Here is a 72,089-nt window from a genome sequence, read left to right on the forward strand (position 1 = left end):
CAGTTTAAATAACATAAATTTGTTAGTGAAAACCATATAAAAATATTGTTTGTATACTCACCAAATTATCATTCGACTCTTCTGTGAAGCGTTGACAGAAGTACTCAACATTGCTTATCGTTTTCTCGGTAGACATGGAGGTAAACAAAGGAACATTAGATCCGAAGATCGGATGGTCTTGCATATTCTTAAAAGGTGTTAACAAGTACGAATACAAGTCAATTTGCTTAAACATCAGAAAACAACCCTCCGTAAACGATAGTTTGGCTACAATCAGTTCCCAACCATCCATGAACACAAACGCATCTTTATGTTTAGTCAAAATTACTTCAAATTCCTTACCGTTCACACATTTGATAATGGCTTGATTGTTTGGTTCAGCATTCAATAGGAATCTGTTGCTATATTGATTTGGTATTTCCTTGAAAAACATAAGATGGATTAACATAAAGAAATGAGGAAAAAATGATGTACTTATAAGATTAATTATCTTACTAGATATTTTGAACAGTCGGAGGAAAATATTTTATAAAAAGACGTCATAGTTATCTGCGTTTGAACAAACATGAACTAATTAGATTAGGTATTCCGTTGAATAAAAAACATAATCAATGTACTGCACATAATCTAAACAACATATTCACATAATAAAATGTTTTCCACAATTATCATAATGCAAAAAAGATGATGATACCTAATATAATCAATTTAACATATCTACAAAGTAAGACCTCATACCATAAACATTTAATATATAATAACGGTAATCTAACATATACTTACTAATATTACATCTTCCATTGTATAATACAAAATAAAAATTCAAAATCAGAATGTTTTAAACTTACCTTAAACATGTCTTTTATCATATATCACATTCAATACATCAAAATAACACATATCGTTCAACTAATCTCATTAACAATCACCCGAATGTGCTAAATCTATATATAAACATGAATAGAAACTAAAATCCATAATCGAATATTAGACCTTCAAACTTAACAATGCTTTCAAAGAGTTAACAAAAACAGTACAATGAAATTCAGAATTTAAGATATTGAAGCATACCTTTATGATCCGAATAAGTGAAGAAGATGAAGATGATGTAACCGATGAAAAAGATGGAGGTTATTGGGAAGTGGGAGGAAATCTTTGTATATGGAGAAGACATATAGGGAAAAAGATTTTGTACAAAGAAACCCAAATAATTACATTTTGTTAATTATTATAATATAATTTATTAACTTTACGGAAAAATGTTTATTTACACTTTCTTAATTATTATAATTTTAATATAAGTTTTTAATTTGTTAAAAAGATACTAAAACATTATTAAAATAGTTTTAAACTTTCTAAATTAAATGTATTAATTATCGAATCATCGATTCATTCCAAAAACATAATAGTCAAACTCTTTCTAAAAAAAAAAGATATATGGTAAATATAAAATTCATAAATCAAAAATAAATACAATCATCTTAGTATTTATTTTATATATAGATTTAGTTTAAATCGTAATATAACATTTTAAATTAAACAACTTCCTAAATTAAAATGTCTTTATAAATACATGTTCAAAGTTGTTAGAAATTTATACATTACAAGATAAAAAACTTTATTTCACCTCGAATTTGAAAAGGTATTAGTTTAATTTTGATTTTTTTTGTACTCTATTCTACCAGTAATATATAAATTTATTAATGCCACTTTTTTGTTCATTTTCTACATACAAAATTAACTTTTCGTTTATATTATTTTAGATGTCAACTGATGAATTTATCATGAATACTCCTTTGAGGAATATATATGATCTCTGGCAAATTATGAAGGTGTGTATATATATTTATAATGGCAAAAGTAGATGAACATTGTCTTTAAATTAAATATTTTTATAAATTTTATTTTATACAGCCTCAATCTGTTATCATACTTGGTACTATTACTGGTATCGATAAGCATTTTGGTTGGCACTATATGGAGTGTCCTAAATGTTTAATCGAGGCTGGTACAGATTTTATAGACAGCCCGAGTATGGAGGAACAATTTTTCTATGTTTGCAAGAACCCTAATTGTGATGAAAGTGTTATATATCCAGTTCCAAGGTAATATGATAATTTGTTATCTTCTTTAATATTTATATGTTTTGTAAAATAATCTGTTTGTATATATGTGTGATTCTATTTAACTTAATTAGATTCAAAATAAAAGTTCAAGTGGAAGACAACAGTGATGATGTTCCACTAATATTATTTCATCCTCTGGTTGATGAAATCATTGAAAAAGTTGTTCTAAAGTCGGCTGAACAATTGTTTCAAGAAAATATAACACATGTATGTATAAATCATTTTTCCCTTTGTCTATTTTTTTCATTTTATTTTCTAAAAATTTCTTATTAACTTTTTCATACAATATTTTGATTCATAGGTTGTTGAAAAAGTAATCTTTCCCGTGGATTTAAACAACTTGATTGGAAAGAAGTTTGCCTTTAAAATTGAGATAACAAATTATAATCTTACTAACTTTGATGAGATGTATTTTGTCACGAACTTGACTGATGATGAGTCAATTATTAATGAGCTCAAAGAAAAGAGATGAAGATTACGGAGGTAATTTTTTTTTCAATACACGTTTCATACTTATTAATAGTTATAAGATTTTTAATTATATTATTTTTTAATATATTTTCACATTTCTTTTAGGTAAATGATAAAGAATTTATAAAGAAGAAAAGTCACATCCCAAGTGTGAAGGACGATGATGTTAACACCAGTTGTGATACCAATAAAAATAAAAAACGTACATTGGATGACGTCTACGTGTCTTCAACTTCAAGTACTTTCAAGACTTTGGAGAAAGTTAGCAAGAAATTAAATTAGCTCATATTTATATTATTTAAAATCAGATTTTTTTATTTAAACATTCAAATTTTATCAATCATTACATGATATTAAACATTCATTGGTATTTCAATATCAATGTCTGCATTGAACAGAGGTTTTTTATATTTTGTGTTGGTTTTCTTTGTGCTGAATTTCAATCGAATCTCAATTGAATCCCAATCTAATTTCAACTGAGATATCAACATTTAACTTGATTATAATATACCAACATTTAACTTGATGATATTTGCCTTTTTTTATATTAACTATATTAATATATATCTAATATATCGTATACTTAATTGTAAGGTTTCCAAAGATATGTTTTTATTTGAACAGAAACATAAGTTGGTTGTTAATAGTTATTGAAAAAGTTGTTAAAACATGTAACAAGTAACGACTTTAGATATAATTATTTTTAAATCCCTTTTTTAGCAACATCTATATATAAAAAAAATTTTGACATTTTTTTTTAATAATAAAAGAATTAAGTGTATTACGTTTCATGTTTAATTATGTCAAAAAAATTGCTGTATTAAATTATAGATTTGGACGGCCCAATGATAGTTTGGACGGCCCAATGATAGTTTACAAATTAAACGTGTAGGCCAGTATTTGTTGCTATATGTGATTTTGTATTATTTTTTATAAAGTGGCCCAATCAATTTTTATAAAGCGGCCCATTAACCTGGTATAATTACATTTTCTATTACTACAATACCATATGTCAATAAAAAATATATTATTCAAATTTACTTATATACGTTTACACAACTTTCCTATTTAACTTAATATTTGTATTAGTAATTTCAAAGATTTTATACACAATTTATAACTGTGTATCCAAAAATACCCCAATCTTTTCAAAATGCCAGTCAAAGCTGTAAACATATTTCAATTAAATAATTATATTTTTATTCTGTTTTCATATAATTAATAAGGTTTAAAAAAAATACTATCATACTAAATGAGATTCACTATATCTATATACATTTAACAAAAGTTAACGGGGTTTATGTACATATGTTTTTAATCCTTTGCTATCTGGACCGAATATCCAGGCTATTACAGAGCATTATTAAACATCAATAAATATCACTTTTCAAATCTTCATACAATCATCACATACAAATTTCTTCACCATATCCAAACATTATTATAATTATATTTCACTCTTAACCTAAAAGTTAATTATATAAAAGCCTATTGAAAACAACCAAGAACTTTTTGTTATCAAGATCATGGGACAAAAACGATAATTAATCATCAAATTAGTTTGTACTTGGATTTAATTCTTGCTTATTGCTTAAAATCCCTGTGAAGTTATAGTCGGAACTCGTCATCTTCTTCGACGAACCATATTGACTATATGTCCGCATACGACAATCATTCATTCATTCTCCAAACGAATGAACCTAACTCTTAAAGATCTCCCGTAGTCACTTTAAATACGTTATATATATATTTAGATATATAAATTTCATATTGTATAAGTTTGTATTTTCAAATTTAAAATATTTATTGTACAGTCATACCAATATTAGTCACTTTCAATACATTATATGGTTTTAAAATTAATCCTACAAACTTATAACATAACTCCACGAGATATGCAAGAAATGCGAACCGCCCATCCATGGGTATCCGGACTATATATAGGAGATATTTTAGTAATATCTCTCACACAATATTTCACTTATTTATATTGCTTCATCTCGAGAACCAAGGAATCCTTTGATCTTCAACAAGTTCATCAAAAAACCTCAAAATCTACATCGGTAATATCCTGCATATTTCATACCTAAAATGTTTTTGGTGTATTGTTTTCATCTTATTTACTTTAAATGTAAAGCTTTCCATCTCCGATTATGTATCTATACATGCAATCGCATACTTGGATCTTTTGTTTGTCTTCATCTAATATTTCTGGTTAAATGTTTGATTCCATCTCCGATTGGTGTATTTTTTTCATCTTTTTTATTCGAAATTATTTGTTCTTTATGGTAATAATCTATGTCTTCAATTTTATACAAGTATTTTGTATAAGATTATCTTCAATCATATACTTGGATAGTATGTGTTTCTTGATGTTTTATCTATAGATTAAACCGGAAACCAAACCAATACTCGAGATTGTTTGGTATGGAGTGTAATAATCTATGTCTTCAATCTTGTACAATGGAATTTTGTTTATATTGTTATGGTACAGTGATCGAAAGTATTGGGTTTGACATAAACTTATTTGAAGATTTCGTGTTTTTATTAATGGATTTTGTTTTCATTAGGTTTACTGTTAATGGTTAGATTTGGTGATTTTATATAAATATTTTCTATTTTTTTAATGTCTTTTTTTTATATTTTTTGAACATCCTGTTTGAAGTATTAAAATTATTCTATTATTGTTATTGTATAAAATTTTACTATTATAAATTTTTTGATATTCAATTGATAGTTCTCAAGTGTTTATACAATAAGGGTATGTTTGGTACGCGGTAATGGAATAGACGTTGGAATGGAATGGATGAAGGAATGGAATGGACAAGGGAAAGAAATGGATCATTACCATTCCGTTGTCCTGTTTGGTTACTCTTTTGTGAATGGAATGAATCATTAATTTGTGATGTTTGGTAGACGGAAAAAGACGAAGCAATGGAATGCAATTCATCAAAAAGACAAAAATACCCCAACCTCGAAATAAAGAAAATTTACTATTTTTCACAACATTATCAAATAAAACAATACAAAAAAATTATATTATAAAAAATTAAATCCTTTTAACTTATAAAATTTAAGATCATCAAAAAGTTTCCTGGCAAAAAAAAAAAAAAAAAACCCTCAAATATCATTCAAAATTTGCCAACTAAAAAAAATAAAAATAATCCACAAGTCGTCATACATCACGTCAAGCGCTACCGGCAAGTATATTCTTTACCCATCCAAAATAAAGTCACACAAATTCGCCCATGTGATAACTTGACATCGTGATCTATTCTTGAACCACAAGAACCCAAGCGTTTTAATCTCATCCTTGATCCTAGCCACACATGTGTGCTTCTAGTTAAAAATCACATTGTTCCTACTTTTCCACAAGCACCAAATCGTCGTTTGCATTACCGTGTACACCGCTTTCCGCCACCTTGCGTCTCACCTGATATGGGCATGAAAATTGACCAGGTCCTATAAGTTCACGTATAAAAAATGAACTAATCCTGCACCATTGAGTTACAAAGTTCCATACATCTTGAGCAAATCTGCAAAAAGAAAAAAAAAAAAAAAAACAACTAAATGAACCGTCGACTCGGCTTCTTCATCACAGATTTTGCAGCACACAGTCTCTAGTACAAAGTTCCAAAGGCATTCCAAAACACATCCAATTAATAAAATTTCATGTAATATTTAAGATTTGAAAGAATGGGGTTCAAAATCCTACACAATATGTGCCAAGTTTTTTAAGAAAAACAGAATGTCTCACCTCAAAATCCTAATAAAAGAGAAAAAAAAATACCACAGAAAACCTCAAAAAATACCTCACAAATGTAAGCCATAAATCAACCTAAAAGAAAAAAAATATACCCAGTAATTTGTGAGACTAAAACTCTTATGTAAATCTTCATGTCGACATTCAGAATCTAGCACCCAAAAATCAGCGACCGATCTGCTTGTCAATGATGTCTGCTTGCCGTTTCGAGCTCATCGGAGATCGTGTAACAAACATCACGGGAATATACATCAGATACAGATAGCGATCGGCGGCTTGATGAGCGGCGGACTACCGGCGGCTGTTAAACTTGATATTCGAAAGTACACAATTGGATTTTCATTCGGGAAAGCTTTGTTTGTGGTAGTCGATGATTGAACTTTTGGAGAGCTGAAGGAGATGTGCTGAGGAAGGAAGGGCAAAATTGAGAATAGCTGATGTATTAAGGGACGGAATGAAAAAAAACTGGGGTGAGCAAAGGAATAGATGGAAGGCGTTTTGAGGTAAAGGGAATCCGGGTGGAATAGTCCATTGCTTTCCATTTGACCAACCAAACGTGCCTATTTTTATTACCCTTGAATGGGCTATTCAATTCCCTCCCTCATTACCTCATACCAAACACTACCTAAGTTTTTATACAATCGTTTTTTGTTTATTGTTTTTTTTTGTTATCAGAGTATTAAGGATCATGGAACGTATTGGTGATGACATGATGTTTGAAGAGATCTTAGCGAGACTACCTGCAAAGGTAGTTTGTCAATTCAAGTGTGTTTGCAAACAATGGTGTTATGAGTTATCTACACCAAAGTTTGTTTTAATACATACTCGACGACTTTCAAACTTACTACAAAAGAAGCTGCTCTCTTTGAATGAACATACCATTGTCGTTGACGACATAGTATCTGGCAACTTGGAAGTCGATACCAGAAAAATCGTCACTTTTCCATACGATGTCCAGCCATCAAGATTAATCATTATAGGTTCGTTTAATGGACTGATTTTACTTTGCATTAGGAGGACTGATGCGAATGAGCTCGTCCTTTGGAATCCAATGATTAGGCGTTTTAAGTTGATATCGGACGACTATTTTAGTCATTATTTTGGTCGACATGACGATACGGGTGGGATGTACGTTGACGAGCACAACGATCTGAAAGTGCTTCATATTAACTGTTTCGCTGGCGCAGTTACTGCTCGTGTATATTCACGACATAATGACTCATGGAGAAACTTGAGTTTCTTGAAAGGATGTTTGTTTGGTTCAAGTTTTTATTCATGGTCTCACGGAATTTATTCGGGCAAAACAATTTATTTCACTGTTTCCAATTACTGGATTCCACCTGGTGAATGTAACATTGTTGCTTTTGATGTTATATCTGAATCGTTCAGTATTCTTCGTTTTCCCGAGCGTATTCAAGTCAATCCTTGCCAAGTGCATTTTCTAACAATTTCGGACAGGCTCCATGGCATTGTTGTTCGATATTCTGATGAACTAACTGCAGAATTGGTCAAATATGAACATGATGATTGGATAACGGTATTTTCTTTCACCAATGCTCGCATAGTTCAACAATTGGATCCGCAGCAAAGGACGAATATAATTCAAGACAATAAGTGGTTGGTAACAAGTATTTGGGGAGATACTGTAGAAGTTCTACTGTGCAACGATTCTTTTAACTACATTCAACATGTTGACAGCTTTAACGGACCTAAAGGCGCATTATTTTTGGAGACAATCGTTTCGCCTTTCTGATAGAAAAATTTAATTAAATTGATACTATTTCATCTTTTGTTTATCGAACTATTTAATTTGTTTCAAGTGTCTTGTGTTTTATCTTTTCCTTAGTTTAATAATAAAAGAATTAAGTGTATTATGTTTCATGTTTAATTATGTTAAAAAATTTGCTGTATTAAATTACATATTTGGACGGCCCAATGATAGTTTGGACGGCCCAATGATAGTTTACAAATTAAATTTGTAGTCCAGTATTTGTTGGTATATGTGATTGTGGATTATTTTTTATAAAGCGGCCCAATCAATTTTTATAAAGTGGCCCATTAACCTGGTATAATTACATTTTCTATTACTATAATACCATATGTCAATAAAAAATATATTACTCAAATTTACTTATATACGTTTACACAACTTTCCTATTTAACTTAATATTTGTATTAGTAATTTAAAAGATTTTATACACTATTTATAACTGTGTATCCAAAAATACCTCAATCTTTTCAAAATGCCAGTCAAAGCTGTAAACATATTTCAATTTAATAATTATATTTTTTTTCTTTTTTCATTTAATTAATAAGGTTTAAAAAAATACTATCATACTAAATGAGTTTGACTATATCATAGCCGTTTTACAAAAGTTAACGGGGTTTATGTAAATATGTTTTTAATCCTTTGCTATCTGGACCGAATATCACCGCTATTACAGAGCATTATTAAACATCAACAAATATCACTTTTGAAAACTTCATACAATCATCACATAGAAATATCTTCACCATCTCCAAACATTATTATAATTATATTTCACTCTTAACCTAAAAGTTAATAATTCCACATGAAACCTTTAAACACTCATGGAGGCCAAATTGGAATATTACTAAAACCGAATAAAAGATTTTGTTAGGACGGGAAAGAACACACCAATTAGTTTACTAATTTTATCTATGTATTTGATTTTTCAAATATAATTTTCCCTATCCCGGGATGTTCCCGGGTGATAGCCTAGTAAGTTCGTATAAAAAAGTTATCAACGTTTAAAAAATGGGGGTGAAATATGCATGTGCCTTGCATGTGGAGAGAGAAAGTCCATAAATAGGATTTTCCCAAGATACCCTTGCACTCCTCCTTTCTCCTACACTTTCATCTTAGCCATTGATTTGAAAAATGAATGGTTAAGATTCCTTCTTATCCTACTTAGGCAAAATAAACTTTTTATTTGATCTTACCCCTATACTATAATATATATATATCCTATCTAATAAATAAGAATTTTGGGTTGCCACGTGGCACCCTTAACACACTAGGATTTTGGAGGGAAGTTTTTCTACAATTTACTAATTTATTAAAAAGATAATTATAACTACCTAATTTAGTAAACAAAATATTCCGAAATTTGTGTTCAGTTTTATATCCCTAAATTAACCTTTATATTTTACTCTTGTGGAAATATGCAATCAGCTTAATCCATGTTTACTATCCCTAAAACTCGAAACCATTTTTGAAATTTCCATTTGATGATTTTTGCATCATAGTGTCGGTTGTTTAGTAATTTTGATGGGGTTCACAGTTTTAGTTTTAGTATTCAAAATCACCATATTCATTTTATATCATCTAAAAAGTTATGTTGTAAATAATGTGCAAGATAAATTCGAGTATACACAGATATATAAAAAAGCAAGGTCTATTCAAATGTTAATCCTATGAAAAATGCGGACCAATTAAAAATGACGACAAAATACCACTAAATTTGAAACCTTTCACATTTAACGTCGTAAAATGAGAATAACCTTTTATTTGTTTTGCTTTTATCCATTCTTTCTCTATGTAGGTTTTTATTATATCGGCACTTCATTCATAAACGGATTTAGGTATTGGTGTTAGGATTTAGGATGAATTTATCTGTAATGGACATCACACCTGAAATGAAGGAGATGAGGAATGTAGAAAAATTGTTTTAAATATTTTCTTCCCATGCAGAAGAAATAATTTAGAATTATTGGTGTAAAAAGGTAACATTTACCACTAAAAAATAAGATTTGTTTGAATTATGTTTAGGTTTGCCTTTCTAACTGTACATTCAACTTCATTAAAGAATATTGTGTGATCATCATCTATCTTTATGCATGTTTGTTGATGTATTTAATTTTTGTATGTTTCCAAGGGGGGAAATAAATTGGTGTTCGGATGAAAGGATTTGATATATCCTCAAGAATGGTTAGGATACGGTTGGAAGAAAATGGATGTCTGACCCGATATTCTTGGTTTAATCTTATGTGCAATTGAAACTAGCTCAAAATCTGCTCAATCCAATGATAACGTGTCCTTTATACAACTCGTGTAATACATGATTTGAAAATTGTTATTGTAATTTTTGTTTTTGTTTTTTCGTTATTTAAAGTAATATGTAATTTCTTTTATATCTTGTTTATTTATATACTTTTGACTTATATATTTTTTATTTCTCAATCCGTGTACTACACGGGTTACTAACCTAGTCTGTATCTATATACTATCTATATATCTATATATACTATAATACATCTCCTCTGTACCCAGTACCCAAAGCTAATTTCCCCTTCAAATTTTAAGACGTACCCAATTCAGTGTATCGCCCACAAAGAAATCTTCAGCCAGTTATTGAATCTAATTAAATTTGGTCATTCAATCGTTCAAATCAATAAGCATAATCTGAACTTATTCGTCTTTTGTTTCTCCTTTATAATCATCTATTAATGGTCATTTGTTTGGCCGATCATGGAGCGGTGAGGGTTTAATCGGAGCACCAAAGTCCCTCGGGTAAAGGTCAGTGATAGGACGATGGCAGTGGTAGGTAGTGAAAAATCGAAGCCTCAACAGTGGCGACTTTAGGGTTCCTTCATAAGTCAGCCGGGGGCGGTTAGGATTCCGGCAGAGGAATCCTCAGATGGTGAAGTTGAGGTTTGGTAGTGACTATGGTGGTGATTACACATTTTTTTTTAATTTTATGAAGTAATAACGGGATTCATTTTGTATTATACAGAAGCGGACATTCAAGGTTTTGAGCGCAACGACCACATTGTGCCTACCGATCTTGCTTATGTTGTACTTCTTCTTGGACGGATCAATTCGGAGTGTAGTTGTGGGATGGATTTGTGCTGCACTTTCGGTTTGTGTTTTTGCAGCTCCTCTTACCATTGTGGTTAGTACATATATTTGATTAGATTCATTACCTTATTACTTCAAATACTACCATAAAAAACAATTGTGTAAAAATTTAACTTTTTTTTTAATTTTATCTTATCTTATTTGGTTGATTATTACAGTGGAAAGTTGTGAAAACTAAAAGTGTCGAATTCATGCCGTTCCCATTGTCATGTCTACTCACGCTATGCGCAATGATGTGGTTCGCATACGGGGTATACACCAAGGACCTATGTGTTATGGTATATGCCATGTTTTATTTTTTACTTATTTATTTCTTTTTACCTTTTTTTTAATAAACAGGGTATCATAAACTATGTTTATGTTTGAGTAATTAACTTTGAGATATATACATATTGTAGGTGCCAAATGTGTTGGGGTTTATATTGGGAGTAATTCAAATTGCATTATACAAATATTACAAACAAAAGAGCAAGGTGATTAGCATCCCAGAAATCAAGCTGCCAGAACATGTTATAAACATAAAGGCGTCCCACTCGGAAGTGTATCCAGTTGATTCTAGCCGAAGCAGCGGCAGTGAGATAGAAGAGGAAGAAATTGAAACTAAGACGACGGAGGGTGGTGGTGGAGAGGTTGTGGAGCGATACAAAAGTGCGGTGACCGCGATGGCGATGGTGGATGATGACCCTTGTGGGGTGGAAGTAGTGATTTGTTGGCGTAAGTCGCCGGAGCTCTGCCATTCTGATCTTTACCCATACAACCAGCCATTGGATAAAAGGTAACAAGAACATCTGCAAGCGCCTTCTTCATGACAAGAGGATCAAAGAAGTTGGAGCAAACGATCGGACGGTAGAAATAAACGGTTGAAATATGGGGGTTTATTGGTGTGTGAGAGAGGGGGAGGGCCTTCCTAAACATCGAGACTCCGACATTGGTGACGAAGCTGGACCGGCGACGTAGGGCATGAAATGGAGAGGGGGGTGGCGCCGTACCGGGACGTGGCGGGGATGAACCCCGTACCGCATAGCCTTATATAAACAACGTAAGGTTGGTGTTAGTTTGGATGAGGAAAAGAAGATTGGTGAGAAGAACAGCTCGGTTTCGGATAAAGCGAGTGATGGGAACAGCAGCCTCGGGAAGACGAGCGGGAGCGCGCGTGTTGATTTTGTGGAGAGTGGGAAGAGTAGTATGTGTAGAGGAAGCACAAGCAGCAATGTGAGTGATGAAAGCAGCTGTAGTAGTTTCAATAGCAGTATCAACAGGCCGCATAAGTCGAATGATATGCGATGGGAAGCTACTCAAGTGGTTCGAGCGCGAGACGGGGCGTTGGGTTTGACCCATTTCAGATTGTTGAAGTGATTAGGGTGTGGTGATATTGGTGGTGTTTACTTGGCTGAGTTGACCGGGACGAAAGCGTATTTTGCTATGAAAGTTATGGATAAAGCGCCTTTAGCTAGCCGTAAGAAGCTTTTTCGAGCTCAAACCAAGAGAGAGATTCTGCAATCGTTGGACCACCCGTTTCTTCCAACGTTATACACTCATTTTGAGACCGATAAGTTTTCGTGTTTGGTGATTTGCATACTCTCAGGCAAAGACAGCCCGGGAAACACTTCACCGAGCAGGCTGTCAAGTAAGCATCTTTTGATATGATCCAAGGGTGCACGACCCGCTTAACCCATTTATCTGCACGTGTGAAATGCGTTGACGGGTCGTAATCATGTTGTAAACATATTAATTGGGTTGGTGGGTTTTAAAAACTGGGTTAAACGAGTCAAAACATGTTAGTGAGTCGGCCTGTCTAATTAATTAGGTTGGTTGGTTTGTCTGTTTGACGAAAACGGGTTAAACATGTCAACCCGAAGATGACCTTTTTATTAAACAGGTTAATTATTTAAACCCAAAACCTGATTATTTTTGTGTCATGTTTGTGTTGGGTCATAAATTGCCACCCCTAGAGCTTACATAAAAAGTCATTCAACATGATGTTTGGCATGTTTTGATGGTTTTTGAGGCAAACCAACCCTCCTCCAAGAAGAATTGTGCTATGCCCCCCCCCCCCGATCCCTGTAGAGCGAAAGAGAAAGTCGGCCATAGTGATCCGGGAGTCCCGTGTATGCATATGACACGATCTTGTTTAGTTTCCGGTTTTACCCTTTCACTTATGATTTTGATGTTCTTACAAGAAGATCACGTCTAATGATTCGGTACTGCGTGAAGATAATGGTGAAAAAGATGCGTTTGACGATTTGGAAGAAGGAGCTTGATAATATGGAAGCTCAGTATCTTTGCTGGCACAGTGAACTACAAAATTTTAGAGAAGCAGCAATTGAAGATGCAAAGAGGCAATGGAATTTGAAGAACAAAGGTGTTGTTTATATTTATATTGTTTTTCAATGCATAATGATACTTAGTTTTCTGTTATTTATTTCTAATTTTTTGGTTTATGCAGATGCAAGGAGTTTGTTTGAACTTCAGAGTCTCGATGAGAAAAACGACATCCGATTCAAAGGTGAAAGGAATGAAGAGAACACCGTCACGTTACCCTTGAGAATAGCATATTGCTTGACAAGTTATAGCTAGAAGGTAGTCTTGCCTGATGCAGGTCATGTTCCCACTGCGTACCGTTGACTCCGCCACAAAAAAGTAATTTGACCAGGGGTACACATTTTTAAGAAGCATGTACAAGGGACTGCAAGCTGGTAGAAGAGGAAGTTCATTAGATTTTTTAAGACGCTCCAGGGGCAGGCTAGGGATTTCACCCATGAACCCTAATATCCGATTATATAGCTTGTAAATGAATCGTCTTGCAATTGAGACGTGAAGATAGAAAGGCAGATTGAATGCGAATGATGGTGGGAGTCTCCAGGTTGCAGATGAAGCATCGTGTGTTTCATGATCAACAACGGTGGCGGTTAGCACGAAGCCAATTGTTTTGGTTTTGCAGTTCCCGAGGTATGATCTGTTTGTGTTTTGAGTGTAGATGCTGTTTGATGGTCAGATAAATTAGTCTATAATTTTTGATTCAGATTGTGTGATTTAGTTTTCATTTTTTTACCTGATTTTCAATCACTTGAAAGTGGTTCCTGACATATGCTTATCAGATGGTTCTGAATTAGTTTATGTTTGGCACAATATGTTGTTGTTTATAGGGGTTTGAGTGACTGGATATATACCGATGTTGATTATTGTGTTTATCTTGCAGCAACCAAGAACGAGATTTCTAACAATGTGTACCAAGAACGAGATTTCTAACAATGTCAAAATTTCACATACGACATGCTTCATGCAAATGGGCTCCTTTCATACTTTATAAATGTTGGTGCACTTGTGTCTGTACTTTGTCTGTATTCGGTCTGTATGTAAACGATGTCCTTGTAAGTCATGTAAGTTGACCAAGTCAACCGTCCTCCTGGTTTGACTCAGTCAACAGTAAGTAAACTTGTTGAAAGTTGTCTGGCTCGAAGGATGAGTGATCGAAGGATAATGTAGATCCTTCGATCACCTCGAAAGATATGCTTCGACTGATAGTCCTCGAAGGATGATCCTTCGAGGTCCCTGCTTATCCTTCGAAAGCATTGCATCCGAAAGATGATCCTTCGGACCATCAATCGGATCCTTCGAGCAGACCTGCTGTGTATGGGTATATATACCCATGCAGTGTGTTGTGTGGGAGTTCTGCCATTTGCACACCCGAGAGATAGAGAGCTTTGAGAGCATTCTGTCCAGAACTCACACACACACTTAGAGAGTTTATAGAACATTTCTGTAAACATTGAGCTTGTAACCGAACCCTCATTGCATTAATACAAGTTGTGTTAATCGGTGAAACCTTTGTGTGTTTGTTTCTCTACTTGCTACTAACTCGGTTTGCTTGCTAGCTTGGATTCCGCACTCGCTAGTAGGTTTGTATAACAAGGTTTAGGTTCGTCATCATCCGTGAAAAAGGGACCTACAAGTGGTATCAGAGCTTGGCTCTTTACCTTGTTTAAAACCGGGTTTTTACAAGTTTTGGTGTGTTGAAACACTTGGTTTTGCACCTGTTTTTACTTGTTTTTCTTGCATTTTCTTTGAGTAAAAACGTGTCTAAACTAACCGGGAGTGTTTAAAGTTGGGTTGGGTAACTTGGAAATTGGTTTTTAAGAAACTTTGTGTTTTCCGGCCAATTTCCGGTGTGTTTCCGGTGACCGGACTTGGTGGATAAGATTTGCCATTTCTGGGCATTGTTTTTGAAAGTCAAAAAGTTGGTAAGATCCGTGTGCAGAACATACCTTTCTGCCGAAAGTACTTCACCAACCCATCACCTTTTTCACCAACCTATCACATCAGATCAGTGTGTGTCAGAACCTCTCGAAAGATATCTTTCGACATCGAAAGACTATCCTTCGACATCTGTCGATCAAGGAAGGCTCGAAAGATTGTTATCCTTCGACCCATCCTTCGAAGTCTGACTCATATCCTTCGAGAAAGGAATCTAATCGAAAGACAAGTGTCCGAAAGATAAGGATTTAGCTCGAAAGATAAGGATCTTTCAAAGGAGAATCCTTCGAGCTCTTGAATCTTTCGAAATCATTGTTCGAGAGTCAACAGTAATCTTTCGAGTACTGTTGATCCTTCGAACAAGGTTATATCTTTCGATTGTGGTCTGTTTATTGTTAACAAGTTTCTGTGATTTCAGATCTTTCGACCAGGATCTTTCGGTTGTATCTTTCGGATCATTCTTACTTAGCATTTATTTTGCTTATCTATCATGAATCCTAGTTGGTGGAATCCGGCTCCAGATAATGGTGAATATACAAGATCAAATGTTACTCCCTCATGGTGGGGTACACCGGCTCCAGACGATGGAAAATACACGAATACAAGGTCATCTCCTTTATGGGCCGAGTCGCCGGTATCAACTTCTTCTCAGGGAAATCAATGGGCTTTGGTATCGAATCAAACTCCGAGCATTCAAAGTATTCTACTAAGCGAAAGTGAAACAGGAAGTTTGAATCGACCTCCAAAGTTGATGCATTTGAATGAATATCCAGGATGGGTTGAGAGGTTTAAAACATATGTTCTTGGTCAAAATACGGAACTGTGGATACGTTTCACCACAGATTTCGATCAAGCCATAGAGGTTGCTGCTTCAGATTCTGCTACGTTTGCTGATCTTCCAGAAGATAAAAAGAAAACCTATGATCTGGAAAAGAAGGCATACGCCATTCTCACTCAGGCGTTGAGCAAGGATATCTACCATCAGTTTGTCAGCTTCAAGACAACAAAGAAGTTATGGGATGGATTGAAAAACAGAGGAGTGGGAAATGCAGCAACACGTCAAATGCGTCATGATCTTCTCAAGAAAGAATTCGAAGGCTTCACTTGTATGGATAAGGAGTCCTTGGGAGATATGACAAGCCGATTTTATCATCTGCTTACGGAATTGGATAATTACAGTGTAGTGACAACTCAAGCTGAAGTTGTGAAGAAGTTTGCTGATGCTTTGCCTCCTCAATGGAGTAGTTTCTTGGAAATCCTGAAGTACAACGGGGTGTTGAGAACCACTAATATCAACGAATTCGTTCAACTGTTGGAAAACAAGGATCAGGAGGAAACGTTGAAGGCGAAGAGAGTTCCATTGCCACAGAATCCAGAAATGTACTGTGGAACTTCCAATTCTTCGTCTGCAAGAACCGGTTCACATGCTCCACTTCAAACAGCGTTTGTCACAAGCACAGATTGTTTTGGCAATCCAATACAAGTTCCTGTTAAGCCACCTCCCACCACAGACATGTATGGAAATCCAATCCAACCACCTCCACCTCCTCCTGCTCAACAACAACAACGTGCATGTTATGGAGGAACATCATCTGCTGGTCAACAATCAAAGTCAAGTACAGTACAGCTCGACACGTCAAGCTTCTCTAAAATCAGTGTAGAAGTGGCTAAGGAACACATGGAGCTGCTTAACACTGTAGTGAGCGCGTACTGTGGGTTGATAGAAGGTCAGATTGGCAACATTAATCTGACACAAGAAGATTACAGGCAGATTGATAAAGAGGAGATGGACTTGATGGACATCAAGTGGGCCTTTGCGAGTGCTGTGAGAAGAGCAAAGGATTGGATGGAGAGTACTGGAAGAACCAGCTTGGAAAGTAAGCGAGACACCAAGTATGGGTTCGATAAGCAGGCCGTTAAGTGCTTCAACTGTGGTGAACGGGGTCACTTTAAACGGGAATGCACCAAGCCAGCCCAGCACGGGAATCAAAACCCCTTCAGAAACCAAGGCAATCGGCAGAACAGAAATTGTTGCCTTTGATGGAGAGAGAGAGGAAAGAAAAAGAAAATGTGGCTGGATGAAGTTGCAAAATTCGACCAAATGAAGAACGTGCCAAAATTTGGTCATTATGGTTTTTGATCGGGTCCTCAGGAACGAATGAAGTGAAATGTGTGCCGATGCCTTTGCATGGATTGAACACCCGCACACCATTTCTGAAAGAGAAAGTCACAGACCTTCGCTGGTACAATGTGGAAGACCAGCCGGACCCGGAGGTTTATGAGCTTGTTGCTGTCAAGAGATTTTTCAGTAGTTGCAAATTCGACCTTGAAGTCCACACCGGGTGGATATCCAGTTGGGAGAGTGCTTAGATTCCTTGCAATGCACGGAACAGTTGCAGGATACGCCTCTAAATTCTTAATCTCTCCTATACTTGTCAATATTTGAGCTACTTTGTGAATTATTGTTATCTCGAACAGCACTCTTTGACCTGACACGTTGATCTCGGATATCACCTCACACGTGATTGTTTCAATGTGAAACTCATCAATGTTGTCATGGTCCGCACCGCTGACCGACATGCCAACTCATTTTTCCAACATTTGTTAAATCTTTTCTGATAAAACTTAATTTTGGTAAACGGCATTAAGGTCAAGCACAAGAGTAAACCAACATCGGAAAATCATTTTTGTAAAAATCTTTGTGTGTTTTAAATTTATCTTAGTTTATTGATTTTAGGGGGAGTAAATCCAAAAATCAGAAAATCCAAAAACATCGAAAAATTTCAAAAACACAAAAACAATAGAAAAACAAAAATGAGTTTCCTGGCGAGCAAAAGAGAAAATGATAGTACATCAGTGGTCTATCCTAACCTCTTTAAACCTTAAATGCAAAACGATAAGCAGCTCTATATAAGATGTATCGGTAGGCTCACAATCATTTTAAAGTGTGCAGGGTGATATAAATCTTAATCGACTGAAGACCAGGTGGGAACCACTCATTGGCATATGGTCTTAGTACCGAAATTTCGTTTGATAGATTGCCGAGGTTCTGAGATATTCGGTCTTTATGCTGCTTATCATCTGGGTATCATGGTTGTATCTTTTACCGAAAAATAACGGGGACGCAAGTCTAGATCTTCCATGATACTATACATACGTGTACATATTGCATACTTCATTCGACCTCAATAAGTGATAAACAATCACATGTCCAAATCAAATAAGTGATAAAATATCACATTTATCCGGGTGTCAAGTTCGTCTCTCTGCTGTACGGAAGTACTGACCTGTTCACGGACTTGCACCTGTGCCCTCATGCATATGAAAATCAAGTTCCTCATCAATAAGTGATTATATCACATAGGACTTGTTTTCAAATCAAAATAAGTGAGTATCTCACAATTTATACGGTCAAACAGATGATAATCGGTATACTCACCGGTAAGATGAACTCTCGTGCATACCTTGATACGGGAATGTGTCGTGATGTGGATGAACACCGGTCGGTAAGTATAAATCATACCTTAACGTATCCCCTCGCCATGATTACATCTGATAAGTTGAGCTTAAGTGGACAACAATATCGATAATTGTTATAGGATGCTTATCTTAATGTTAACTAACTGAACAACAAGAGTGTTTTGGCATGACCGTACACTGATATGATTCTCTTACCCTCGAAACTCGCAAAAAGAATGTCTGTAAATATTTATGTACTGCTTAACTTTTATTATTTCTTTTAAACAGTTTCGTCGTTTGGTGCATATCAGCACGACATTAGCGGTGATGTCGTTTGATAACACTCAAAGGATTTTAAATTGTTGTCTTTTAAAAATACCAAAAAGATTTTAGGTGTGTTTTAATATAAACTTTATAAAAGCCAAAAAGATTTTATTTCTGCTTTATTTTCGATCGTACGATGTTGGAGCTCAAGTCTTCGTTACCTGAAACCTGAACGAAAACCGAATTGACTAAATCTTCATAAACGGTCAAAATTTGCATGTTTTGAAAGTTAAAATTTAAAATTGATAAATTTGAAAAACTTTCAAACTGTCGGACGGTGTTTGATTATGACATGGTCATTCGTGTGTCATTTGTTTATACTATACTCCAAGCAGTTGTTCTCATTACGCGTTTAGATTTCTTGCATGTGCAGATTCTAAAGGCTAGGAGAACATGGTCGATGACAAGCTTTGGAATGAAGACACGACGAGAAGGCGCTCAAAAGATGAAGATGATCGAGTTTCCGCTGGCCATCATCAACACCACAAGGATCTCACTTCATAAAGATAAAGTCTTTTCACGAGCATAACTCAAGGGGGAGCTTATGTTAAGGGGGAGTTTGTCAACACACTTCCTACATGATACGGGTAGTTTGTTGATACACTCTCTGCTTTCAAGACGTGAAGACTTTGAAGATCCTCCGACATTGAAGACGTGAAAGGACATCAGAGTCTTGAAGACTTGAAGACCAAAGACCGTCGAAGTTCAAGACGAGTCTACAACCATAGAAGATAAAGACAAAGCTACAGCCAAGGGGGAGTTTGTTGGTGCACTTGTGTCTGTACTTTGTCTGTATTCGGTCTGTATGTAAACGATGTCCTTGTAAGTCATGTAAGTTGACCAAGTCAACCGTCCTCCTGGTTTGACTCAGTCAACAGTAAGTAAACTTGTTGAAAGTTGTCTGGCTCGAAGGATGAGTGATCGAAGGATAATGTAGATCCTTCGATCACCTCGAAAGATATGCTTCGACTGATAGTCCTCGAAGGATGATCCTTCGAGGTCCCTGCTTATCCTTCGAAAGCATTGCATCCGAAAGATGATCCTTCGGACCATCAATCGGATCCTTCGAGCAGACCTGCTGTGTATGGGTATATATACCCATGCAGTGTGTTGTGTGGGAGTTCTGCCATTTGCACACCCGAGAGATAGAGAGCTTTGAGAGCATTCTGTCCAGAACTCACACACACACTTAGAGAGTTTATAGAACATTTCTGTAAACATTGAGCTTGTAACCGAACCCTCATTGCATTAATACAAGTTGTGTTAATCGGTGAAACCTTTGTGTGTTTGTTTCTCTACTTGCTACTAACTCGGTTTGCTTGCTAGCTTGGATTCCGCACTCGCTAGTAGGTTTGTATAACAAGGTTTAGGTTCGTCATCATCCGTGAAAAAGGGACCTACAATAAACCGTTCGCTTGTTATGATACAAGATTTCTAACAATGTGTACCAAGAACGAGTCATATTTGTAGATAAATTGAAGCTTGAGATAGAAACCGAAGTGCCAGGAAGATGATATTGAAGAGAGTGAAGTTGGTTATAGATGCAAGAATCACACATGTGTCAAATGGCGTTACGCTTCATACGCCTATCGCAGCTATGTATAGTTGATTAATGGGTCGCTCCAGCATTAATCTAGCAATCGGACATAGATAATATTTTCACCGGATCGTTAATGGGTCGCTCCAGCATTAATCTAGCAATCGTCTTGATCATAGGTAGGTTTTTCATATCATTTGTTTATGTTCCTACTGTTTTTACAACTGTTGATAACAAAAAAAAGATCATGTTTATTTATGTACTAACGTTAATGTGTTACAGGTTGCGTATTTGCAACTTCGATCGCGAAAGAAGAATCCGACAAGTCTGGGCTATAGGTTTTAAAGTCGTATCGAAGGGTATGTGATTAAAGTTTCGACCTTTCATTATGTTAATTTCCCGGTGATGTGTAGGTGATCAAAGTTTCGATCTTTAAAGCACAATTCCTGGGCAAAGACGATGGAGTCAAAGACGGTCAACCTATGGTGGAAGGTATGTATATATGTGTTTTTCTTCAATTTTTTATATCATTATCTATTTTAATATGCATGTGCAAAACAGGATGGTCGGACTGTGTTCCGTAATTTTGATAGGGGTTGTTGGGCCAGCGACATTTGCCACGCTGGCAATGGATGCTGACGTCAAGGAGAGTGTAATGAATGATTTGAATCGGTTTGTTGAGCGGAGAGAGTATTACCGGAGAGTTGGAAAGGCGTGGAAGAGAGGTTATCTGTTGTACGGTCTGCCTGGGACCGGGAAGTCGAGCTTGATTGCCGCCATGGCCAATTATTTGAATTTTGATATTTATGATTTGGAGTTGGCTGATATGACAAACTCTATGCTGAGGCAGTTGTTGCTGGACCCTGCATTGTTTCGTCCTGGTCGCATGGATGTTCACATCAACATGTCGTATTGCACCCCGTGTGGGTTTAGGTTGTTGGCGTCTAACTATCATGGTATCACTCAACATGAGCGGTTTGAAGATATTGATGATTTGATTGGCAAGGTGGAGATTACCCCGCGGAGGTAGCCGACCAGCTGCTTAGGGATGATGATGCCAAGCTTGTGAGGTATCTTGCGGACAAGATGAGTGAGGCGGACTTGAAACTGCAGATTATGAGGTTTCTTGTGGACAAGATGAGTGACGCGGACTTGAAACTGCAGAATATTGTTGGCAATACAGCCTTCTGTTTAGCAGCTATTTCAGGAAATGTTGATTTGGCTGAAATTATGGTTAAGGAAATGTTGGTCAGTCTAATGGAATGAAGGGTGACAGTTGGACAAAAAAGCACAGGAATGAGGTTTTGTTGAAATGCATCCAGGCTAACATGTTTGGTACGAAAGGGTTCTATCTCAGTCATAGTCATTGACCTGTGAGCTCTAATTTCTAAAATTCACTTTTATATTTACTCATTCGTATCAACGATCGCCTTTTTTGTGTTCGTTTCTACTTATTTTTCATCTCAATTTTGATCTCTTTTGGCTGCTATTTGTTGAAATTGATTAGTGTTTTATTGAAATTTTCTTATGTTGTTGAGGTTTTAGTTTGAAAGTCAACTGTTACTGTGTACAAACATTCTACAGCAGTAGGTATATACCTGAATTCTGATGTGTTTTTCCGGTATAACTTTGCCAATAGGCAGATAGACAAGTGCTTGTGCTTCCACAGTTTCTGTATTGTCGACTCCGCTGCAACGCGCGAGCTCCCCACTAGTTATTATTATTGTTCAAACTGAGCCAAAGTACACCAGAAAAAAGCAAACCAACAGCATAAACATAAATACATAAACTACTATGATCTAGATATATTCAAACATTGACCCGCCCATTTTGCCACGTGTAATTACAATTTAAGTATCAAGAGGGTGATTGGGATTGCTAATCAAGACTGTTCATCTGCCTTTTGCATTTGGGGGTGTTTGGGACTGTTTATTTTATTTAGTTAAATGTTAGTGAAATAAGAAGTGTAGTTAGTTAAAGTGTATTTGGTCTATAAAAAGGTTCCACTCTTTTAAAAAGAACTCTTTGAAGTAGATTTTTGAAGCCTTTTTTTTCAAATAAAAGTTCATCACTCATAAACAGAAGACCTGTGTCCAAACATGCCATAGCAGACTAACACTTCAAACAAGTTTAGAGTAGTTATGGCTGTTAAAGAAATCAACATGATGAACTAACTACATTTGAATAGAGGGGTTTTGTTATCAAGATAATAAAACAATCTATTTTTCAATACAGCTGTGCACGTCTTGTTCCTCGACTTTTCTTCATTAATGTTCCAATTATGTTGTTAGATCAAAAAGCCGGGCAATTCAGGCAGTTTTATTCCAGCCAAACAATATTACTGAAACACAAAATATGGTTTACTTTGCATTTGGTAAACCATAATTAACGAATTCTATATGTAATCACAAAAACATTACTATATAATAAAGAAATACAAGCATATATCTCAAGAGTGTTGGCCCAGACGGTTCAAACAATCGTATCAACAAACAAGAACACGATCAAACAAACACGAACACGAGATATTGAGGGGACAAACCCGCGACTCTTTCTATTCAATCAAACAAAGATACAAACTTACAAAGAAAGGGACAAATAAAACAATAACCTAGACCCCTTCAACTTTCAACTCATACAAGTTTTAGGATTAACTTTCAACATTTCCCCTTAATCCAAAAACTCGGCCCAAACTAAAATACAAATCTGCAATGTGTTAGATGTTTGCCCCAAACTTCAGCTTTGGCTCACAAGGTGGCAACAGTAGCACGTCTACTCAAATGAGTTTGAGACGTGGTGGATCAGCCGTTGGGTTCATGGTTGTTCTTTTTCCAATGTGTGGAGGGACATGGGTATTAACAATATATAACTTACATTTATTTATTTATTTTCTATTATATATATTTATTGCACATATTAAATTCAAATCATTGTATATTAGGAAGTCAAATATTATTGTAACAATTCCTAATTCTCCTCCTTGATTAGTGCTTGTAATCCCTTTAAATATTATAGTCAATAATGAGAATGAAATCACCTTTCAATCGTAATCCTTCTGTGGTTACTTCCATAAGGTATCAAGAGTATAAACAAACTCTTGTGAGTTCCATCAATCCTAGACCCTTTCTTTCTTTTTTTCTTTCCTGCTCTCACAGTAACCATCCATGGCTTCATCAATCACTCACATCACAGCCTCCACTCATTTTCCAATCAAACTTACCTCTAACAACTTCCCCTCTTGGAGGAAACAAGTCCTTTCAACTCTCATTGGTCTAGAACTCGACCACCACATTGTCGGCAAAACCACACCTCCACCGGAAACCATCACCACTGGAGACACAACCAAAGCTAACCCAGACTACCTTCCTTGGTTTCGACAAGACCAAATGATTATTAGTGCTCTCCTAGGCAGCTGCTCCGATCAAGTTCAGCCCATCGTCTCCTCCGCTGAAACGGCCCGTCAAGCATGGGACTTACTCAACTCGAGTTATGCCAGTGGTTCGCGCGTTATCTCGCTCAAGTCAAGGTTAGCCAAAAATCCAAGAGGTTCTCGCTCTATTACTGATTTTCTACATGACATGAAAGTGATTTCTGATGAACTTGCCATTACTCAAAATCCTATTCCCGAGGAGGATCTGGTAGTTCATATTATGAACCAACTTGGTGACGATTACACCAACATTGTGGCTGCTTTAAAAACTCGTGACACTACCATATCGTTCCCGGAACTATTTGACAAACTTCTTGACCATGAGCGTACTCTAAAAGAGATAACCACCAATCCGATCAGAAGCACGGTGAATCAGACGCAACGTCGAACGGGTCGCACCTACAACAGATCTGTAGGTGATCATCGCCCCAACAGGTCACCCGCAAACCGTCCTTCCTGGCAGTCAAGATCTGCGGGTCCGAATGCTCGCCAAAACCGTAACAACACATATTGTTACTATTGTAATTTTGCAGGTCTGATAACGTGTCCACCTCTCCTATTCACCCTCAACCTACCTCAACACATACATCTCCCACTGCTTCCGATCTCGCGCCCGACGACACACTTTCTAATCTCACTCCAGAAACCACACCCCTCGCTACACCTTCTCAAATAACACCCATCGCCACACCCGTTACCACATCGAACACCACATCCACACCTCCTCAACGTCGTCTACCTAAGCCTAACCCAAAATATTATAACTCTAACTTCATTAACTCCACCACACTTCATCCTCTTCCCCTCTCTCTCGAACCTACAACCCACACCCAAGCCATGAAAGATCCAACTTGGCGACAAGCTATGGACCTTGAATACAATGCTCTCCTTCAAAACCAAACATGGGAGCTTGTTCCTCACACTACTCAAAACCCCATCGGGTGCAAATGGGTATTCCGAATCAAACGTAAACCCGATGGCACTATCGACAAGTACAAATCACGCCTAGTTGCAAAGGGGTTTCATCAACAGTTTGGTAAGGATTACTTTGACACTTTCAGTCCGGTTACAAAACCGGTAACCATCCGCACAGTTCTGTCTATTGCTCTCTCCAAACGGTGGTCCTTACGTCAACTCGATGTAAATAATGCGTTCCTTCATGGTACCCTTCATGAAAACGTGTTCATGATCCAACCACCCGGATTCATCAACTCGGAATTTCCAACTCATATTTGCAAACTCAAAAAGTCTCTTTAAGGGCTCAAACAAGCCCCGCGGGCGTGGTACAACGAGTTAACTTCTTTTCTAATCACTTTCGGCTTTCAAAAATCCTTATCTGATGCTTCTCTTTTCATATTTAACAAGGATGGTATTACTTGCTACTTCCTTGTCTATGTCGACGACATTGTTCTAACGGGAAACAATGACCAGTTTCTAGATCGTTTTGTTCGTGCATTAGGCAACAAATTTTCCATTAAAGATCTAGGCAACCTCCACCATTTCCTAGGCATTGAAGTCATTCCCACACCTCAAGGTCTATTTCTCTCCCAACACCGCCACATCCAAGATATTCTTACCACTTTCAAAATGGATGGTGCAAAAGATGTCCTCACCCCTCTAAGTGTCTCGGACCCACTTTCACCCACGGATCCATCCCCATCCGCTGATCCAACACCATATAGCCAACTTGTTGGCACCTACAATACCTTGCTTTCACACGACCTGACATCTCGTTTGCTGTCAATAAACTTTCACAATTCATGCACAATCCCAAACAGTCACATTGGCAAAGTCTCAAACGGGTTCTTCGTTATCTAAAAGGCACGGTACACTACGGCTTATTCTTGAACCGTAACTCTCCCCTTGAAGTACAAGCATTTTCGGACTCAAACTGGGGGGGGGGGAATTAATGATGGGGGCAGGTCTACAACGGCCTACTTAATTTATCTCGGATCCAACATAATCTCTTGGAAGTCATCAAGACAAAGGACGGTGTCTCGTTCCTCTACAGAAGCAGAGTACAAAGCCATTGCAAACGCGGCGACAGAAATTTCATGGGTAAAAAATTTATTATATGAACTTGGAATTCAATGCAAGCGCCCTCCCACACTGCTTTGTGATAACACTGGTGCCACATATCTATGTTCAAACCCGGTATATCACTCTCGCATGAAACATGTAGCCTTGGACTATCACTTCGTCAGAGAACAGGTAAATGCGGGTCAACTTAAGGTCCTTCATGTCAGCTCCAAAGACCAGCTTGCAGACGCTCTCACCAAACCGCTTCCGAGAATGTCATTTCTATCTCTTCGTTCCAAGATCGGAGTATCCAACGGCTCCTCCATCTTGCGGGGGCGTATTAACAATATATAACTTACATTTATTTATTTATTTTCTATTATATATATTTATTGCACATATTAAATTCAAATCATTGTATATTAGGAAGTCAATATTATTGTAACAATTCCTAATTCTCCTCCTTGATTAGTGCTTGTAATCCCTTTAAATATTATAGTCAATAATGAGAATGAAATCACCTTTCAATCGTAATCCTTCTGTGGTTACTTCCATAATGGGTTCGTGTTGTATAGAAGACTGCTTCGATAAAGCTCAAGGTTAGCTTAAAGTTTTATGTATAATTTCTATTTTCACGCTTGAGTTGGATTAGTGATGTATCCGCGATAAATGTTATTCTATTTTCCTCAGTCCTGCCCCCACCCCCAGCCCACGTGTTATGCTATTATACATTTACCCAAAAGTTGTATCTAACCTGACCCAACACCCAAAAGCTTCCCACTTACTAAAACACACGCACGGATCTAGCCCCCGCCCTCCCTCCAGCTGTACTCATTTATACACCAAAACTGCCACAAGAATAATGACACACCAAATCCAAGCACACCACAGTGAGAAAATGGTCTAAGGTAAATTGAGAAATCTGGAATATATGAACAACAGTTTCGTTTTTTTTAATCTAAAAAAGAAAAGAACAAGTGAATAATCATCAAGGGGATTTAGCATAAATACGATGTGAGGTCTAGAAAAATGTGACGCATTTTTTCCATCGTGTAAACCACGATAGGACTCCGAACTCTGTGAACACCATCACTCCACACTAGAGACGCGCTATTTATAGTGGAGTGCTTCATTTTGCTCCCTTTAACAGTCACCACAAAATTCATCTTCAAGTTCCTTTTTGTGAATTGTAAAGTGTTGGGATCCACTTTGAAACGCAACTTTGAGGTGTCTCCCTCTATAGATACAACATAAGTTGAACTGGCACCAACATTTGTTAGCGTTCTTGGAAATGACTCTGAAACCGCAACTCCCACTTCTACTCGAACTGCCATGGACGGGTAATTAATCTCTTTGGGAGACAACTTCGCGGTACAATTAGCATTTGTGAGGTTGCACCATGTCTTGAGATATTCTTGAAAAGATGTCTCATACACTAGTCCTGGATTTAAGGCCTTTATAGGATCAATGTGTCCAGACCCATATGCAAATTCGGCTTATGGGTTGAGGGATGCTTTGAATTCCCATGCTATGGCACGATATAAAATGAATGAGATGACTGTTTGAAAATATAATAGTTACCATAATTTCACTTATTACCTGTAGTCATTAGAGCAGATTTAATTGCTGAAGGAGACCAATCAGGATGGAAAGACTTTATAAAAGCGGCAGCAGCTGTCACGTGGGGGCAAGCCATGGATGTCCCTGATAGAATATTAAACTTCACAGAGTTCTTGTCCGATGGCAATCCAGATGGTGATGCTATCGGTGAATATGCTGCTAGAATTTCCACACCAGGGGCCGTCACATCCGGCTATATGAAAATATCATATTTCGTTAATGTAACATGTATATTGATATGTCCTAATAGAAATTTAATTACGAAATAATTATATTTGAGGAGACGAGTATTATATAAAAAAAGTTGCTTAGATGTATTTTTTTTATAAATGAAGACTTACCAAATTTTTGTTGCATATAAGGTGTTTTATAATATGTCTTGAAAGAAAAGACCAATTTAACTTGGAATTGCTAGCAAATGAATCATCAATATATTGTTTAAATGTTTAAACGAGTTTAAGGTTTACTTAAACTGTTGACTTAAGTAGGTAAATGGGTCAACGGGTCAAGCTTGATTGCCAAAGGGGAGTTTTCGTTGTAAATGTAAGTAGATCTTATTCATAACTACTCTCTTGTATTGTATGACGAAATTTTAAATGTCGTTGATTTTGTAGGAATTTTACTTGACCGAAAGTTAGCTAAAGATGAGAACTAAGAAGGGGAATATAGCACAATTTATTACTTATGGTATAAATTACTAATTACATTTATCTAGATGATCTTTTGTTGGTCCAAAACCATGAAAAAGGTGATAAAAACTAGAAATGGGCTGTTTTGGCTTAGTGCTGAAAATTCAGCTTTTGTCCGCTTCTTAACTGGTTTTCATTAATTCATAGTAAATTAACCGAATGTTCATATAGGGCGTATTTTATATCATTTGAAAGCTCTATGTGTCTAGTTAATTAGAAAGGAATATATAGTTGTTAAATGAGTCAAATTGGCTGATTACAACAGCTGCACACAAAAGAGGGGTTTTAAATAAAAGTTAGTAAGGGTGAATCTTTTTAGAAATATTAGACCTAAACATGAATTGTTGGTTTGAAACGGTTATGTTCATCTTTTAAAGCGTGTCGAGAGTATTTAAAAAGATTTGCAATGTAATATGCAAGTACTTGCACTAACAGGTCGTTTTAACCCATTTGGATTGTTTTGGTCATTTTCACTTTATGAACTGGGAACAGGTTGTTTTGACCCGTATATACTGTTTTGGTCATTATAACTTTATAAAGTGGGAATGGGTTGTTTTGACCCAGTCAGAATGTTTTGATCATTGCAACTTTATAAAGTGGGTATGGGTCGTTTTATATTGTAATTTAATAATTATAACTTTTTAAAGCGAGTATAGACCATTTTAACCCATTTTGATTGTTTTTATCATTACAACTTTATAAAGTGGGTATGGATCGTTTTATATTGTAGTTTAATTATTATAACTTTATAAAGTGAGTACGGATCGTGTTGACCCATTTAGGTTGAATTTTTATTTTTATAACTTATTAAAGTGGGCATGGGTCATTTTGACCCATATAAATTGTAATATTGATTATTATAGGTTTAAAAGTGTGAGTACGGGTCGATTTGTCCCATTACATGTGTAAGTGATTCTAATGGCGTTTATATGAGATGCTATATGAGCATTTTGCATGTTGAGATGTAATATTTATGAGATTATCTAAACTCGGTTCGTTGTGTGACTTACATTGAATATACTATATCCATTATTATCCTAACTAGGCTATTCCTAAGTGGATGAACCAAAAATATATAACTTGATTATAATTGAACTAAAATACAAATATTTGATATAATATAGCTTAAAAAATTAAATACTCAATTGAAACTTAAAATAAAAAATAAAAACTTAAAGATATTCACAAATCTTTAATAATTATTTATTGGTAACACTATTCAAGAGTATGTATTCATATATATATATGAATAATATAATATAATGATTCGTACATGATATAATACTAATTCAGGGTGTTATTCACTTATTTGACTTAGGTAGAGCTTGTATCTTAGCTCGGGAATAGATTTAAACCGGAAGATCAAGTACTCTGGATGAAACGCAGACACATAACCTAAATTTTGGTTATATTTTACAAATGTGGTTAATGGGCAGGATGCTGTAGTTAGTCTTTAAATAAACATTCCGGATTTGTACTTATCATATGTTGATATTTAGTTGTTGAAACTTAAGCTTATGTCGTTTAAAATAAAACAAAAGTTTTGGGACGAAATTTCCGCACTAAAATATATTCTAAAGTTGTTAATAACTTAAGGGTGTTACAATTAATCCTGTCTATATACAACAAACTATGCCAAGGATTGTACTATTCTCATGTAAGATTGAAACTTGGGTAGTCAAAGTGCTATAAAATCGGCCAAGTGTAACCTAAAGGCCCATATTGGATTAAAGGAAGTCTACATACCATAAATTCATTGTTGACTTAAGTACTAATATAATTTAAAAGAAGAATACTTACCTTTATTATATCATACATATATGTACTAGGTCCTCTAGAAGAAAACGAAGCAACAAAAGGAGCATCCGGATTGTCTACAATCTCGCTTTTGAGAATTTGGATTCGAGGATCTCTGTCCACCAAATGAGAGTAACAATTAGGTGGTTAGTTAAACATATTGACATTGAATTTAAACGGATAAAGATGTCATTACATGGTAGAGTCTTTGAATATCTTGACCAAGTTGAGATCATTTCTACTTAGGGAAACAACGGGAAATGGCATAACAAAAGAAATATTAGTAAAATCCAAAGGAGGGTAGATAACACCAATGGCTCCAGATATATTAACTTCATTCTAGTCGGGTTCATCATCACAAAGAATAACTTTATGGTTGACCAAGCTCCTCTCCAAGCATGTGGGAAAACAGTTCCTATAAACCAACAAAAAAAAATATGACTAGACATTCATATTTGCATAACTTAGTAATTTTTAACGATGTGATATATATATACATATATATATATATATATATATATATATATAGAGAGAGAGAGAGAGACCGGTTAACGTACAAATTGCCTTAATCTATGAGGCGTACGCGATGCATTATCAACATGTGAATACGTGTTATAGCATGCGAATTTGGGTTCCAAATAACACCATGCGAAATTGTAGTTACATGTCAACAACCGAATTGGGTTCCAATACAAACATGCGAATTGGGTTATTTTTTTAACGTGCGAACTTTCGTTTTTATAACATGCGATATTTCTTTCACGGGTTTATAACATGCGAACTTGTCGTCGCGTACACGTCGTACGTTAAGGAATTTTGTACGATACACTTTCTATATTATATATATAGGGTAGGGCTAGATAGAAAACCCTATCTATATAAAAAACCTTAGAAAACCCAACCTCCCGACATTTTTTTTTTTGAAAAAAATAACAAATGTAATATACATGTTTTTAAGAGTTTTGGGCCAAAAAAATCAAAAAAGCGCCGAAGGGATAATTTAAAAAAAAAAAATTTTTTTTTTCAGCAACTTTCAGCATTTTTGTCTAACACATGTTAGGCATTGAATTTTGTTTATTTTTTAAAAAAAAATCTCTTCGACGCTTTTTTGTTTTTTTTTTTTTTGCCCAAAACACTCTAAAACATGTATATTACATGTGTAATTTTTTTCAAAAAAAAAATGTCGGGAGGTTGGGTAAAAATGGGAGAGATTTGGGTTTCCAGAGTTTTCTAAGAATTTTAGGGTTTTTTGTCTAGCATTACCCTATATATATATATATATATATATATATAATATTTAACCTACCTTGCCTTAATTTTTCCGTGCAGTTGTTAGTCACCTCTTTCCCATAAACAAGAGGTAATGCTTCATCACTTGATGGGAAAGCATTAATACCATGACCCTACATTAGGGGTGTTCAAGATCGGATTATCCGTTTTTCGGATATCCGAAAACCAGATATCCGAAAATTTCAGATAGTGAATAATGATACCCGAATCCGTATCCGAAATTTTGGATATCCGATTTTTGGATATCGGATATCCAAAATTTCGGATACACGGATTCGGATATCCAAACGGATATCCGAATTTATAATAAAAATAAAAAAATCCGTTTCGTGTATAGATTAAAACTAAACTTATATTCGATTTTCTAAATTTCCAACATTTAAAATTAAAAACAATAATAAATTCACACGAATACAATTATTTACTACTTTTTTACTAATTTTTACAATACTTCAAACTAAATATAATGCTCATATACTATATATATTTATAAAAAAATAATTAGTTTTCGGATAACGGATAATCGGATTATCCGAAATTTTTGAAATTCATATCCGAATCCGAATCCGAAAATTCGGATTATCCGGTTTTTGGATATCCGAATTTTCGGATATCCAAAATTTCGGATATTTCGGATACGGATTTTCGAATATTTCGTATTCGGTTATAGATCCGGATTTTTTTGAACACTCCTACCCTACATTGATTCGACCGATATAACTATATATCTTTTAATAGCCAAAACTAAAAACTAGTACAAGCTTCCTAGCTAGAAAGTACGTAGATACTAACCACTAGAGTTGCATCGTTCTTGAGAAGGAGCTTATCGACAAATTTTCTGTCAATATCACTTGCTGCAACAGTTAAGATCCATGGAGCATAATTTTGGATAGAAGAGAAATCAGGACCAGTATTCCCTGCAGCATTTACTGTCAAAATGCCCTTCTCGATTGCATGGAATGACCCAATTGCAAATGGGTCAGAAGTAAGCTCGAGTGAACCATCTGGATAGCCCATGGAAAGTGATATAATATCTACCCCGTCAGCAATGGCATGATCGAAGGCACTCAGAACATCTATATCGTAGCAGCCTTGCTCGCATACTTTATAAACAACAAGTCTTGCAGAGGGAAACTCCTCCTCTAGCAATTCCATGTGCTAGACCATAATAATTTGCATCCCCCACTTGATTACCAGCTAAAATTGATGCCACATTAGTCCCGTGCCCATCCTTGTCTCTTGCAGAAAGCTCCCTACTTTCAGAGCTAAATGAGCGAGCGCCGATTATCTTTCTATATACAAAATAAAAAACAATTAAAACTATAACAAGGCCTTTTTGTTATAAATAGACAAGTTTTACCAGGTACATATATGTATATGAATGTGTGTGTATTTATAGGTTTTAGGTTCATGAGAAAACCAATAAATACTTTAAGACCGAGAAAATTACTACCAACCAATCAATTTTTTTTACTCTTCCTTTCTTTTAGTTATAAGTTTAGTGTTGTAAAAAACAAAGAAATATATCATTTGTATACCTTCACAAGCTATATATATGTAGCTCGTCAATCTCGATATATATAGCTTGTGAAAGTACACATATGTAGTTCACAAGCTACATATGTGTAGCTCGTGGATCTACCAAAAAATCTTGTTTAAAAGTGGTTTTTCGGAAATCCAAAATTTCGGATATTTCGGATACGGATTTTCGGATATTTCGTATTCGGTTTTAGATCCGGATTGTTTTGAACACTCCTACCCTACATTGATTCGACCGATATAACTATATATCTTTTAATAGCCAAAACTAAAAACTAGTACAAGCTTCCTAGCTAGAAAGTACGTAGATACTAACCACTAGAGTTGCATCGTTCTTGAGAAGGAGCTTATCGACAAATTTTCTGTCAATATCACTTGCTGCAACAGTTAAGATCCATGGAGCATAATTTTGGATAGAAGAGAAATCAGGACCAGTATTCCCTGCAGCATTTACCGTCAAAATGCCCTTCTCGATTGCATGGAATGACCCAATTGCAAATGGGTCAGAAGTAAGCTCGAGTGAACCATCTGGATAGCCCATGGAAAGTGATATAATATCTACCCCGTCAGCAATGGCATGATCGAAGGCACTCAGAACATCTATATCGTAGCAGCCTTGCTCGCATACTTTATAAACAACAAGTCTTGCAGAGGGAAACTCCTCCTCTAGCAATTCCAGGTGCTAGACCATAATAATTTGCATCCCTCACTTGATTACCAGCTAAAATTGATGCCACATTAGTCCCGTGCCCATCTTTATCTCTTGCAGAAAGCTCTCTACTTTCAAAGCTAAATGAGCGAGCGCCGATTATATTTCTATATACAAAATAAAAAACAATTAAAACTATAACAAGGCCTTTTTGTTATAAATAGACAAGTTTTTCCAGGTACATATATGTATATGAATGTGTGTGTGTGTATTTATAGGTTTTAGGTTCATAAGAAAACCAATAAATACTTTAAAACCGAGAAAATTACTACCAACCAATCTATTTTTTTTACTCTTCCTTTCTTTTAGTTATAAGTTTAGTGTTGTAAAAAACAAAGAAATATATCATTTTTATACCTTCACAAGCTATATATGTGTAGCTCGTCAATCTCCATATATATAGCTTGTGAAAGGACATATATGTAGTTCACAAGCTACATATATGTAGCTCGTGGATCTACCAAAAAATCTTGTTTAAAAGTGGTTTTTTGGATATCCACAATTTCGGATATTTCGGATACGGATTTTCGGATATTTCGTATTTGGTTTTAGTTCCGGATTTTTTTTGAACACTCCTACCCTACATTGATTCGACCGATATAACTATATATCTTTTAATAGCCAAAACTAAAAACTAGTACAAGCTTCCTAGCTAGAAAGTACGTAGATACTAACCACTAGAGTTGCATCATTCTTGAGAAGGAGCTTATCGACAAATTTTAATTCAAATGTTTGTCTGTATGGTCCGAATGTAAAGTGAATTATATAGTTGTCTTATGTTTTGCCCAAAGTATTCATCCAACATGTGCTGTATCCCTAAAGTCTGCGTGTATATTTTCAAGATGTGAATGATGATGGGCATTTAATTGATTCACTTAAATTCTGAATTTGTTAGAATGTGGGGAAGGTCTGAACATGTGATGATTGGAGTTATCAGAATTAATTAGGATGGAGCATGTGTTCGATAGGTGTATAATAACTTTTAAAAAATTTAAATGGACCAACTATATACATATTATTCAAATGGGAGTTTCAAATTAACTCCAATCATTTCAATTATGGCCGTATATGTTGTTTAGGAGTACCCATGTGAGCCACTAAATGGTGGAAATGATATAATAGCCAAACAACTATTAACTTTGTACTATCTTACTTTTAATTGTTATGTAACAATCTAGATTTCAAAAATGCATCACATGCCAACTTAATTAAACATTGAACAAACTTACCTATTACACACAAAATCTTTACCACCATCACATTCCCCTTTCCATTTTGAAGGAATAGGACCAATGCCTTCATCACTAAAGCTCTCTGACTCTGGCCATATTCCGGTATCAATGACACCTATTATGTTGTCACTCTCCACTTCAGGGCGTCGTTCGATTCTTTGGGATAACCCCATGAAGTCCCATGACCTTGTTGTTTGTAACAACAACTTTCGACTGGGGAAGACCGAGACGACCCCGACAATTCCTATTGAAGACAATATTCAATCAATAACCGTTAGTATTACATTATTGATTCATATATTATGTATAACTGGATATCCAAGTATGTAAAGTAACTTACTTGTTAACTTATGCTTTTCTTCCTCGGTCAGATATGCACAAACCCATTGAAGCTTCTTTTATAGCTTCGTATCAAAGCATGGCTTGTAAAACTGGTTTTTTTCCAAAGTATAACAGGAAATAATTATATATAGATTCTAATCTAAAATTTTTAAATAAAAGATAAGATATACCTAGGATGAATAACTTCTTTGATAATTTGTGAGTGATGCAATGAAGACGAGTATTCTTCCTTGGGAAGAGATCCCATGTATGCAATATAAACCTACAAAAAAATACCATTCATGAGCACTAAGAAGGAATATCATGTGTTTTAGGTGGCGAAGAAGGAATTAACCATTTATAATTAATGAATAACTAACCTTTCGTTCTTGATCGAAGGAGGAGACCGAAGAAATAAATATGCATATGCATATGGTCAGAACAATACTTAATGTCTCCATTAGCAACCAAACTACATGTGACATCCCAAATCGGTTGTGAAGGGGAACAAAGGCTTCCTTATAAGGGGCTGGATACCTTCACCATCATGACGCGTTTTGAAAACCGTGAGGGGCGGACGCTGGGGGCGTGCTGGCCGCCAAAGCGGACAATATCATGGTGCGGCTACGCTGGGCTGTTACAGATGGTATCAGAGCCAGGGCCGGACCGGTGGTGCCAGGTCCTGCGAGGACGCTGGACCCCTTAAAGGGGGTGGATTGTGACATCCCACATCGGTTGTGAAGGGGAACAAAGGCTTCCTTATAAGGGTCTGGATACCTTCACCATCATGACGCGTTTTGAAAACCGTGATGGGCGGACGCCGGGGGCGTGCTGGCCGCCAAAGCGGACAATATCATGGTGCGGTTACGCTGGGCTGTTACACTACAAGACCCAAATACAAGTCATAATTAACATCATAACCCGAATGAGATAACATGTCAAATGACAAACGTGTGTAATTTAAACTTAAATACATTTTTCATAATTTAAGCCCTTCTAAATTTGTCTTTCTATTACTAAATATATGGTTTGGTTATTTGCAATGTTTTCAGAACCGGACCGGAGGTCGACCCGGTCGCCTTATGGGGTCAAAGGTCGGACTGGTCCGACCGGATTTAAGACCCGGTCGCCTTATGGGGTCAAAGGTCACAAGCTACATATGTGTAGCTCGTGGATCTACCAAAAAATCTTGTTTAAAAGTGGTTTTTCGGATATCCAAAATTTCAGATATTTCGGATACGGATTTTCGGATATTTCGTATACGGTTTTAGATCCGGATTTTTTTGAACACTCCTACCCTACATTGATTCGACCGATATAACTATATATCTTTTAATAGCCAAAACTAAAACTAGTACAAGCTTCCTAGCTAGAAAGTACGTAGATACTAACCACTAGAGTTGCATCGTTCTTAAGAAAGAGCTTATCGACAAATTTTCTGTCAATATCACTTGCTGCAACAGTTAAGATCCATGGAGCATAATTTTGGATAGAAGAGAAATCAGGACCAGTATTCCCTGCAGCATTTACCGTCAAAATGCCCTTCTCGATTGCATGGAATGACCCAATTGCAAATGGGTCAGAAGTAAGCTCGAGTGAACCATCTGGATAGCCCATGGAAAGTGATATAATATCTACCCCGTCAGCAATGGCATGATCGAAGGCACTCAGAACATCTATATCGTAGCAGCCTTGCTCGCATACTTTATAAACAACAAGTCTTGCAGAGGGAAACTCCTCCTCTAGCAATTTCACGTGCTAGACCATAATAATTTTCATCCCTCACTTGATTACCAGCTAAAATTGATGCCACATTAGTCCCGTGCCCATCTTTGTCTCTTGCAGAAAGCTCCCTACTTTCAGAGCTAAATGAGCGAGCGCCGATTATCTTTCTATATACAAAATAAAAAACAACTAAAACTATAACAAGGCCTTTTTGTTATAAATAGACAAGTTTTTCCAGGTACATATATGTATATGTATATGAATGTGTGTGTGTATTTATAGGTTTTAGGTTCATGAGAAAACCAATAAATACTTTAAAACCGAGAAAATTACTACCAACCAATCAATTTTTTTTACTCTTCCTTTCTTTTAGTTATAAGTTTAGTGTTGTAAAAAACAAAGAAATATATCATTTGTATACCTTCACAAGCTATATATATGTAGCTCGTCAATCTCGATATATATAGCTTGTGAAAGTACACATATGCAGTTCACAAGCTACATATGTGTAGCTCGTGGATCTACCAAAAAATCTTGTTTAAAAGTGGTTTTTCGGATATCCAAAATTTCAGATATTTCGGATACGGATTTTCGGATATTTCGTATTCGGTTTTAGATCCGGATTTTTTTGAACACTCCTACCCTACATTGATTCGACCGATATAACTATATATCTTTTAATAGCCAAAACTAAAAACTAGTACAAGCTTCCTAGCTAGAAAGTACGTAGATGCTAACCACTAGAGTTGCATCGTTCTTGAGAAGGAGCTTATCGACAAATTTTCTATCAATATCACTTGCTGCAACAGTTAAGATCCATGGAGCATAATTTTGGATAGAAGAGAAATCAGGACCAGTATTCCCTGCAGCATTTACCGTCAAAATGCCCTTCTCGGTTGCATGGAATGACCCAATTGCAAATGGGTCAGAAGTAAGCTCGAGTGAACCATCTGGATAGCCCATGGAAAGTGATATAATATCTACCCCGTCAGCAATGGCATGATCGAAGGCACTCAGAACATCTATATCGTAGCAGCCTTGCTCGCATACTTTATAAACAATAAGTCTTGCAGAGGGAAACTCCTCCTCTAGCAATTCCATGTGCTAGACCATAATAATTTGCATCCCTCACTTGATTACCAGCTAAAATTGATGCCACATTAGTCCGGTGCCCATCTTTGTCTCTTGCAGAAAGCTCCCTACTTTCAGAGCTAAATGAGCGAGCGCCGATTATCTTTCTATATACAAAATAAAAAACAACTAAAACTATAACAAGGCCTTTTTGTTATAAATAGACAAGTTTTTCCAGGTACATATATGTATATGAATATGAATGTGTGTGTGTGTATTTATAGGTTTTAGGTTCATGAGAAAACCAATAAATACTTTAAAACCGAGAAAATTACTACCAACCAATCAATTTTTTTTACTCTTCCTTTCTTTTAGTTATAAGTTTAGTGTTGTAAAAAACAAAGAAATATATCATTTGTATACCTTCACAAGCTATATATATGTAGCTCGTCAATCTCGATATATATAGCTTGTGAAAGTACACATATGTAGTTCACAAGCTACATATGTGTAGCTCGTGGATCTACCAAAAAATCTTGTTTAAAAGTGGTTTTTCGGATATCCAAAATTTCGGATATTTCGGATACGGATTTTCGGATATTTCGTATTCGGTTTTAGATCCGGATTTTTTTGAACACTCCTACCCTACATTGATTCGACCGATATAACTATATATCTTTTAATAGCTATAACTAAAAACTAGTACAAGCTTCCTAGCTAGAAAGTACGTAGATGCTAACCACTAGAGTTGCATCGTTCTTGAGAAGGAGCTTATCGACATATTTTCTGTCAATATCACTTGCTGCAACAGTTAAGATCCATGGAGCATAATTTTGGATAGAAGAGAAATCAGGACCAGTATTCCCTGCAGCATTTACCGTCAAAATGCCCTTCTCGATTGCATGGAATGACCCAATTGCAAATGGGTCAGAAGTAAGCTCGAGTGAACCATCTGGATAGCCCATGGAAAGTGATATAATTTCTACCCCGTCAGCAATGGCATGATCGAAGGCACTCAGAACATCTATATCGTAGCAGCCTTGCTCGCATACTTTATAAACAATAAGTCTTGCAGAGGGAAACTCCTCCTCTAGCAATTCCATGTGCTAGACCATAATAATTTGCATCCCTCACTTGATTACCAGCTAAAATTGATGCCACATTAGTCCCGTGCCCATCTTTGTCTCTTGCAGAAAGCTCCCTACTTTCAGAGCTAAATGAGCGAGCGCCGATTATCTTTCTATATACAAAATAAAAAACAATTAAAACTATAACAAGGCCTTTTTGTTATAAATAGACAATTTTTCAAGGTACATATATGTATATGAATGTGTGTGTGTGTATTTATAGGTTTTAGGTTCATGAGAAAACCAATAAATACTTTAAAACCGAGAAAGTTACTACCAACCAATCAATTTTTTTTACTCTTCCTTTCTTTTAGTTATAAGTTTAGTGTTGTAAAAAACAAAGAAATATATCATTTGTATACCTTCACAAGCTATATATGTGTAGCTCGTCAATCTCCATATATATAGCTTGTGAAAGGACATATATGTAGTTCACAAGCTACATATATGTAGCTCGTGGATCTACCAAAAAATCTTGTTTAAAAGTGGTTTTTCGGATATCCAAAATTTCGGATATTTCGGATACGGATTTTCAGATATTTCGTATTCGGTTTTAGATCCGGATTTTTTTGAACACTCCTACCCTACATTGATTCGACCGATATAACTATATATCTTTTAATAGCCAAAACTAAAAACTAGTACAAGCTTCCTAGCTAGACAGTACGTAGATACTAACCACTAGAGTTGCATCATTCTTGAGAAGGAGCTTATCGACAAATTTTAATTCAAATGTTTGTCTGTATGGTCCGAATGTAAAGTGAATTATATACTTGTCTTATGTTTTGCCCAAAGTATTCATCCAACATGTGCTGTATCCCTAAAGTCTGCGTGTATATTTTCAAGATGTGAATGATGATGGGCATTTAATTGATTCACTTAAATTCTGAATTTGTTAGAATATGGGGAAGGTCTAAACATGTGATGATTGGAGTTATCAGAATTAATTAGGATGGAGCATGTGTTCGATAGGTGTATAATAACTTTTAAAAAATTTAAATGGACCAACTATATACATATTATTCAAATGGGAGTTTCAAATTAACTCCAATCATTTCAATTATGGCCGTATATGTTGTTTAGGAGTACCCATGTGAGCCACTAAATAGTGGAAATGATATAATAGCCAAACAACTATTAACTTTGTACTATCTTATTTTTAATTGTTACGTAACAATCTAGATTTCAAAAATGCATCACATGCCAACTTAATTAAACATTGAACAAACTTACCTATTACACACAAAATCTTTACCACCATCACATTCCCCTTTCCATTTTGAAGGAATAGGACCAATGCCTTCATCACTAAAGCTCTCTGACTCTGGCCATATTCCGGTATCAATGACACCTATTATGTTGTCACTCTCCACTTCAGGGCGTCGTTCGATTCTTTGGGATAACCCCATGAAGTCCCATGACCTTGTTGTTTGTAACAACAACTTTCGACTGGGGAAGACCGAGACGACCCCGACAATTCCTATTGAAGACAATATTCAATCAATATCCGTTAGTATTACATTATTGATTCATATATTATGTATAACTGGATATCCAAGTATGTAAAGTAACTTACTTGTTAACTTATGCTTTTCTTCCCCGGTCAGATATGCACAAACCCATTGAAGCTTCTTTTATAGCTTCGTATCAAAGCATGGCTTGCAAAACTGGTTTTTTTCCAAAGTATAACAGGAAATAATTATATATAGATTCTAATCTAAAATTTTTAAATAAAAGATAAGATATACCTAGGATGAATAACTTCTTTGATAATTTGTGAGTGATGCAATAAAGACGAGTATTCTCCCTTGGGAAGAGATCCCATGTATGCAATATAAACCTACAAAAAAATACCATTCATGAGCACTAAGAAGGAATATCATGTGTTTTAGGTGGCGAAGAAGGAATTAACCATTTATAATTAATGAATAACTAACCTTTCGTTCTTGATCGAAGGAGGAGACCGAAGAAATAAATATGCATATGCATATGGTCAGAACAATACTTAATGTCTCCATTAGCAACCAAACTACAAGACCCAAATACAAGTCATAATTAACATCATAACCCGAATGAGATAACATGTCAAATGACAAACGTGTGTAATTTAAACTTAAATACAATTTTCACAATTTAAGCCCTTCTAAATTTGTCTTTCTATTACTAAATATATGGTTTGGTTATTTGCAATGTTTTCAGAACCGGACCGGAGGTCGACCCGGTCGCCTTATGGGGTCAAAGGTCGGACTGGTCCGACCGGATTTAAGACCCGGTCGCCTTATGGGGTCAAAGGTCACAAGCTACATATGTGTAGCTCGTGGATCTACCAAAAAATCTTGTTTAAAAGTGGTTTTTCGGATATCCAAAATTTCGGATTTCGGATACGGATTTTCGGATATTTCGTATTCGGTTTTAGATCCGGATTTTTTTGAACACTCCTACCCTACATTGATTCGACCGATGTAACTATATATCTTTTAATAGCCAAAACTAAAAACTAGTACAAGCTTCCTAGCTAGAAAGTACGTAGATACTAACCACTAGAGTTGCATCGTTCTTGAGAAGGAGCTTATCGACAAATTTTCTATCAATATCACTTGCTGCAACAGTTAAGATCCATGGAGCATAATTTTGGATAGAAGAGAAATCAGGACCAGTATTCCCTGCAGCATTTACCCTCAAAATGCCCTTCTCGATTGCATGGAATGACCCAATTGCAAATGGGTCAGAAGTAAGCTCGAGTGAACCATCTGGATAGCCCATGGAAAGTGATATAATATCTACCCCGTCAGCAATGGCATGATCGAAGGCACTCAGAACATCTATATCGTCGCAGCCTTGCTCGCATACTTTATAAACAACAAGTCTTGCAGAGGGAAACTCCTCCTCTAGCAATTCCATGTGCTAGACCATAATAATTTGCATCCCTCACTTGATTACCAGCTAAAATTGATGCCACATTAGTCCCGTGCCCATCTTTGTCTCTTGCAGAAAGCTCCCTACTTTCAGAGCTAAATGAGCGAGCGCCGATTATCTTTCTATATACAAAATAAAAAACAATTAAAACTATAACAAGGCCTTTTTGTTATAAATAGACAAGTTTTACCAGGTACATATATGTATATGAATGTGTGTGTGTATTTATAGGTTTTAGGTTCATGAGAAAACCAATAAATACTTTAAGACCGAGAAAATTACTACCAACCAATCAATTTTTTTACTCTTCCTTTCTTTTAGTTATAAGTTTAGTGTTGTAAAAAACAAAGAAATATATCATTTGTATACCTTCACTAGCTATATATATGTAGCTCGTCAATCTCGATATATATAGCTTGTGAAAGTACACATATGTAGTTCACAAGCTACATATGTGTAGCTCGTGGATCTACCAAAAAATCTTGTTTAAAAGTGGTTTTTCGGATATCCAAAATTTCGGATATTTCGGATACGGATTTTCGGATATTTCGTATTCGGTTTTAGATCCGGATTGTTTTGAACACTCCTACCCTACATTGATTCGACCGATATAACTATATATGTTTTATTAGCCAAAACTAAAAACTAGTACAAGCTTCCTAGCTAGAAAGTACGTAGATACTAACCACTAGAGTTGCATGGTTCTTGAGAAGGAGCTTATCGATAAATTTTCTGTCAATATCACTTGCTGCAACAGTTAAGATCCATGGAGCATAATTTTGGATAGAAGAGAAATCAGGACCAGTATTCCCTGCAGCATTTACCGTCAAAATGCCCTTCTCGATTGCATGGAATGACCCAATTGCAAATGGGTCAGAAGTAAGCTCGAGTGAACCATCTGGATAGCCCATGGAAAGTGATATAATATCTACCCCGTCAGCAATGGCATGATCGAAGGCACTCAGAACATCTATATCGTAGCAGCCTTGCTCGCATACTTTATAAACAACAAGTCTTGCAGAGGGAAACTCCTCCTCTAGCAATTCCATGTGCTAGACCATAATAATTTGCATCCCTCACTTGATTACCAGCTAAAATTGATGCCACATTAGTCCCGTGCCCATCTTTGTCTCTTGCAGAAAGCTCCCTACTTTCAGAGCTAAATGAGCGAGCGCCGATTATCTTTCTATATACAAAATAAAAAACAATTAAAACTATAACAAGGTCTTTTTGTTATAAATAGACAAGTTTTTCAAGGTACATATATGTATATGAATGTGTGTGTGTGTATTTATAGGTTTTAGGTTCATGAGAAAACCAATAAATACTTAAAAACCGAGAAAATTACTACCAACCAATCAATTTTTTTTTACTCTTCCTTTCTTTTAGTTATAAGTTTAGTGTTGTAAAAAACAAAGAAATATATATGATTTGTATACCTTCACAAGCTATATATGTGTAGCTCGTCAATCTCCATATATATAGCTTGTGAAAGGACATATATGTAGTTCACAAGCTACATATATGTAGCTTGTGGATCTACCAAAAAATCTTGTTTAAAAGTGGTTTTTCGGATATCCAAAATTTCGGATATTTCGGATACGGATTTTCGGATATTTCGTATTCGGTTTTAGATCCGGATTTTTTTGAACACTCCTACCCTACATTGATTCGACCGATATAACTATATATCTTTTAAAGCCAAAACTAAAAACTAGTACAAGCTTCCTAGCTAGAAAGTACGTAGATACTAACCACTAGAGTTGCATCATGCTTGAGAAGGAGCTTATCGACAAATTTTAATTCAAATGTTTGTCTGTATGGTCCGAATGTAAAGTTCATTATATAGTTGTCTTATGTTTTGCCCAAAGTATTCATCCAACATGTGTTGTATCCCTAAAGTCTGCGTGTATATTTTCAAGATGTGAATGATGATGGGCATTTAATTGATTCACTTAAATTCTGAATTTGTTAGAATGTGGGGAAGGTCTGAACATGTGATGATTGGAGTTATCAGAATTAATTAGGATGGAGCATATGTTCGATAGGTGTATAATAACTTTTAAAAAATTTCAATGGACCAACTATATACATATTATTCAAATGGCAGTTTCAAATTAACTCCAATCATTTCAATTATGGCCGTATATGTTGTTTAGGAGTACCCATGTGAGCCACTAAATGGTGGAAATGATATAATAGCCAAACAACTATTAACTTTTTACTATCTTACTTTTAATTGTTATGTAACAATCTAGATTTCAAAAATGCATCACATGCCAACTTAATTAAACATTGAACAAACTTACCTATTACACACAAAATCTTTACCACCATCACATTCCCCTTTCGATTTTGAAGGAATAGGACCAATGCCTTCATCACTAAAGCTCTCTGACTCTGGCCATATTCTGGTATCAATGACACCTATTATGTTGTCACTCTCCACTTCAGGGCGTCGTTCGATTCTTTGGGATAACCCCATGAAGTCCCATGACCTTGTTGTTTGTAACAACAACTTTCGACTGGGGAAGACCGAGACGACCCCGACAATTCCTATTGAAGACAATATTCAATCAATATCCGTTAGTATTACATTATTGATTCATATATTATGTATAACTGGATATCCAAGTATGTAAAGTAACTTACTTGTTAACTTATGCTTTTCTTCCTCGGTCAGATATGCACAAACCCATTGAAGCTTCTTTTATTGCTTCGTATCAAAGCATGGCTTGCAAAACTGGTTTTTTTCCAAAGTATAACAGGAAATAATTATATATAGATTGTAATCTAAAATTTTTAAATAAAAGATAAGATATACCTAGGATGAATAACTTCTTTGATAATTTGTGAGTGATGCAATGAAGACGAGTATTCTCCCTTGGGAAGAGATCCCATGTATGCAATATAAACCTACAAAAAATACCATTCATGAGCACTAAGAAGGAATATCATGTGTTTTAGGTGGCGAAGAAGGAATTAACCATTTATAATTAATGAATAACTAACCTTTCGTTCTTGATCGAAGGAGGAGACCAAAGAAATAAATATGCATATGCATATGGTCAGAACAATACTTAATGTCTCCATTAGCAACCAAACTACAAGACCCAAATACAAGTCATAATTAACATCATAACCCGAATGAGATAACATGTCAAATGACAAACGTGTGTAATTTAAACTTAAATACAATTTTCATAATTTAAGCCCTTCTAAATTTGTCTTTCTATTACTAAATATATTGTTTGGTTATTTGCAATGTTTTCAGAACCGGACCGGAGGTCGACCCGGTCGCCTTATGGGGTCAAAGGTCGGATTGGTCCGAAGGGATTTAAGACCCGGTCGCCTTATGGGGTCAAAGGTCACAAGCTACATATGTGTAGCTCGTGGATCTACCAAAAAATCTTGTTTAAAAGTGGTTTTTCGGATATCCAAAATTTCGAATATTTCGGATACGGATTTTCGGATATTTCGTATTCGGTTTTAGATCCGGATTTTTTTGAACACTCCTACCCTACATTGATTCGACCGATGTAACTATATATCTTTTAATAGCCAAAACTAAAAACTAGTACAAGCTTCCTAGCTAGAAACTACGTAGATACTAACCACTAGAGTTGCATCGTTCTTGAGAAGGAGCTTATCGATAAATTTTCTGTCAATATCACTTGCTGCAACAGTTAAGATCCATGGAGTATAATTTTGGATAGAAGAGAAATCAGGACCAGTATTCCCTGCAGCATTTACCGTCAAAATGCCCTTCTCGATTGCATGGAATGACCCAATTGCAAATGGGTCAGAAGTAAGCTCGAGTGAACCATCTGGATAGCCCATGGAAAGTGATATAATATCTACCCCGTCAGCAATGGCATGATCGAAGGCACTCAGAACATCTATATCGTAGCAGCCTTGCTCGCATACTTTATAAACAACAAGTCTTGCAGAGGGAAACTCCTCCTCTAGCAATTCCATGTGCTAGACCATAATAATTTGCATCCCTCACTTGATTACCAGCTAAAATTGATGCCACATTAGTCCCGTGCCCATCTTTGTCTCTTGCAGAAAGCTCCCTACTTTCAGAGCTAAATGAGCAAGCGCCGATTATCTTTCTATATACAAAATAAAAAACAATTAAAACTATAACAAGGTCTTTTTGTTATAAATAGACAAGTTTTTCAAGGTACATATATGTATATGAATGTGTGTGTATTTATAGGTTTTAGGTTCATGAGAAAACCAATAAATACTTAAAAACCGAGAAAATTACTACCAACCAATCTATTTTTTTTTACTCTTCCTTTCTTTTAGTTATAAGTTTAGTGTTGTAAAAAACAAAGAAATATATATGATTTGTATACCTTCACAAGCTATATATGTGTAGCTCGTCAATCTCCATATATATAGCTTCATATATGTAGTTCACAAGCTACATATATGTAGCTCGTGGATCTACCAAAAAATCTTGTTTAAAAGTGGTTTTTCGGATATCCAAAATTTCGGATATTTCGGATACGGATTTTCGGATATTTCGTATTCGTTTTAGATCCGGATTTTTTTGAACACTCCTACCCTACATTGATTCGACCGATATAACTATATATCTTTTAATAGCCGAAACTAAAAACTAGTACAAGCTTCCTAGCTAGAAAGTACGTAGATACTAACCACTAGAGTTGCATCATTCTTGAGAAGGAGCTTATCGACAAATTTTAATTCAAATGTTTGTCTGTATGGTCCGAATGTAAAGTGAATTATATAGTTGTCTTATGTTTTGCCCAAAGTATTCATCCAACATGTGCTGTATCCCTAAAGTCTGCGTGTATATTTTCAAGATGTGAATGATGATGGGCATTTAATTGATTCACTTAAATTCTGAATTTGTTAGAATGTGGGGAAGGTCTGAACATGTGATGATTGGAGTTATCAGAATTAATTAGGATTGAGCATGTGTTCGATAGGTGTATAATAACTTTTAAAAAATTTAAATGGACCAACTATATACATATTATTCAAATGGCAGTTTCAAATTAACTCCAATCATTTCAATTATGGCCGTATATGTTGTTTAGGAGTACCCATGTGAGCCACTAAATGGTGAAAATGATATAATAGCCAAACAACTATTAACTTTGTACTATCTTACTTTTAATTGTTATGTAACAATCTAGATTTCAAAAATGCATCACATGCCAACTTAATTAAACATTGAACAAACTTACCTATTACACACAAAATCTTTACCACCATCACATTCCCCTTTCCATTTTGAAGGAATAGGACCAATGCCTTCATCACTAAAGCTCTCTGACTCTGGCCATATTCCGGTATCAATGACACCTATTATGTTGTCACTCTCCACTTCAGGGCGTCGTTCGATTCTTTGGGATAACCCCATGAAGTCCCATGACCTTGTTGTTTGTAACAACAACTTTCGACTGGGGAAGACCGAGACGACCCCGACAATTCCTATTGAAGACAATATTCAATCAATATCCGTTAGTATTACATTATTGATTCATATATTATGTATAACTGGATATCCAAGTATGTAAAGTAACTTACTTGTTAACTTATGCTTTTCTTCCCCGGTCAGATATGCACAAACCCATTGAAGCTTCTTTTATAGCTTCGTATCAAAGCATGGCTTGCAAAACTGGTTTTTTTCCAAAGTATAACAGGAAATAATTATATATAGATTCTAATCTAAAATTTTTAAATAAAAGATAAGATATACCTAGGATGAATAACTTCTTTGATAATTTGTGAGTGATGCAATAAAGACGAGTATTCTCCCTTGGGAAGAGATCCCATGTATGCAATATAAACCTACAAAAAAATACCATTCATGAGCACTAAGAAGGAATATCATGTGTTTTAGGTGGCGAAGAAGGAATTAACCATTTATAATTAATGAATAACTAACCTTTCGTTCTTGATCGAAGGAGGAGACCGAAGAAATAAATATGCATATGCATATGGTCAGAACAATACTTAATGTCTCCATTAGCAACCAAACTACAAGACCCAAATACAAGTCATAATTAACATCATAACCCGAATGAGATAACATGTCAAATGACAAACGTGTGTAATTTAAACTTAAATACAATTTTCACAATTTAAGCCCTTCTAAATTTGTCTTTCTATTACTAAATATATGGTTTGGTTATTTGCAATGTTTTCAGAACCGGACCGGAGGTCGACCCGGTCGCCTTATGGGGTCAAAGGTCGGACTGGTCCGACCGGATTTAAGACCCGGTCGCCTTATGGGGTCAAAGGTCACAAGCTACATATGTGTAGCTCGTGGATCTACCAAAAAATCTTGTTTAAAAGTGGTTTTTCGGATATCCAAAATTTCGGATTTCGGATACGGATTTTCGGATATTTCGTATTCGGTTTTAGATCCGGATTTTTTTGAACACTCCTACCCTACATTGATTCGACCGATGTAACTATATATCTTTTAATAGCCAAAACTAAAAACTAGTACAAGCTTCCTAGCTAGAAAGTACGTAGATACTAACCACTAGAGTTGCATCGTTCTTGAGAAGGAGCTTATCGACAAATTTTCTGTCAATATCACTTGCTGCAACAGTTAAGATCCATGGAGCATAATTTTGGATAGAAGAGAAATCAGGACCAGTATTCCCTGCAGCATTTACCGTCAAAATGCCCTTCTCGATTGCATGGAATGACCCAATTGCAAATGGGTCAGAAGTAAGCTCGAGTGAACCATCTGGATAGCCCATGTAAAGTGATATAATATCTACCCCGTCAGCAATGGCATGATCGAAGGCACTCAGAACATCTATATCGTAGCAGCCTTGCTCGCATACTTTATAAACAACAAGTCTTGCAGAGGGAAACTCCTCCTCTAGCAATTCCATGTGCTAGACCATAATAATTTGCATCCCTCACTTTATTACCACCTAAAATTGATGCCACATTAGTCCCGTGCCCATCTTTGTCTCTTGCAGAAAGCTCCCTACTTTCAGAGCTAAATGAGCGAGCGCCGATTATCTTTCTATATACAAAATAAAAAACAATTAAAACTATAACAAGGCCTTTTTGTTATAAATAGATAAGTTTTTCCAGGTACATATATGTATATGAATGTGTGTGTGTGTATTTATAGGTTTTAGGTTCATGAGAAAACCAATAAATACTTTAAAACCGAGAAAATTACTACCAACCAATCAATTTTTTTTACTCTTCCTTTCTTTTAGTTATAAGTTTAGTGTTGTAAAAACAAAGAAATATATCATTTGTATACCTTCACAAGCTATATATATGAAGCCCGTCAATCTCGATATATATAGCTTGTGAAAGTACACATATGTAGTTCACAAGCTACATATGTGTAGCTCGTGGATCTACCAAAAAATCTTGTTTAAAAGTGGTTTTTCGAATATCCAAAATTTCGGATATTTCGGATACGGATTTTCGGATATTTCGTATTCGGTTTTAGATCCGGATTTTTTTGAACACTCCTACCCTACATTGATTCGACCGATGTAACTATATATCTTTTAATAGCCAAAACTAAAAACTAGTACAAGCTTCCTAGCTAGAAAGTACGTAGATACTAACCACTAGAGTTGCATCGTTCTTGAGAAGGAGCTTATCGACAAATTTTCTGTCAATATCACTTGCTGCAACAGTTAAGATCCATGGAGCATAATTTTGGATAGAAGAGAAATCAGGACCAGTATTCCCTGCAGCATTTACCGTCAAAATGCCCTTCTCGATTGCATGGAATGACCCAATTGCAAATGGGTCAGAAGTAAGCTCGAGTGAACCATCTGGATAGCCCATGGAAAGTGATATAATATCTACCCCGTCAGCAATGGCATGATCGAAGGCACTCAGAACATCTATATCGTAGCAGCCTTACTCGCATACTTTATAAACAACAAGTCTTGCAGAGGGAAACTCCTCCTCTAGCAATTCCATGTGCTAGACCATAATAATTTGCATCCCTCACTTGATTACCACCTAAAATTGATGCCACATTAGTCCCGTGCCCATCTTTGTCTCTTGCAGAAAGCTCCCTACTTTCAGAGCTAAATGAGCGAGCGCCGATTATCTTTCTATATACAAAATAAAACACAATTAAAACTATAACAAGGCCTTTTTGTTATAAATAGACAATTTTTTCCAGGTACATATATGTATATGAATGTGTGTGTGTGTATTTATAGGTTTTAGGTTCATGAGAAAACCAATAAATACTTTAAAACCGAGAAAATTACTACCAACCAATCAATTTTTTTTTCTCTTCCTTTCTTTTAGTTATAAGTTTAGTGTTGTAAAAAACAAAGAAATATATCATTTGTATACCTTCACAAGCTATATATATGAAGCCCGTCAATCTCGATATATATAGCTTGTGAAAGTACACATATGTAGTTCACAAGCTACATATGTGTAGCTCGTGGATCTAGCAAAAAATCTTGTTTAAAAGTGGTTTTTCGAATATCCAAAATTTCGGATATTTCGGATACGGATTTTCGGATATTTCGTATTCGGTTTTAGATCCGGATTTTTTTGAACACTCCTACCCTACATTGATTCGACCGATGTAACTATATATCTTTTAATAGCCAAAACTAAAAACTAGTACAAGCTTCCTAGCTAGAAAGTACGTAGATACTAACCACTAGAGTTGCATCGTTCTTGAGAAGGAGCTTATCGACAAATTTTCTGTCAATATCACTTGCTGCAACAGTTAAGATCCATGGAGCATAATTTTGGATAGAAGAGAAATCAGGACGAGTATTCCCTGCAGCATTTACCGTCAAAATGCCCTTCTCGATTGCATGGAATGACCCAATTGCAAATGGGTCAGAAGTAAGCTCGAGTGAACCATCTGGATAGCCCATGGAAAGTGATATAATATCTACCCCGTCAGCAATGGCATGATCGAAGGCACTCAGAACATCTATATCGTAGCAGCCTTGCTCGCATACTTTATAAACAACAAGTCTTGCAGAGGGAAACTCCTCCTCTAGCAATTCCATGTGCTAGACCATAATAATTTGCATCCCTCACTTGATTACCAGCTAAAATTGATGCCACATTAGTCCCGTGCCCATCTTTGTCTCTTGCAGAAAGCTCCCTACTTTCAGAGCTAAATGAGCGAGCGCCGATTATCTTTCTATATACAAAATAAAAAACAATTAAAACTATAACAAGGCCTTTTTGTTATAAATAGACAAGTTTTTCCAGGTACATATATGTATATGAATGTGTGTGTGTGTATTTATAGGTTTTAGGTTCATGAGAAAACCAATAAATACTTTAAAACCGAGAAAATTACTACCAACCAATCAATTTTTTTTTTACTCTTCCTTTCTTTTAGTTATAAGTTTAGTGTTGTAAAAAAAAAGAAATATATCATTTGTATACCTTCAAAAGCTATATATGTGTAGCTCGTCAATCTCGATATATATAGCTTGTGAAAGTACACATATGTAGTTCACAAGCTACATATGTGTAGCTCGTGGATCTACCAAAAAATCTTGTTTAAAAGTGTTTTTTCGGATATCCAAAATTTCGGATATTTCGGATACGGATTTTCGGATATTTCGTATTCGGTTTTAGATCCGGATTTTTTTGAACACTCCTACCCTACATTGATTCGACCGATGTAACTATATATCTTTTAATAGCCAAAACTAAAAACTAGTACAAGCTTCCTAGCTAGAAAGTACGTAGATACTAACCACTAGAGTTGCATCGTTCTTGAGAAGGAGCTTATCGACAAATTTTCTGTCAATATCACTTGCTGCAACAGTTAAGATCCATGGAGCATAATTTTGGATAGAAGAGAAATCAGGACCAGTATTCCCTGCAGCATTTACCGTCAAAATGCCCTTCTCGATTGCATGGAATGACCCAATTGCAAATGGGTCAGAAGTAAGCTCGAGTGAACCATCTGGATAGCCCATGGAAAGTGATATAATATCTACCCCGTCAGCAATGGCATGATCGAAGGCACTCAGAACATCTATATCGTAGCAACCTTACTCGCATACTTTATAAACAACAAGTCTTGCAGAGGGAAACTCCTCCTCTAGCAATTCCATGTGCTAGACCATAATAATTTGCATCCCTCACTTGATTACCACCTAAAATTGATGCCACATTAGTCCCGTGCCCATCTTTGTCTCTTGCAGAAAGCTCCCTACTTTCAGAGCTAAATGAGCGAGCGCCGATTATCTTTCTATATACAAAATAAAACACAATTAAAACTATAACAAGGCCTTTTTGTTATAAATAGACAAGTTATTCCAGGTACATATATGTATATGAATGTGTGTGTGTGTATTTATAGGTTTTAGGTTCATGAGAAAACCAATAAATACTTTAAAACCGAGAAAATTACTACCAACCAATCAATTTTTTTTTACTCTTCCTTTCTTTTAGTTATAAGTTTAGTGTTGTAAAAAAAAAGAAATATATCATTTGTATACCTTCAAAAGCTATATATGTGTAGCTCGTCAATCTCGATATATATAGCTTGTGAAAGTACACATATGTAGTTCACAAGCTACATATGTGTAGCTCGTGGATCTACCAAAAAATCTTGTTTAAAAGTGGTTTTTCGGATATCCAAAATTTCGGATATTTCGGATACGGATTTTCGGATATTTCGTATTCGGTTTTAGATCCGGATTTTTTTGAACACTCCTACCCTACATTGATTCGACCGATGTAACTATATATCTTTTAATAGCCAAAACTAAAAACTAGTACAAGCTTCCTAGCTAGAAAGTACGTAGATACTAACCACTAGAGTTGCATCGTTCTTGAGAAGGAGCTTATCGACAAATTTTCTGTCAATATCACTTGCTGCAACAGTTAAGATCCATGGAGCATAATTTTGGATAGAAGAGAAATCAGGACCAGTATTCCCTGCAGCATTTACCGTCAAAATGCCCTTCTCGATTGCATGGAATGACCCAATTGCAAATGGGTCAGAAGTAAGCTCGAGTGAACCATCTGGATAGCCCATGGAAAGTGATATAATATCTACCCCGTCAGCAATGGCATGATCGAAGGCACTCAGAACATCTATATCGTAGCAGCCTTGCTCGCATACTTTATAAACAACAAGTCTTGCAGAGGGAAACTCCTCCTCTAGCAATTCCATGTGCTAGACCATAATAATTTGCATCCCTCACTTGATTACCCACTAAAATTGATGCCACATTAGTCCCGTGCCCATCTTTGTCTCTTGCAGAAAGCTCCCTACTTTCAGAGCTAAATGAGCGAGCGCCGATTATCTTTCTATATACAAAATAAAAAACAATTAAAACTATAACAAGGCCTTTGTGTTATAAATAGAAAAGTTTTTCCAGGTACATATATGTATATGAATGTGTGTGTGTATTTATAGGTTTTAGGTTCATGAGAAAACCAATAAATACTTTAAAACCGAGAAAATTACTACCAACCAATCAATTTTTTTTACTCTTCCTTTCTATTAGTTATAAGTTTAGTGTTGTAAAAAACAAAGAAATATATCATTTGTATACCTTCACAAGCTATATATATGTAGCTCGTCAATCTCGATATATATAGCTTGTGAAAGTACACATATGTAGTTCACAAGCTACATATGTGTAGCTCGTGGATCTACCAAAAAATCTTGTTTAAAAGTGGTTTTTCGGATATCCAAAATTTCGGATATTTCGGATACGGATTTTCGGATATTTCGTATTCGGTTTTAGATCCGGATTTTTTTGAACACTCCTACCCTACATTGATTCGACCGATGTAACTATATATCTTTTAATAGCCAAAACTAAAAACTAGTACAAGCTTCCTAGCTAGAAAGTACGTAGATACTAACCACTAGAGTTGCATCGTTCTTGAGAAGGAGCTTATCGACAAATTTTCTGTCAATATCACTTGCTGCAACAGTTAAGATCCATGGAGCATAATTTTGGATAGAAGAGAAATCAGGACCAGTATTCCCTACAGCATTTACCGTCAAAATGCCCTTCTCGATTGCATGGAATGACCCAATTGCAAATGGGTCAGAAGTAAGCTCGAGTGAACCATCTGGATAGCCCATGGAAAGTGATATAATATCTACCCCATCAGCAGTGGCATGATCGAAGGCACTCAGAACATCTATATCGTAGCAGCCTTGCTCGCTTACTTTATAAACAACAAGTCTTGCAGAGGGAAACTCCTCCTCTAGCAATTCCATGTGCTAGACCATAATAATTTGCATCCCTCACTTGATTACCAGCTAAAATTGATGCCACATTAGTCCTGTGCCCATCTTTGTCTCTTGCAGAAAGCTCCCTACTTTCAGAGCTAAATGAACGAGCGCCGATTATCTTTCTATATACAAAATAAAAACAATTAAAACTATAACAAGGCCTTTTTGTTATAAATAGACAAGTTTTTCCAGGTACATATATGTATATGAATGTGTGTGTGTGTGTATTTATAGGTTTTAGGTTCATGAGAAAACCAATAAATACTTTAAAACCGAGAAAATTACTACCAACCAATCAATTTTTTTTTACTCTTCCTTTCTTTTAGTTATAAGTTTAGTGTTGTAAAAAACAAAGAAATATATCATTTGTATACCTTCACAAGCTATATATGTGTAGCTCGTCAATCTCGATATATATAGCTTGTGAGAGTACACATATGTTGTTCACAAGCTACATATGTGTAGCTCGTGGATCTACCAAAAAATCTTGTTTAAAAGTGGTTTTTCGGATATCCAAAATTTCGGATATTTCGGATACGGATTTTCGGATATTTCGTATTCGGTTTTTGATCCGGATTTTTTTGAACACTCCTACCCTACATTGATTCGACCGATATAACTATATATCTTTTAATAGCCAAAACTAAAAACTAGTACAAGCTTCCTAGTTAGAAGGTACGTAGATACTAACCACTAGAGTTGCATCGTTCTTGAGAAGGAGCTTATCACTTGCTGCAACAGTTAAGATCCATGGAGCATAATTTTGGATAGAAGAGAAATCAGGACCAGTATTCCCTGCAGCATTTACCGTCAAAATGCCCTTCTCGATTGCATGGAATGACCCAATTGCAAATGGGTCAGAAGTAAGCTCGAGTGAACCATCTTGATAGCCCATGGAAAGTGATATAATATCTACCCCGTCAGCAATGGCATGATCGAAACATCTATATCGTAGCAGCCTTGCTCGCATACTTTATAAACAACAAGTCTTGCAGATGGAAACTCCTCCTCTAGCAATTCCATGTGCTAGACCATAATAATTTGCATCCCTCACTTGATTACCAACTAAAAATTGATGCCACATTAGTCCCGTGCCCATCTTTGTCTGTTGTAGAAAGCTCCCTACTTTCAGAGCTAAATGAGCGAGCGCCGATTATCTTTCTATATACAAAATAAAAAGCAATTAAAACTATAACAAGGCCTTTTTGTAATAAATAGACAAGTTTTTCAAGGTACATATATGTATATGAATGTGTGTGTGTATTTATAGGTTTTAGGTTCATGAGAAAACCAATAAATACTTTAAAACCGAGAAAATTACTACCAACCAATCAATTTTTTTTACTCTTACTTTCTTTTAGTTATAAGTTTAGTGTTGTAAAAAACAAAGAAATATATCATTTGTATACCTTCACAAGCTATATATGTGTAGCTCGTCAATCTCCATATATATAGCTTGTGAAAGGACATATATGTAGTTCACAAGCTACATATATGTAGCTCGTGGATCTACCAAAAAATCTTGTTTAAAAGTGGTTTTTCGGATATCCAAAATTTCGGATATTTCGGGTACGGATTTTCGGATATTTCGTATTCGGTTTTAGATCCGGATTTTTTTGAACACTTCTACCCTACATTGATTCGACCGATATAACTATATATCTTTTAATAGCCAAAACTAAAAACTAGTACAAGTTTCCTAGCTAGAAAGTACGTAGATACTAACCACTAGAGTTGCATCATTCTTGAGAAGGAGCTTATTGACAAATTTTAATTCAAATGTTTGTCTGTATGGTCCGAATGTAAAGTGAATTATATAGTTGTCTTATGTTTTGCCCAAAGTATTCATCCAACATGTGCTGTATCCCTAAAATCTGCGTGTATATTTTCAAGATATGAATGATGATGGGCATTTAATTGATTCACTTAAATTCTGAATTTGTTAGAATGTGGGGAAGGTCTGAACATGTGATGATTGGAGTTATCGGAATTAATTAGGATGGAGCATGTGTTCGATAGGTGTATATTAACTTTTAAAAAATTTAAATGGACCAACTATATACATATTATTCAAATGGGAGTTTCAAATTAACTCCAATCATTTCAATTATGGCCGTATATGTTGTTTAGGAGTACCCATGTGAGCCACTAAATGGTGGAAATGATATAATAGCCAAACAACTATTAACTTTGTACTATCTTACTTTTAATTGTTATGTAACAATCTAGATTTCAAAAATGCATCACATGCTAACTTAATTAATGTCACACCCTGGCTTTGCGGAAGCGTGGTTAATTTGGTGTGACTTTTTAATACCATAGCTTAACCATAACAAAGCTATATGAATAAAAACCATGCAAGATCATCCATTCAATTAAGTTTTAAAATCAAATACAACAACATTGTTTTAACGGGAAAACACCCTAACGACATAATCACTGTTCAACAAACATAACAAACACAAACATAGCATAAACACAGTTTAAGGACTGTGGAAAGAGTCACATTCCCTAAACCCGGATGACCTCGTAACTAGTGCAGCGGGAAAACGTGTCATACCGCGCCAGATCCTTTAATTCCCTGAAATACATGTAAGTTGAAAAATCAACAATAATGTTGAGCGAGTTCATGCGTAAGTGAGTAAATAAACCTTTGTAAGTATAAAAATCCTGTTATGTAGCAAATAAGGAAAAAGAGATCACCAATGGTTTGCAAGGCCATTGATATGTGTGAAATGCAAGTAGGAAGGCTCAAACCTAGCAGATTTATGCGTTGGGTACAAAGTCACCCCGAGGTCCGTTATGCTGGGCCTGGGGCTGGGCTCGCTACACCCAGATAGATCTACCGCTCCTGCCCCTCGGTCCTATCCTGAGGATTAATGACCTCAAGTTTCCGCCTACCCATTCACATGATCTAAGTAATAACCCTCCTTACGCTAACCATACCATGTAAGAAGTATTCGTAATCATAGTAACATGTAGTTCACCCCCGCAGTTTAGAAAACTGAAAACAGTTAAGAGAAAATGGGGACATGAACTCACAGCGGTGCGTCTCTACCAAGTATGTCTCCAAGTCAAGCAGCTGTGCAACGACCTACATGTACTAACTCTATTAGGCGGACGACCATGCCTTAGCTTTATGGTTTAAGTTTTGGGAAATAGTTAGACAACTATTTCGTGTTTACATTCTGTACATACTTGGTAATTATTTTCCTTCCCAAGGATGGGGGATTTAATACATGTGTGTACGAAATATATTATTAAGTCTCACTTGAAATATATCTTATTTCTAACTTCAAAATATAAATATTTTTCTCAAAAATATTATATTTTCTATTATATAAGATTTTCCCAAAATAATACCTTAACAAAAATACATGTTCATAAATATTTCCGTAAAATGCGTAAGTTACGTTTTAACGATCGAGTGGTAATAATAACTACCGGTGTAACTTATATATTTATCTAGAAAGCGTTCGTATTATTTTGGATTCGTTAACGTTCGATAATATTAATTTTACCCTAGAAATAATATTTATACACTTCACAAAATAATTGACAAGTGACGTTGTGAAAAATATATTTACTAAATATATATTTATCACATTTAATTTTGTGAAAATCCCATCTCCGATATTTGTAAATAAAGTCGTGGAAAAACTTATATTTTGAAAACATGTCGAAAAGTATTTCTAACACTTATAGTGAAAATAATTCTAAGTGTTAGGTTTTTGGAAAAATTTCGCCAGAGTTTCCTCTGTAACTGGAGGTGGCCACGCTTTCAAGCGTATCATTTTCTTTTATAAATCAAATCAACCATTTTCTTACTCAATCAAAACAATATTCAACACATCAACTAGTTAATAAATATGTAAATCGCATAAATCACATGAACTTGTAGTTTTTCCAAAACTATTGTGTAAATCCCATCACTTTTAGCGGATCTTTATATAAAGCAATCCGATTTTGTAAAAACCTTGTTTTTAAAGAAATCCCGTCTTTACATCTTCTCGTCATCTTTTACAAAAATTGTTATTTTGTCGAAACTTTGTGCTACACAAGTGTTTACACACTTGTGTTTTCTAAAATCCTTCTTGTTAGCGTAAGATCCGTCTTTAGAAAACATGATTTCTTTGACACTCGGTCCTTTGAAAATACCACTTGTAGATCCGTAGATCTACTAGTTTTAAACACCATTTTGTAAGTAAAATCACTTTTACACAAGTTCATGATTCGTGTGTGGTAGAGTTTCATCTTTTAACCCTTGTCACTTCCAAAACTTCCTTATGTCATGATCCATGATCATGACCGACCTGGGTTAAATGATGATCCGAGCTACCGCAGCATAGATCGGGTCCAAATATTCACGCAAATCAAATACTACAAGTTTTACACACCAGATAAGCTTTTATCCATCATTACAAGCATTTTTAGTAAACTTTAGTGCATCAACTTGTAAGTTTACGAGTTTTAACCGTTACATATCCTTTTAACCACTTCAAAATAGTTCGATAGGGTGATTTAAGTAACTTACCACTAGCTCGAGGCTAGGGAAGAATCTAGACGCAAAAAGGGTGGATAAAAGCAAGAGAGTGAGGTCCTTTAAGCTCCGAGTGCACCAAGCCTTCTTATACGCGATCCTTAATGCTTGTGTGATGTTGGAATTGGATGAACTAAACTCGAAAATATGATGGATGTATAGGGGATGTTCGGCCGAAGCCTTTGAGAGAGAGAGAGAGGGAGTGTTTGAGTGATGTTGGGGAATGTAAGTGATCTTGTGCAAATCCTTGTTCTTATAGACAAAATTGTGATTATGGTCCATTGGATTATATGTTCATTAGATATGGGACACACAAGATTTAAATAATCAAAATTGTACAAGTGTGGGTCCCATTGTGACCGAAATCGGCCAAGGGGGGGGGGTTCTAGTTCATTTTCAACCAAAATAGTTAGTGTAAAGTGAGGTTAATCTAGTTAGTTAAGTGATTAACCCGGTTAGTTGTGCGTTGCGCTTTATGGCGGGTGTTAGGGTATTCAGGGACCCTAACTGGCTCAGAAAAGACAAATAGTGTTAATGGCAATATTTTCATGTTCCGGGTAAAGTCCGGTTGTTCGGTTGGATAGTAATCCGTTAAAGCGCTTAACAAAGCTTTAGGGTGTCGTTAATACCATTTTTAGTGACACAACTTATTCCTGACACTTTGGAATGTGTCTAGTAATATTTTTCTCATGTTTTGGCACTTTATTAGCTAGCTAAAAGCTGAATTGTTTATTAAAGTGCTGAGTTTTGTGCTTAGTGTACGTTTTAGGCACATCCAGTCATTGTAACTTATCCCTAGAGACGCAATTCTACAACCCTTGTATCCCCACACTCACCACTAGTGTAGTAACTATCTCTGGCTCATACAGGCCTTAGAGGCAGTGTCTGCCTGATGCTGGCTTTATCAGCATGTTCAATAGGTTATCCGTTTGTAGTGCTACTGTGCTTTTGTGCATCATGTTTGTCACTAGAGTTCAGTATGAAAATAATGTAGTGACGGTATGTAAAGTATGATGCAGGAATATGCATGTATCAACATTCAAGTAGCAGTTTGTTCACAAGTTCAAGTAAGCACAGTAATCAAGCAGTAATTAATTATTAATTAAGTCGTACGAATACCTGGTTTAGTGAGGGTTGTCACATTCTCCCCCTGTTAGAAAAATTTCGTCCCGAAATTTTAAGTTCTGCTTCTAGTTGCAGGGTTCTTGGGAAATAAGTGGGGGTATTTCTCTTTCATCCGGTCCTCACGCTCCCAGGTGTATTCAGGACCATGTCTGGCATTCCAACGAACCTTGACGAGCTTGACACTGCTCCGGCGGGTCTTGTTCACTTTCCAATCCGTAACCTCAACAGGTTCTTCAACGAAGTGGAGCGTGTCGTCAACATGAATTTCGTCGGTAGGAATGACAACGGTATCTTGAGTTGGACTCTTCCTCAAATTTGATACGTGGAACGTATCGTGAACACCATTCAGTTCGGCAGGTAGATCCAACTTGTATGCTACGGACCCAATTCTTTCCAAGATTCTGAACGGACCAATATACCGCGGGTTCAACTTTCCACGCTTTCCAAAGCGTGCCACACCCTTCCAGGGTGATACCTTCAACAAAACCATATCTCCTACCTCAAATTCCAGAGGCTTTCTTTTTCGATCCGCGTAGGCTTTCTGACGATCACGAGCCGCACTGATGCGATCTCGGATCTGTGCAATCTTATATGTGGTTTCCTGGACCACATCAGGACCAACCAACTGTCTGTCCCCTGCGTCAGACCAACAAAGCGGTGACCTGCATTTGCGCCCATATAAAGCTTCGAATGGCGCGGCACCAATACTGGCGTGGTAGCTGTTGTTGTATGAAAACTCAACTAAAGGCAAATGTTTATCCCAGCTACCGCCCAAATCCATAACACACGCTCTCAGCATGTCTTCCAAAGTCTGTATCGTTCGCTCGCTTTGACCGTCGGTCTGCGGGTGAAACGCGGTGCTCATATTCAATTGCGAGCCAAATGCTTCTTGGAAGGATTGCCAAATCCTTGATACGAACCTTCCGTCTCTGTCGGAAATGATCGAGAGAGGTACTCCGTGGCGTGTAACAATTTCTCTCATGTAAATTTCGGCCAACTTGCTCGTATTATCCTTCTCTCTGATAGGTAAGAAGTGCGCTGACTTCGTTAATCGATCCACTATTACCCAAATAGTGTCATGGCCTCTTGGCATTCTTGGCAACTTCGTAATAAAATCCATGGAGATTTGTTCCCATTTCCACTTGGGAATTTCTGGTTGTTGCAGAAGTCCTGAAGGCTTCTGGTATTCCGCTTTCACTTTAGCGCATGTTAAACACTTGCTCATGTAAACAGCAACATCGCCTTTCATCCTAGGCCACCAATAGTAATCTTTAAGGTCCTGGTACATCTTATCCGCTCCAGGGTGGATAGAGTACCGCGACTTGTGAGCTTCATCGAAAATAACCTTCCTTAAACCTCCAAACAAAGGAACCCAAATCCTTTTCTCAAAACATAACGTTCCTTCCTTGTTTGGTACCAATATCTTCTCCATCCCACGGAGATATTCTTCTTCAAGGTTCTCTTCCTTGAGAGCTTCTTTCTGCGCGGCACGAATGCGCAAGGAAAGATCGGTCTGAATTATCATTTCTAAAGCCCTAACCCTTATGGGCTTGATCCTCTCTTTTCGACTTAGGGCATCGGCGACCACATTCGCCTTTCCTGGGTGATACTTTATCTCGCAGTCGTAGTCATTCAACAGCTCTACCCATCGTCTTTGTCTCATATTCAACTCCTTCTGATTGAATATGTGCTCTAGGCTCTTGTGATCTGTGAAAATCGTACATTTTGTACCATAAAGGTAGTGTCTCCAGATCTTTAAAGCAAAAACCACTGCGCCGAGTTCCAAATCGTGAGTGGTATAGTTCTTTTCATGCACTTTCAGCTGGCGCGATGCGTAAGCTATAACCTTTTGGCGTTGCATCAACACGCAACCCAATCCTTGACGTGAGGCGTCACAGTATACCACAAAATCATCTGTACCTTCCGGTAGTGCTAAGATTGGCGCGTTGCAGAGCTTTTCCTTCAATATCTGGAACGCTTCTTCCTGTTTGATTCCCCAATCAAACTTCTTATCTTTCTGCGTGAGGAGCGTCAATGGTTGAGCGATCTTTGAAAAATTCTCAATGAACCTTCGATAATAGCCAGCCAAACCCAAGAATTGCCGAATCTCGGTTGGCGTCTTTGGCGTTTCCCAATTCTTGATCGCTTCGATCTTGGTGGGATCCACGTGGATTCCATCGCCATTTACCACGTGCCCAAGGAATTGTACTTCTCGTAGCCAAAATTCGCACTTAGAGAATTTGGCATACAGCTGTTCCTTCTTCAGCAATTCCAGAATGGATCTTAGGTGTTGTTCGTGCTCAGTCTTCGTCTTTGAATAAATCAAGATGTCGTCGATGAATACTATCACGAACTTATCCAAGTACGGCTTGCAGACTCTATTCATCAAATCCATGAACACTGCAGGTGCGTTTGTTAACCCAAACGGCATAACTAGGAACTCATAGTGTCCATAACGAGTTCTAAAGGCTGTCTTAGGAATACTTTCCTCTTGTATTCTTAACTGATGGTATCCAGATCGCAGATCGATCTTTGAATAAAAGCTTGAACCTTGCAGTTGGTCAAACAGATCATCAATCCTTGGCAAAGGGTATCTATTCTTGATCGTCAGCTTATTCAACTCCCGGTAGTCGATACACATTCGAAGGCTACCGTCCTTCTTCTTGACAAACAAAACTGGAGCTCCCCAAGGCGAGAAGCTTGGTCGGATAAATCCTTTGTCTAACAACTCTTGAAGTTGTGTCGACAGCTCTTGCATCTCAGACGGAGCAAGTCTATAGGGTGCCTTAGCCACAGGCGCGGCGCCTGGAACTAAGTCGATGCGAAACTCTACTTGCCTCAGAGGCGGCAGTCCAGGCAAGTCTTCTGGGAAGACTTCCGGATATTCCCTCACGACAGGGATGTCTTCGATCTTCGGTTCTTCAGCTTTCTTATCTACAATGTGTGCCAGAAAGGCAGCACATCCCTTCTGTAAACATTTTCGCGCTTTCAAGCAGCTGATAATCCTTAACGGCGTATCACGCTTCTCTCCGTGAACCACAATTGTTTCACCATTTTCGGTTGGGATACGAACGACCTTTTCATGAGAAACTATCTCAGCCTTGTTGCCTGATAACCAATCCATTCCTACCACCACGTCGAAGCTTCCCAACTGGACTGGTAGTAGATCCAGAGCAAACTCACGCTCTCCCAATTCGATCACACAACCTCTGATAACTTCATTGGCTTCTACCAACTTTCCATTAGCCAATTCGATTGAGTACAGAACATCTAATTTACTAGCGGCTAAATCAAGCATATTCTTAAACTCTAACGACACGAAGCTATAATCGGCGCCAGTATCAAATAAAACGGATGCATAGCGTTGGTTTACAGGGAACGTACCAGTGACAACATTGGGATCCTGGCGCGCCTCCCTCGCTTCAATGTTAAACACTCTTCCACGGGCTTGGTTTAACTCTGGGCAGTTCCTCTTGTAGTGCCCAAGATCACCACAGTTGAAGCATCCGGATCTTTGCCCATTTCCACCACCATTTCCAGCTTGGTTATTCCTCTGGTTACGATTCACAACGCCCGCTTGATTAGCATTGTTAACTCGATTTCCATCACCTCCATTGTTCCCTTGTGGGTGATTTCCATTTCCGCCCCGGTTGGTGTTTCTGTTTCCGAATCCTCCCTGGCCTCTCTGGCCAGCTATGGCCCAACAAGAATCCTTCAAGTGGCCAGTCTTTCCACAAGCTTTGTGACAACCCGAACTTTCAAGGTTAGTAGCGTAATTCTGACCCTTCGTTACTCCTCCGTGGTGTGCCGTGCTTGTATCCGTGCTTGTATGATTTTGTTTAACGATTCGGTAGCCTTGTTAGAATTATGTGTGTTAGTATAATCGGACCGCAACGTGTGTGGATGTTGGATTAATAAACCCATTGACATAATTGAACACATAGGGGGCCCAAATACGGTTTCATATTATGTTTAGTATCGGCCCAAATTACCATTGGATTAGCAAACATAATTGGCCCAGTTTCTCGTCTGTTTAACTACTTAAATACGTGAATAAGTGTGATCACAAACCACACAAACCCTAAAACCCCTAGGTGTTCGACGGCAGTGGAGCCCTCCTCATCGAAACTCTGTGATCTCTTCAATCCATACTTGGCATTCGGTTAGTGAGTAATATTAAAACAATTTGTTGCTTTTAATAATTGATGTGAAATATGCTTGTATGTATTAACTGTTAAACAAAACACATAATGTGACAATTCGGTGGAATCTGGTTGGGGTTTGTGAACAAGATATTGGCTAAATGATGTGACCATGATGTTCACCAATATAATATTCAGATGGGTTTGTGATCCAGATTTATTGCTTTAGTAAAATTGATCTCACATGCATATACATGTTCCATCATAACTGACAATTGCATGCTAGCACATATTAACAAATTAGTCAATGTAGTACACTGAATAGACACATAGGGGGGCTGAGCATGTGATCTAAAAAGGGCGGCAGGATATATATGTTATGTGTGTATATACATACCGATTGAAAGGACCGATTGAAAGGAAAAGACATGTGGGCGGCCATCATAGGAGTAGGTGATATTTTTTTAATTGATTTGATACAATAGCAGACATCCAAATCATGGGATTGCTTTTTAATGTGTATGTGTGTGTTGATATAATTCGGTCCAATGATATGAAAGGAATGAACATGGTGGTTGTGTGTATTCGGTCATAGGATGGGATTGGTGGAAATGTTGGTTTGATCTAATTGGTGCAAGGCGGGCGGCTTATTATTATTTATTTTTTTTTATGTGTGTGTTGTTGTATGGTGGGCCGAAGGGTTATAGTGAATTACACCAATCTTAAGTGAATCCTTAACATGTTTTGTTTACATACTTGTGTGTTGAGAGACTAAATATTGAATGTTCCGCATGCACGAAATCATGAAACGAATTTACCTATTAACCGAACACATGTTAAGTGATTACTTGCTAATATTGGGTTGTTGGATTAACTGGTATGATTTCAACTATATGGGTGTATACGTGCATCTTGGTTGTGTGATATGTGCAATGAATACATAAATTGATTGTACGTGAAATATGTGGACTATGTGCACCAAAGACTAATTGTTGTTGGTAACTATTCTAGGACGTGTTCGAATAGTTGATAAACGGGTACCTAGTCTTACCGAGCAAACCAAAGGTGAGTTCACTACATTCGAGCATGCGTCCCAGTGGTTGGGGACAGTCAGTGGGTATCCCATGGGAGGGGATGAGTCTTTGGGTAAAAACGGGTATATTGGTTAATGATCTCACCTATCATCTTTTGTAAGTCCCTCATCGGGTATTAGTTAGTAGCGCTACTTAGGTTTGGCACCCTCACCCCGTGCCTGTAGAGGACGGAGGTGAACTAATGACCCAGTCTGGCCCAGTACTAGATAGGAGTACGTGGGAAGGGCAGTCCGTGAGCCGTCCGTGTTTGGAAATGAGATATTAACAATATTACTTGCATTGGGTATTAAACTGTTTTACATACACCGGGTAACAAACGTTTTCTAAAACTGTGAACTCGCCAGCTTTGTCTGATACGTGTGTTACATGCTCGCAGGTCCTTAGGTGCGTTGAAAGCAGGAACTTGCTGGCTGGAGGGCGCGAGTGGTCATGGTTGCTTGATGGATTTAATATTAGACATTTATTTACTATGATTGATTGGATAACATTTATATTACGATACATTAACGCTTCCGCTAAACTTATGGTTTTTGAATAACTTATGTTGGGATTTCAGTATCTTTAAATAATGAAGTTTTATTTCAAACTTGTGTTTCAATGTAATTGGTGGCTCATTGCTAGTTGTCACACGCCTAGCAGGGACACTCCCTAGGTGGTAATTTTGGGGGTGTGACAGTTTGGTATCAGAGCCGCTGGTTATAGTGAATTTGGTTTTAAAACTGATTTATAAAACCAGACTATAACTGAACTGATACGACATTGACCATGACACTCAGCTCCAGGCAGCAAGGTTCGTCTCTTGTTTACTATTACATAGCATAGTTAGTATATACTCATGATTGGTATCACACTCGAACGCACATAGGATGTTACGATATGAATTGCTATGCTACCTGTCTATACTACGTGTTTTAAGAGTAGGACTCTACTTGTGTTTGCATGCGCTATGTTGTGATATCGACGGTCGTACTGTATGAATTAGGGGAAACCTTCTAACATGAGTAGGGAGGAACTGAGATAAGCATGCAAATCAGGTTATTATTATGGGTGCACACATAATAACAACGTGAGGTGCATGTGAGTCCCAGTAAATCTCGACTAGTGTGAAAAGGGAATCCCGCGTTGTTAGTCAGTGTTGTATTAGAACTTCGAAAACTGTGAATACTATAGCAATACTTGACATCTGCTTGAAATGGTCTGTTAATTTGTTACTTCTTCCCATACTTATAGAATCATGAACGGACGTGGAGGAGGTCGTCGTGGTGGACACGGTGGACGTGGTGGAGGCCGCGGTGGCGGACAAGGCGAAATCCATATGACTCAAGCTGAGCTAGAGGCATTACTCAATGCCCAGGTGGCTGCAGCCTTGGCAGCTTATCAGGCCGGTCAGCCGGCGCCACAAAACCAGCCTCACCCACCGGTCTGCACTTTTAAAACTTTCATGGATTGCAAGCCACAGACCTTCAGTGGCACTGAAGGGGCTGTAGGACTTATACGCTGGTTCGAAAAGGCGGAGTCAGTGTTTGCGATATGTAACTGCCCAGTCGGGGATAGAGTAAAGTTTGCAGCAGGCACGCTTCAGGATGGTGCCTTGACCTGGTGGAATGCCCAGGTCCAACTGCTAGGTATTGAGGCGGCGAACGCCACTACGTGGGATGATTTTAAAGAACTGATGAGGGAGGAATACTGTCCTCGAGATGAGATAGCGAAGTTAGAAAATGAGTACTACCATCTGACAATGGTGGGGTCTGAAATCGAGGCGTATGTGAAGCGGTCATATGAGTTAGCTGATTTGTGTCCAAACTTGTCCCGACCCATGCCACGAAGAATCGAGTTGTTTATTAAGGGGTTACCTCCACGGGTGAAGGGTTTAGTTACAGCAGCGAACCTCAATAACCTAACCCAGATTGTTAGGTTGGCACATAAAATCGTTGATCAGGAGGTGGAGAGCGACTCATTGCCACCTCGTATCTCTAGCACTACCACAGCTGCCACTACTTCCACTGCATCTGCTGCTGATAGCAAGCGTAAGTGGAACGATACAGACAAGGGGTCCAACTCTGCACAGCCTCAGAAGAAGACGGATACTGGCAGCACTCGCAATTCCAGTCAGACAGCATCAGTGAACCAGAACTCGAGTAACAAATCAGGGCAAGGATCATACGCAGGGAAGCTACCCTTGTGCAGCAAGTGTAACTATCATCACAAGGGACAGTGTGCTCGTGTTTGTCATCGATGTAATCGACCAGGGCATATGGCTAGGGATTGTAGGGCCACTTTTCCAGCGCAGCAGCCGTCATCACAGCAGTCGGGTAGGCAACAGACTCAGCAGAACCAGGGTACTCAGAAGGGGTGTTTTCAGTGTGGGGCTGAGGGGCACTTCAAGCGAGACTGCCCTCAGCTGAAGCAGAACACAGGGGGTAGTAACGGGAACAACAATGCGGGTAATGTCGCGCGTGGGCGCGGGTTTGTGTTGGGAGCTGGTGAAGCTCGGAACGACGGCAACGTGGTTACTGGTATGTTTTCAGTGAACGGTGTTATTGCTTCTATTTTATTTGATTCTGGTGCCGACTGGAGTTACGTGTCTTTGGGGTTCAGTTCTCAATTAGGGTTAAGTCCTACACTTCTCGTAATGAAACACATAGTAGAAATCGCAAATGGTAAAACAATCGAAGCTACACATGTTCTACTTGGGTGTAAAATCGATCTTCTGGGTCAAGTATTCGACATTGACCTAATACCTATCACTCTTGGAAGCTTCGACGTGATCGTTGGAATGGACTGGTTGTCCAAGTATCAAGCGGAGATTCTCTGTAAGGAGAAGATCGTACGTGTTCCCATCCCTGGTGGGGAATTTTTATCAGTTCAGGGTCATCGCAGTGGGACCCCGGTTAGCATTGTTTCAGCAATGAAGGCTCAGAAGTATCTGCGTAAGGGTTATCCTGCAGTTTTTGCTCTTGTCACTGATTCCCAGTCAGATGAAAGGAAGATTGAAGATCTTCCAGTTGTTCGTGAATATCCTGACGTATTTCCTGAGGAACTCCCTGGTTTACCTCCACATCGTCAGGTGGAATTCCAGATCGACCTCGCCCCAGCGGCAGCCCCGGTTGCTCGTGCTCCTTATCGTCTTGCGCCAGGGGAGTTACAGGAATTGTCAAACCAACTTCAAGAGCTGTTGGATAGGGGTTTCATCCGACCTAGCTCTTCTCCTTGGGGAGCCCCAGTTCTATTTGTAAAGAAGAAGGATGGGTCTTTCCGGATGTGTGTAGATTATCGCGAGCTCAACAAGGTGACGATTAAAAACCGTTATCCTTTGCCTCGTATTGACGACCTGTTTGACCAGCTGCAAGGGTCAAGTTTCTATTCGAAAATCGACTTAAGGTCGGGATATCATCAGGTGCGAGTTAGAGAAGAAGATGTTCCCAAAACAGCGTTTCGGACGCGATATGGTCACTACGAATTCTTGGTTATGCCATTCGGGTTGACCAACGCACCAGCGGTCTTCATGGATCTCATGAACCGCGTGTGCAAGCCATACCTTGATGACTTCGTTATCGTTTTTATTGACGACATTCTAATTTACTCCAAGAACAAGGAGGATCACGAACGACACCTACGCCTTATCCTAGAACTTCTGAGGAGGGAGCAACTGTATGCAAAATTTTCGAAGTGTGATTTTTGGATACGGGAGGTGCATTTTCTGGGACATATAGTTAACGAATTGGGCATACATGTGGATCCTGCCAAGATCGACGCCATTAAAAATTGGGCGGCACCAAAGAATCCTTCGGAGGTGCGGCAATTTCTCGGTCTAGCAGGGTACTATCGTCGTTTTATTCAGAACTTCTCAAAGATTGCACAGCCACTCACCTCGTTAACACAGAAGAAGGTAGTTTACTCTTGGGGAACGAAACAGGAGGATGCATTCCAACTTTTGAAACAAAAATTATGCAGCGCGCCGATTCTATCTCTACCAGATGGTACCGAGGATTTTGTGGTTTATTGTGATGCTTCGATTCAGGGTCTCGGTTGCGTGTTGATGCAACGCGAGAAGGTGATAGCTTATGCTTCTCGTCAGTTGAAAGTACACGAGAAAAACTACACGACACACGACTTGGAGTTAGGAGCAGTGGTCTTTGCACTGAAGATTTGGAGGCATTATCTATACGGAACGAAATGCACCATCTATACTGATCATAAGAGCCTTCAGCATATCTTCGACCAGAGGGAATTGAATATGCGTCAGCGTCGTTGGGTAGAGTTGTTCAATGATTACGAGTGTGCCATCAAGTATCACCCGGGTAAGGCTAACGTTGTAGCGGATGCTCTTAGCCGCAAAGAACCAAAACCGAAGCGTATTCGTGCCCTACAGCTTACTATTCACTCTGATTTACCTGCTCGGATCCGTACAGCTCAGATTGAGGCATTAAAGGAAGAAAATATCGGGGCTGAAGGATTACGAGGTCTACACAAGAAGAAGTTCGAGCAACGGTCTGACGGTATCTACTACTTCATGGAACGAATATGGGTTCCTTTATTTGGTGATCTTCGAGAGCTTGTGATGGACGAAGCACACAAGTCACGATATTCTATTCACCCAGGGTCTGATAAGATGTACCAGGACCTCAAGGTTTTGTATTGGTGGCCGAATATGAAAGCTCTGATCGCAACATACGTGAGTAAGTGCTTGACATGTGCCAGGGTCAAAGCAGAGTACCAGAAACCTTCAGGTCTACTTCAGCAGCCGGAGATACCCATGTGGAAATGGGAACAGATCGCTATGGATTTTGTTACGGGGTTACCGAGAACACAGGCTGGGAACGATACTATATGGGTGATTGTCGACCGTCTCACAAAGTCAGCCCACTTCTTAGCGATCAAGGAGACAGATAAATATTCGCAGCTCGCAGCGGTGTACCTTAAAGAGGTGGTTTCTAGGCACGGAGTGCCAACTTCTATTATTTCGGATCGAGATCCTCGCTTTACTTCTGAATTATGGCAGTCTATGCACAAATGGTTCGGTTCGAAACTTGATATGAGCACCGCTTACCACCCACAGACGGATGGTCAGAGTGAGCGCACTATTCAGACACTTGAAGACATGCTGCGGGCATGTGTGATCGATTTTGGGAAGGGATGGGAAAGACACCTGCCGTTAATAGAATTCTCCTACAACAACAGCTACCACACCAGTATCAAGGCGGCACCATTTGAGGCACTGTACGGGAGGAAGTGTCGTTCACCTCTTTGCTGGGCTGAAGTGGGTGATAGTCAGATCACAGGTCCTGAGATAGTGCTCGAAACTTCAGAGAAAATCGTGAAAATCAGAGAACGCATGGCAGCTGCTCGTGATCGTCAGAAAGCCTATGCAGACAAACGTGCCAAAGAGGTAGTGTTTGAAGTGAATGACCAGGTCATGTTGAAAGTCTCACCGTGGAAAGGAGTTGTGCGCTTCGGGAAACGTGGCAAGCTGAATCCACGATATGTTGGGCCGTTTAAGGTTCTGGAGCGTATCGGTAAGGTGGCGTATAGATTGGAGTTACCCACTGAACTGGGTAATGTTCACGATGTATTTCATGTGTCGCAGTTGAAGAAATGTTATGCTGACGACCCATTAACGGTACCTTTTCAAGAGTTAAAGATCGACGACAAGTTGCAGTTTGTTGAAGAACCCATCGAGATCATGGACCGTGAGGTCAAAGTGCGTAAGCACAGTCGTATTCCTATCATTAGAGTTCGTTGGAACTCAAGACGTGGACCGGAGTTCACGTGGGAGCGCGAGGATCAGATGAAACTAAAGTACCCTCATCTCTTTCCCAAAGACAAAGCAGAATCAAGCAAAACCGGCGAATCTCGGGGCGAGATTCCTCTTCAAGTTGGGGATGATGTGACACTTGAGCAAAATCCGCAGCAGTCATGAATTCTCGCTCCATCCCTTCGTGTTTACTTGTCAAATTTCGGGACGAAATTTCCTTCAAGTTGGGGATGATGTGACAACCCGAACTTTCAAGGTTAGTAGCGTAATTCTGACCCTTCGTTACTCCTCCGTGGTGTGCCGTGCTTGTATCCGTGCTTGTATGATTTTGTTTAACGATTCGGTAGCCTTGTTAGAATTATGTGTGTTAGTATAATCGGACCGCAACGTGTGTGGATGTTGGATTAATAAACCCATTGACATAATTGAACACATAGGGGGCCCAAATACGGTTTCATATTATGTTTAGTATCGGCCCAAATTACCATTGGATTAGCAAACATAATTGGCCCAGTTTCTCGTCTGTTTAACTACTTAAATACGTGAATAAGTGTGATCACAAACCACACAAACCCTAAAACCCCTAGGTGTTCGACGGCAGTGGAGCCCTCCTCATCGAAACTCTGTGATCTCTTCAATCCATACTTGGCATTCGGTTAGTGAGTAATATTAAAACAATTTGTTGCTTTTAATAATTGATGTGAAATATGCTTGTATGTATTAACTGTTAAACAAAACACATAATGTGACAATTCGGTGGAATCTGGTTGGGGTTTGTGAACAAGATATTGGCTAAATGATGTGACCATGATGTTCACCAATATAATATTCAGATGGGTTTGTGATCCAGATTTATTGCTTTAGTAAAATTGATCTCACATGCATATACAT

At 37.2% G+C, this 72,089-nt stretch overlaps 1 protein-coding gene and 1 pseudogene across 1 annotated transcript; one reads left to right on the forward strand and one right to left on the reverse strand.

Moving 5' to 3' along the window:
- Positions 1 to 7,411: 7,411 nt before the first annotated feature.
- On the forward strand, positions 7,412 to 12,102 carry LOC110911231. The gene is made up of 4 exons (XM_035981405.1): positions 7,412 to 7,897; positions 11,118 to 11,276; positions 11,401 to 11,520; positions 11,641 to 12,102. Exons 1-4 carry the CDS (start codon positions 7,412 to 7,414, stop codon positions 12,019 to 12,021), a joined length of 1,146 nt encoding a protein of 381 aa, XP_035837298.1. The 3' UTR covers positions 12,022 to 12,102.
- A 15,161-nt stretch (positions 12,103 to 27,263) lies between these two features.
- On the reverse strand, positions 27,264 to 47,702 carry LOC110911235 (annotated as a pseudogene).
- Positions 47,703 to 72,089: the final 24,387 nt, after the last annotated feature.

Source organism: Helianthus annuus, chromosome 12 (assembly GCF_002127325.2).
Source record: "Helianthus annuus cultivar XRQ/B chromosome 12, HanXRQr2.0-SUNRISE, whole genome shotgun sequence".
Taxonomy (NCBI): Eukaryota; Viridiplantae; Streptophyta; class Magnoliopsida; order Asterales; family Asteraceae; genus Helianthus; species Helianthus annuus.

What these genes read in the sequence shown, in the direction of transcription:
- LOC110911231 (XM_035981405.1), top strand. Translation starts at nt 7,412, where the DNA reads ATGATTAGGCGTTTTAAGTTGATATCGGACGACTATTTTAGTCATTAT. An exon ending in CAGCTCCTCTTACCATTGTG is followed by an intron (nt 11,277 to 11,400) that starts GTTAGTACATAT and finishes TGATTATTACAG; the next exon opens with TGGAAAGTTGTGAAAACTAA. An exon ending in CCAAGGACCTATGTGTTATG is followed by an intron (nt 11,521 to 11,640) that starts GTATATGCCATG and finishes TACATATTGTAG; the next exon opens with GTGCCAAATGTGTTGGGGTT.